Source organism: Phaseolus vulgaris, chromosome 8, assembly GCF_000499845.2.
Source record: "Phaseolus vulgaris cultivar G19833 chromosome 8, P. vulgaris v2.0, whole genome shotgun sequence".
Lineage (NCBI taxonomy): Eukaryota > Viridiplantae > Streptophyta > Magnoliopsida > Fabales > Fabaceae > Phaseolus > Phaseolus vulgaris.
Window position 1 is genome coordinate 46,276,569 of NC_023752.2, and position 71,564 is coordinate 46,348,132.

Consider the following 71,564-nt stretch of genomic DNA (forward strand, 5'->3'; position numbering starts at 1 on the left):
AACCTTATCGCAAGAATACCCTTCGAACAACGAACTGTAACTCAATCATTGGCTCAAACAACGTCCCACTCGACCTGCTTTATCAAACAAGTCTTTCAACCTTCTCGCCGTGTTTGAACTTTTCCCGATCGCCAAGACCCCTTGGTAACATCAGCTTTTTCTAGCCTCATGTTTTGGCAATCGTTTCTTTATCTGGGATAGAAGCGCCCTTTGGAATCTTCCTTTGCCCTCCTGAACTTCAGAGCAAAAGACCGGCTGACTAGGCGTTCTCTTCGAACCTACCTTAGCCACCTTTCAAGCTTCTTCCACCCTCTTCGCCATACCTGAACTCGTTCGAGACGAGAAGGATTTTATCTTGCCTATGCTCGCACGTAAGCGAGAAGGTCTTTTAACTCGCCTGAACTCGCTCAACGGCGAGAAGGACTTTATCTGGTGCCTCAACTTGCCCAGGGTGTACATCTCCTCCCCCCTGGATGCACTAAGGACCTTTTCTTTCTCTCGCCTGCACTCGCTCGGCGGCGAGGAGGTCTTTAACTGGCCTTAGCTCGCACAACGGCGATAAGGACTTTATCTGGTGCCTCAACTTGCCCAGGGTGTACATCTCCTCCCCCCTGGATGCACTGAGGACCTTTTCTTTCTCTCGCCTGCACTCGCTCGACGGCGAGGAGGTCTTTAACTTGCCTCGACATTGCCCCAGGAGTTACATCTTCTCGCTCCCAGAAACACGGAGGACTTTTTCTCTTTCTCGCCTGCGCTCGCTCAACGGCGAGGAGGTCTTTTAACTTGCCTCGACATTGCCCCAGGAGTTACATCTTCTCGCTCCCAGAAACACGGAGGACTTTTTCTCTTTCTCGCCTGCACTCGTTCGACGGCGAGGAGGTCTTTTAACTTGCCTCGACATTGCCCCAGGAGTTACATCTTCTCGCTCCCAGAAACGCGGAGGACTTTTTCTCTTTCTCGCCTGCACTCGCTCGACGGCGAGGAGGTCTTTTAACTGGTGCCTCCGATCGCCGAAGGACGATGAGGACTTTGAAAACTTAACTGGTGCCTCCAATCGCCGAAAAACGATGAGGACTTAAAACTTAACTGGTGCCTCCAATCGCCGAAAAACGATGAGGACTTAAAACTTTTTAGAAAGCACGCGATATATCTTTTCTTGCCTTAAATCATGTACAAATGACAAGGTCTTTCTTCAAAACTTTCGAAAATAGCACACATGCAATTTGAAAATACCTTATTCTTCGAAAACTCTTCTTTTATTGGGTGGCCTCATTAAAAACCCTCCTTAGGGAAAAAAGAGTGCCCCCTTGAAACTGTTTTAACAGAGACATTGTAATATAACATTTGTGTTTGTCTTTACTTACAAAGCTCTTAACTATAGTACAACTTCAGGTGTGTGGCGTTCCAGGTACGAGGGATCGCCCCTCCTTCCAGCGTCTCTAAGCGGTAGGCCCCGTTCCCGAGCGCCTCGGTTATTCTGAACGGTCCAGTCCACTTGGGTGACAATTTATTCTCCATCTCGTACTGGTGGGCCTTCCTCATCACCAAGTCGCCTTCTCTGAACTGCCTTGGCATCACCTTAGAGTTGTATCTTCGTTCGACCCTTCTCTTCACAGCTTCAGCTTTCAACCTCGCTTCTTCCCTGACTTCATCCAGCAGATCCAGGTTCAGCCTTCTCTCTTCATTCGAGTCTTCCTCTACGAAGTTCTGGAATCTCGGCGAGCTCTCCTGGATCTCCACCGGAATCATGGCATCACACCCATAGACCAAGCTAAACGGGGTCTCATGGGTTCCTGACTGCTCGGTGGTGTGGTACGCCCAGACTATACGGGGCACCTCCTCAGCCCAACTTCCCTTGGCTTTCTCAAGCCTTCTCTTCAAACCTCTCAACAACACCCGATTAGCTGATTCCACCTGGCCATTCGTCTGAGGGTGCTCGACGGATGCAAACACTTGTTGAATTCCAACCCCTTCACAAAGCTTCTTCAACAGGTGGCTTGCAAACTGAGTCCCATTATCCGACACCAGGCGCTTAGGCACTCCAAACCGGCACACGATGTTCTTCCATACAAAACCTTCGATCTTGTGTGCGGTGATCTGGGCCACTGGTTCTGCTTCGATCCACTTGGTGAAATACTCAATCGCCACCACCAAGTACTTCATCTGCCTGATCGCCAGCGGGAAAGGTCCCAGGATGTCGATTCCCCAAGTATGAAACGGCCAAGGGCTATAGATCGACTTCAACTCCTCGGGAGGTGCCTTGTGCCAATCGGCGTGCTGCTGGCATTGTTTGCAGCACTGGGCATACTTCTTGCAATCTTCTCTCATGGATGGCCAATAGTAGCCTGCACGGAGAATCCTCGCGGCCAGAGCTCGACCCCCGACGTGGCTTCCATATATTCCTTCGTGGAGCTCTGCCATAATTCTCGTGCACTTCTCGCCATGTATACATTCCAGGAGTGGGTGAGTGAACCCAAATCTGTACAGATCGCCATCAATCAATGTGTACTTGCTGGAATTTTTCTTTACCTTCCTAGCTTCTGTTGGATCCAGCGGGAGGAGGCCATCTGCCAAGCACCGCTTGTACTGTGTTATCCAAGTGTCTGGCTCATGGGCGGCGCAAACCTGCATCACATCCACCTTCTCTCCTTGACATGCTCTAATTCTCGGCGATCTCAGAGTTTCTTGCGTCAAAGACTTATGGCTTCTCGCTGCTCTCTCCGTCGACTTGCTTATCTGAAGGACCAGGTGATCTGCTACAAATGCCCTCGGCGTCTTCAGAGTTTCTTGAATCACCGTCCTCTGCCTACCCCCCTTGCCTGAACTGGCGAGCTTAGCAAGCAAGTCAGCTCGGGCATTCTGTTCTCGGGGCACATGTACTACTTCAAAAGAGGCAAAGGAACTCTTCAATTCCTGCACATACGCCAAGTATGCCGCCATTTGTGGATCTTTAGCCTCGAACTCGCCTGTTACTTGCCCTGTGACTAGCAGCGAGTCACTCTTAGCCATCAGCACCCTAGCTCCCATCTCCTTGGCCAGCAGAATCCCGGCGATCAGCGCCTCATACTCTGCTTGATTGTTGCTGGCTTTGAAGGCAAATCTCAACGATTGTTCGATCAGCACGCCGTTGGGTCCTTCCAATATGACTCCAGCACCGCTACCCTGCTGGTTCGACGATCCATCCACCGAGAGTACCCAACGGAAATCATCTCCTTCAACCCGCGTCGCCTCTGATGAGAGCTCGACCACAAAATCTGCAAAGATTTGCCCCTTGATCGGGCCTCGGGGCTCATATTTAATGTCAAATTCTGACAACTCCACTGCCCACTTCACCATTCTTCCCGCAACGTCAGGTTTCTTCAAGACGTTCTGGATGGGCAGGTCAGTCATCACCAGTATTGTGAAGCTGTGGAAGTAGTGGCGCAACCTCCTCGCCGAAAACACCACAGCCAGCGCAGCCTTCTCCAGGGCCTGATATCTCGTTTCTGGGCCCTGCAACACCTTGCTCACAAAATAAATAGGTTGCTGAGCCTGATCTTGATCCTGGGCGAGCACCGCACTCACCGCCCTCTCAGTCACAGCGAAGTACAACCTGAGAGGGATTCCCGCCAGCGGTTTGCACAGAACCGGCGGGCTCGCCAGATACTCCTTCAGCTTGACGAAAGCTTCCTCACACTCTTTCATCCAAGCGAACTTGTTATTGCGCCGCAGACACTGAAAATAGGGATGCCCCTTTTCTCCACTAGCTGACACGAAGCGAGATAGGGCTGCCATCCGACCTGTCAGCTGCTGGACTTCTTTTACTATAGCCGGGCTTCTCATCGCCAAGATGGCGGCACACTTGTCTGGGTTAGCTTCTATTCCTCTTTCAGTCAAGAGAAAACCCAAAAATTTTCCCGCCTCCACGCCGAAAATGCATTTCTCCGGGTTGAGCTTTAACTTGAACTTGGCGATCGTCGTGAACAATTCTTCCAAGTCTGCAACGTGCTTGCTTTTCTCCTGCGAGGTCACGACCATGTCATCGACGTAAGCTTGCACGTTCCTTCCCAGCATCGGTGCAAGCACTCGATCCATCAACCTCTGGTACGTGGCCCCCGCGTTCTTCAGCCCAAACGGCATCACCTTATAGCAGTAGCACGACCTCTCCGTCATGAAGGCTGTCTTTTCTTCATCCATGGGATGCATCTTGATCTGATTATAGCCCGAGAAGGCATCCAGGAAACTCAGCAGCTTGCACCCTGCAGCACTATCAACCAGGGCATCAATGCTTGGTAAAGGATACGAATCCTTTGGGCAAGCTTTATTCAGATCGGTGAAATCGACGCACATGCGCCATTTCCCGTTACTCTTCTTCACCAGTACGACATTCGCCAACCATTCAGGGTACTGGACTTCCCTGATGTGGCCTGCAGCGAGGAGTTTCTGGGTTTCGTCCCTGATCGCCTGCCTCCTCTCCTCGTTGAATTTTCTTCTCCTTTGTCGCACCGGTCTCACCATGTTGTCCATCGCCAGATGATGGCACAAGAAGTCGGGATCGATCCCGGGCATGTCCGAAGCGGACCAAGCAAACGCGTCCAGATGCCGCTCAATCACCTTGGCGATCTGGTCCTGGAGATCGACCTCCAGAGATCTTCCGAGCTTGAAAACTTTCCCTCCGATCTCCTTCTCGAGCCACTGCTCGACGGGTTTGGGCCTGGATTCTCTGGCGATCACCGCCCTAGCGATTCCCTGTTCCCTTGCTTCCTCGGGGCGATTCCGCGTCTCTTCCTCCTCCAGGCCAGCATTCCTCCCCCCCAGCTCAGCGTCTACCATCTCTACATCCCTCGCGGCGGCCTCCTCTGTTACCGGCGGTCTGGGCTTCACACCGGGAGGTGGGGTGGTAGTTACATAACTCACTGATCTTTTGTTTTTCAGGCTATTCTCATAGCACCTTTTCGCTTCTTTCTGATCAGACTTGATCGTGATCACCACCCCTTCCATGGACGGCAACTTCACCTTCATGTGCCGTGTCGACGGAATGGCGCCTATCCTGTTAAGAGTGGGCCTTCCCAACAGGATGTTATATGCTGAAGGGGCGTTTACGATGAGGTACTTGATTTTCTCCGTCCTCGACCCAGCCTCATCTGTAAACGTGGTTCTCAGCTCGATGTACCCCCTGACCTCCACCTGGTCGCCAGCGAACCCATATAAGCACCCTCCATAGGGCCTTAGCTGGTCAAGGGGCAATTCCAGCTGCGTGAAAGTCGGCCAGAACATCACGTCTGCCGAGCTTCCTTCGTCCACCAGAACTCTGTGGACCTTCCTTCCCGCCGTGATCAACGAAATAACTATGGGATCGTTGTCATGAGGCACAACGTCCCGAAGATCCTGCCTTGTGAACGTGATGTCCACTTCCGGCGAGTGATCTTCAAACATGTCCACTGCCATCACCGATCGCGTGTACTTTTTCCTCTGCGATGCGGTGCATCCACCACCTGAGAAACCCCCTGCAATGGTGTGGATCTCCCCATGGATAGGCATCTCGTGTTGCTGGGCTTCTCCACCTGCTGGCTGGGAACTCGACTCTCCCCCCGTCCTTCTATCCAGCAGATAGTCATTGAGGAACTCGCTCTTAACCAGATCGTCGAGCTGGTATCCTAAAGACAGACACGAGTCCAGGTTGTGGCCAAAACACTGGTGGAACTCGCACCAGGCGTCCGGTTTTGACCCCAGCACCTTGTCGCCCACCTTCTCAGGTGCCTTCAACCTAGCAGATATGTTAGGGATAGCGATCAGGTCTGCTAGTCCCATAACAAACTTGTGCTTAGGCGGGCGATTGTACTCCCGGCGTGCTGGTTGTTGGCGCGCTTGGCTTCTTCCCTTATTTCTCCTATCGTAAGGATAGCGAGTCCTTTGGTCTTTTCTGGCCGCCGCCGCCGTTTCCAGCACCCTCTGCGGTTGGATCCTGGTCTGGGCGCGTGGCCTGGCGGGAGCCACGCTGCCTCTCTTCTCGGCGACTTCACTCTCGTCGGCGATGTGGGCCACCGCAAGTCGCCTGACTTCAGCAAATGTCGCTGGATGAGCCCTGATCAAGGCCTCGCAGAATGGCCCTGGCTGCGCGCCCTTCTTGAAGGCATAGACCAGCATTTCTTCATCCTTGGCTGGCGATCTGACCATCTGCGCTCCGAAGCGATTGAGGTAGTCTCTGAGGGACTCCCCATGGTACTGCCTTATATCAAACAGATCATAGGACACCCTGGGCGGTGCCTTATTCACAATGTACTGCTCGACAAAGATTTTCGAGAACTGTTGAAAATTGGTTATGTGGCCGTTAGGCAGGCTCACAAACCACTCCATCGCCGTTCCCTGGAGCGTACTCACGAACATCTTGCAGTAGACGGCGTCTGACCCTCCCGACAGCATCATTTGCGTGTGGAACGTGGTCAGATGAGCCTTTGGATCCTCCACGCCGGTAAAGACAGCCTTAACCGGAACCACGCTCGTGGGAATTGGCGTGTCGGTAATCGCCTGAACAAAAGGCATTGGGAAAACACGAGGTGGCGTCGACGGTGCCACCTCTTCAGCGGAAGAACGTCCCTGCTCCTCCTGAAGAGCTCGACGCAGCTCCTCAATTACCTTGCTGAGTTCCTCGTTCCTGGCGCGAGAGGCGACCAGGTCCTCATGTATCCTTGCCTGCTCTGCGCACGAGGCTTCCACGGTTGCCTGCAACGAGCGCATCATTTCTGCCATCTGCGCCATGGTCATGGCGGCGTCGCCTTCAGCAGCAACAGGCGCCACGGAACTGGAACGATTGCTTCTCATTTTTCTCATTAACTTCAGCGAACCACAGGAATACAGCGAACAACACTTCAACCACGATCGAATCAGCGATCAATCGGAGAAAACTCAAGAAACTGCGCAAGAATCTCAAGAACACCGCAAACCTTCGCAGAAAACCACAAAAGAACTCGAACTTCCACCAAACAGATTGCGCGCAAGCAACAAAAGACCTCACTCCACCGATTGAAAGCCAAACAGACGGTACAAAACGCAAACTCACCGAACGAAACTCAAAGAAACTGCGAACGACGGTTGCACCAGCACACAACCACGCCGAAAACCTCGAAAACTTCCACGAACTCACGCTGTGGATGGGAGCAAGCTTTACACGGTCCCACGGTGGGCGTCTGATGATCCTGCCTGTTGACCGGAACGCTGGAGAATGCCTCGTCAACGGATCGACGTGCGCACCGCCTCTCACCTTCGTTCCTCTCCGGGATCTGCTTCAAGAACCTGCAAAGAAACGATACGGCGCCGCTGCGGCCGATCGCACTTCGACGCTCAAGTCAGTGACGGTATCACCAAATACTAAGAACAAGAACCGTGCAAATCCTCTCTCACAAATAGCTCTGTCACTCGCAAGCGTAAAGTGTATGAACTGAACGTGCGTACCTCAGAAAGTCTGTTAAGAACTCTTATATACCTGGTGGTTTTCTCTCTCTTGGCAGTTACAGACTTGGACACGTGGCTCGCATCCAACTGTACACGTGCCATCATCTGGAGGCTCCCTGACTTGGTGCTGCTTCTGCTCTCATTTTGGCTAAGTTACTTATGCATGGTACTGCCCAGTGCATAGCTAACTTGGGAGTGCGATCTCTACTGAAACTGGCGAGTTAGGGCCTTCATACACCTTCCCTGTGGTCTCGCTGGCCGCCTTCATAATCTGCTTCTCCTTCATCTTCGGCGATGTGCTTGTCCTGGCGATCTCCGACTGCTTGGTCGCCTGGGTCTACATCTGGCGACTTCATCTTCAACCTGGCGATCGCCCATTCTGGTGAGCTGGAAGTCGGAACACGCCAGCTTAACGACTGGCGACTATGCGTGCCCCCCGACTTCCTTCCCTTCTGCCAACCTGGCGCCTTGTCAACACGCCTACACTGTAGCAGGATGCCACGTCATCACACCCGACCATCAGGGCGGTACAATTATTTTTGCCTAATTCTAATTGCATTGAATTCTATATTCCAAGACTTAAAAATGGACATATGGTTTGTTAGATTTGAAGTTCTCTATTACTTTCTATGATTTTCTTAAAATGAGCCAAATTTCCTGAATTTTTTTAAAGAATCCTTGCAGATTCAATCTTCTTGTTTTATTTTAGACTTTTGTAATTAGATTTATCAACCTAATTGAATCCTACATTTAGGTACATGTTTAAATTTTAAGAGCATTTAATATAATACTATTAAATCACTTAATGTGAGACTAAGTTAGTTGAAAGACTAATTTTCAAATTTTTATTCATTATCATGTATATTTTTTTTAAGCCATGACTAGAGTTATAAACTTAAATGTTGAATGATATGGGTGTTTATGGAAAGAAAATAAAATGATATTTAATTTTGTCTTTCACAACCTTAGCTTGAATTTTGGGTTTGGTCCAAATAATTAATAAAGTTGCTTGTGGGTATTTTTTTCTTTTATATTTACTCACTTTTCTGTACCTTTTGCTTGTAAGTCATTAATGGAATATTAGACATTATGTTTGAATGATTGAAATGGTGTTTCTCAAAAGAGAAGAAATAATTTTTGAATTTGTTATTTACAACCTTAACCAAATTTAGAGTATTTTAGAAATTGAAAATATGAGTGGAAGTTGCTAAGTTGTAGTACAACATGAAATCTTATCAATAATTTAGTCTAAGTTTATAAGAAAACAAAATATTTTTGTTGAAAAGGTCCAAATGTTTCCTAATCTCTATCAAATTTGTATTTTTGCTTTTTTTCTAAATTTTCTATTTTAGTATTTTTAATTTTATTTTTTGGTTAATTATTATTCTTTTAAATATTTTTATAGAAAATTAAGTATTGATACTAACTATAAAAAATAATATTTTTAAAATTAGAAAGGTTGTAATTTAGAAGTTGGCCTCACCTCTTCTATCTCTACCTTAACACCTCAAATTCACCTTTTCAATTTGACTTATACCTATATATAGTTTTTGCATTGTCTTTGTAGAAACCATTCAAAATTATAAACTCCAAAATAAGTAAGGATTCAAGACTGGGTTTGCATCATATGTGGAGTTTTGGTCTTTTGATTTGAATCTAACTTTTTATTGATGAATTATGGTAAAGACCAAAAAAGGAATTGCTCACATAGGGGGGACAAACAAGTGGAGGTTGAAGAAAGAATATTAACACTTTGCAGAGGAGTTGACAAACCAAAAAGAAGAGCAATTTTGAGCTACACAACACACAAAATTTCTTTGCTTTCTGTCATGAAACTTTTGTGTATTTGTATTAATTTTATTTCTTTGTTGTTTGTGAAAATTCCTTTGAGGCCATCCCATTAAATTTGTGTAATAATAATTGCTCACTTAGTGTGGAAGTGTGTGAAATGGCTTCAAGTGTCATTTGTACTTTCACTTAGGTTTTTCAACTAGTTTACTTTGCTTTCTTTGCAACTGTATTATTTTGTTTCTTTGTTATTGCTTTGTAAGTCTCTATGACACTTAGGAATTTCTCTCTAAAATCATTAGTTGACCTTCCTTTAGTCATCTAAGACTCTTTAGCATGCACACAATTAGGAAAAATTTGTTTTGAAGTTTATTTCAAGGAAGACTAGTGAAAACTATCTGAGTGAACTCTGGTTAGGAAATACTTGGTTCTTGAGTGGTCCTTGTGACTCACATCTCTTTCATGGGAGTGAACTTTGAGAAACTTCCAACTTTAAAATCTTCTTTGTCGAAATCTTTTATCACTCTTTGTTGAATTAAATCTTTCTGAAAATATTTTAGTTTTATCATTCAACAATGAGTGATTATTCTCTTTATTATTCTTGTGTGCATATGAATCAAAGGGATCATAAGAGAGAATTTGTGAGAGATGAAAATAAAAAAGAAGTTATAGATGATATAAGGGACATGTTTGCTCAAATAATGAGAAATCAAGAAAAACCTAGGAGCAAAAATAGAAAGGGTTTAAATAGAAAACAAAAACATCATAGGACCCTTACTCCCAAGGAGAGAAAGGGACGTGTAACAATCCTTACAATATCCCTTCCTATCAATCACCCCTTAAAAAACATCATGAGCCTTAAAGTCTTCCTCATTTTATAGAGTTTGAAGTAGACCTCCTTTTTTTTATGGAAATGTTAAGCCATATTTATAATGGGAGACAAAGGTTGATCATATTTTTTAATACCACAAAGTAGATGAATTTTGAAGATTATCCATGCCTACTTTATGTCTTCAAGAACATGCCATTTCTTGGTGGAAGCAAAGGCAAAATGTTGTTAGGATTGGTAGAAAATAAAAAATATTCAATTGGAATGAGTTAAAGGCGCGTCTAAGAAGTAAATTTGTTCCGCCTTCATGTGAGAAAAAAAAGAAGATTAGAGAAAAGATAAAAGAGCTTGAAGAAAAAAGAAGGAAATTGGTAGATGGAGAAAAATAATTTATAAGAAAAGAAAAAAAATTAGAGAAAAATTACAAGCTCTTATTAGAAAGAAAGAAAAGAAACAAAATATAGAGAGATAAAAGGAATAAAAGATTGAAGAAAGGAGAGGGAAGAAATAAAATATTTTGAAAACTGTACCAACAAATCCTCGAATGTCGTTGACCGCTAGTAATGGTGGGCCACATAAGCTGGGTCCCACGAGCGGCGTGGGCCAGTGTCTTGCAAGGCACGTGAGCCAAGGTGCCGAAGGGTGGTCAGGCGTTGATCACCAGGATGTGCTGATGTGTCATCGGCAACAGAGTGAGGGCGATGTGACATCAGACATCGGTGACCCAAACAGCATAGCTGGGACACGTGAGGTGGATCCCAAGCCACACCCCAGTTATCAGTTAGGGAGAAGCCTAGGTCACGAGGGGTCCATGTGTGTGGTGTGGATGACGGGTTCAGGCGTAACACAAGTAAAAAGCCATTGGAAGAGATCAGGCCCGTGAGGGTCACGTTCCAAGGGTAAACTGTATGCATGGCACGTGAACAGCTAGGGCACTCCCTGGACGGATGGCCCCAGAGATTAGGTGCACAAGTTGGTACCCAGGTGGTCATCCCGTCAGAGGTTGCACTCCAATAAGGGAGCCCTACGCGCCAGATTGCCCTAAGAGTGGGTGATAACTGTTGGGTTTAATAGTGTCAAAGTTCAAGAGGGGGGGTGAATTGACCTTTTAAAACTTTCTCACAGAATCAGTATTTATCACAGTTCACAAAAAATAAATCGATTTATTTAAAAATGAACAAATTTATTTTGGCATTGTTTATGTTTGAAAACGTTTATATCAGCCAAGTTAATCACGAGATTATGCAGATTAATTTGCAAGATACACACACCCTGATATTAGAAAGAAAACCAGTGAATCACAAAACAACAACCTTCAATTTTAAGCAAGTGATTAAGGTTCAATTGATAGCTTGACAATTAATTGAGTAACCTATCACAATCAATCTGTTCCAGTGGCTTTTAACAGGTTATATATGTTCTTTTCAGAATCAAAAAGTTTTTCCAGAAATTAAGAACAGTATGAAACAAGCCCAGAAAGAACAGATTTATTATTAATTGAACAGATTTATTTCTTGACAGTTTAACAGATATGCAGTAATTCAAGTGTAGAGATTAAGGGAGAATGAACACGAAGCAATTATACCGGTTCACTCCAATGAGCTACATCCAGTCTTCACCTAAACCAAGGTGAAATTCACTAAATCACAATCCAAACAAACACAAACACCACTGTTCTTGAACCTTACAAGAACTTTTGGTACACTTGCTGAAAAACCCTATTTCAGCATACACACTCTTCAAGAAACCCTATCAAGAAGAGTTTACAACCACACTTTTACAGAAAATGAAATGTGAAACGAATACACCTGATAGAGGATGCAGAAATCTGCCTTAAACCAGTAGAACAGATCGCTTAAACAGTAGCAACACCTCTCACCAAGCTTTGGAACCAAACAAGAACAAACACACTTTTAATTTTGGAAATCTTTCAAGAACAGATGCTAATTCTTTGTAATCCTTAATTTTCTTATGCAAAACTTGTTTTCTCAAATGTATGATCGATGATTAAACTCAGAAACAAGTTTTCTTTTTATAGAAAACCAACTTATATCAGATTTTTGAAAAACAGTTAAAGTTGTTATAAAAAGAACATATTGAAAATAAAATGAACAAATTTATTTTCAAAAGCAGTTAGAGAATCTGTTATGTGAGAAGACTTAGTCAACCATTCTGGTGCAAGAACAAAACTGAAAAACCGTTTAAGATAAGCATTGCACCAGACTAAAAAGAATCCATTCATTTACAGATGAACAGATTTATTTTTTCAAAATGATAACAGAAAAAGCTTAACTATTAAAACACAGTCATTTTGAAAGATAGAAGGCTTAGTCAAAAAATTTGATGCACAAAATCTAATTTTCACAAGACTTAGCCAAAGCATCAGTTTAAAAAAGAATCTGTTTATTTAGAAAAGAACAGATTTATTTTTATGCAGTAAACGTATTTTTTGTAAAACATGTGAAAAACAGTTTAAGAAATTTTGTGTTTGCTCTTATCACATGGTCAGGGGTTAGGAGGTGAGTTACTCAGCAAAAAACCTACTCTTAAACAACCTCTAAACACTTCCTAAGACATTCTTAAAGAAAAAGGAAATATACATGAATTGTACATAAAAGTCTTCATCAAACACATGTTATGAAGGGGCAGCAACCATCTTCAACAATAACGACGCTAAGGCACACCCTCAGTAACCCTATTTGCGGTTAGGGGAAACAACGGAAACCCTAGAGTATATAAAGGGCAGTAATAAACCTAATAAGGTACGCAACATTTACGCGAATACACACACACAGATCACACAGAGCTTTAAGGCTACGTGTTTTGGTGTTTCCTAGCCAGTACTAACTTGAGCATCGGAGTGCAAACGGCCTCTAGGGCACCCTTTGTCTTTGCATTTTTAGGTGTTTGATCACAGGAAAGCACGAACGAAGGCAGAGAGAATTGGACGTGTGATCGTCATAGACGTACGAAGACAATCGAGTCAATCGGTAGGAAGATTTGAAGCCCACCGTGGGGCACGATCTAAAACATTGTCCCATTCAAAAGAACAGAAGAAATATCCATCAAAGATGAGAAACACGAGGCAAGGATTCGTTGCACCAAATGGAGGCGAGAGCTTCACCTTGCAACAGATCATGGAAACGATGCAGGCTCTCCAAGAAATTGTGGCTGTATCAAGAGCAGATCAAGAACGCATCCAGAGTGATTTGGCTGCGTCGCTAGCAAGGAATGAAGAATTGCACAGAACCAACGAGGAACTGCGCAAGGATTTGCGAAATCAGGAAGGGGAACGTGAAGTGGAAGAGTAAGAATCTGCCACACCACCCAGGGATTTCACAATGCCATTCTTGCAAGCGATCATGGACGCCGTGATACCAGCAACGTTCGTGGGGCCCAAAGCCACATTCACAAGTTTAGAGGACCCAGAGGCTCATCTCACCGCCTTCCACACACAGATGATGTTGGTTGGGGGCTCTGACACAGTGCGTCACAAGCTATTCATGAGCACGCTAGCGGACACAACAATGTATCGGTTCATCAGCCTCACTGATGGCCACTGACGTCGTTCACACAACTTTCTAAGTTGTTCAGGGAGCAGTATATAGCCAATCAGTTCTTTTTTATAACAGCTTTAATTGTTTTTTGAAAATCTGTTATAAGTTGTTTTTCTATAAAAGAAGAGCTTGTTCCTGCGTTTAAATGTTAATCATACAATTGAGAAAACAAGTTTACAACAGAGAACTAAGGATTTTCAAAGGAGTAGCATGTGTTTTTGAAAGATTTTCCAAATCACAAAGTGTGCTTGTTCTTGGTTGGCTCTAAGGCTTGGTTAGAGGTGTTGCTACTGTGTGAGCAATCTGTTCTACTGGTCTAAGGCAGATTTTTGCATCCTCTATCAGGTGTATTCGTTTCATATTTCATTTCTTGTAAAAGTGTGGTTGTAAACTCTTCTTCATAGGGTTTCTTGAAGAGTTGTGTGTGCTGGAATAGAGTTTTTCAGCAAGGTTTGTCACGTTCTTGTAGGGTTCAAGAACAATGGTGTTTGTAATTGTTTGAATTGTGATTTAGTGAATTTCACCTCGGATTAGGTGAAGACTGGATGTAGCTCATTGGAGTGAACCAGTATAATTGCTTTTTGTTCATTCTCTCCTAATCTCTGCACTCAATAACTAATCTGTCAAGAAATAAATCTATTCAATTGTAATTGAATCTGTTCTTTCTGGCCACGTAGATACTGTTCTTGATTTTCTAAAGAACTTCTGCATAAATCTATATGTGGTGAAACATCAGTGAATTTCATGCTCTGTGAAGGTTAACTCAATCTGTAAAGTGTTTTTTAAAACAAGCATTGGCTTTGTATTCAAAGGTTGTGATTAACTGTTGAAGCTCACCGTTTTTAATTATGCAAAAATCAATTTGAACTTTGCTTGCAGATAATCTAACTCAATCTTAAAATCAAAGTTTATTCAATTGGGATAAATGCCTTAAAGTACATAAATAGTATCAAAATAAATATGTTCATTGCTAAATAAATCGATTTATTTTTTGTGTATTGCGACAAAATCTGATTTTGTGCAAAACTTTTAAAAGGTCAATTCACCCCCCCCCCCCCCCCCCCGCCTCTTGAACTTTGACACTATTGAACCCAACAATGGCTTCCTCTTCAAGACAGAAAAAGAAAAACCAGGATAGGCAAACCAACTTTCAAGGAGTTCTAGAAAACTGGTTTGTAGGAGATGGAGAAGGAATCAATGCCTACATTCACGAGATGAGTAGGAAACAGATCAACATACCCAAGGTGCTGGATTTCTCCTGGCTGCAATCTGAAAAATTGGCTGAAACAAGGTTTTCACTGAAGCATCAGATATTGAAAAAGCTGTTGGAATTTACTGGTAATGTATATCCTGACTTGGTTAAGGTGTTTTACACGAATCTAACTCTGGATGGGAAGAACACTGGACCCTATGTGCCAATGCAGGTTGTTAAGGATGAAGAAGTGGCAAAGCCAAGATCTGAATGGAATGAGATTGAAAGGAAGAAGGCTCAATATGATCTTGTAGCCAAGAACATCATAACTTCATCATTAACAATGGATGATTTCTTCAGGATATCCCAATGCAGTTCAACTAAGGAGATGTGGGAGGTCTTGGAAGTTACTCATGAAGGTACTGAAGATGTGAAGAGATCAAGAAAACATTCTCTCATCCAAGAATATGAATTGTTTAGAATACAACCCGAGGAGAGCATTGCTGATGTGCAGAAAAGGTTCACTCATATTGTGAATCATCTTACTGAATTGGGAAAGGAATTTGACAGAGAGGAACTCAACATAAAAGTGTTGAAGTACCTTGACAGAAGCTGGCAACCCAAGGTGACTGCCATATCAAAAAGTCGTGATCTGTCAAAGTTGTCAACTACTGCACTCTTTGGGAAATTAATGAAGCATGAGCTGGAGCTCAAGAGACTCAAAGAGCAAGAAACAGTGGAAAGGAAACCCAAGGGACTTGCACTGAAAGCAAGTGCACAGAGTGACATCAATGAAGAAAAAAAAGATGTTGAACATGATGAAACAATCAACTTACTTACAAAGAGGTTTAGCAGATTCCTGAAGAAGAAAAGCAGAGATAGGAACCAACAGAAAAGAAGGTATCCTAAACCTAATGAATCAAATTCCTCTAACTACACTTGCTTTGGTTGTGGTAAAACAGGGCACATCAAGATGGATTGTCCAAACAATCAACCAAAGGACAAATCTTCTAGCAAGAAAGTTGAAAGGAGCAAGGGGAGAAGAGCTTACATTTCTTGGGAAGAAAATGAAGTATCTTCAACTAGCAGCTCTTCAACTAAGAGTGCGGAAACCAATTTGTGCTTCATGATGAAAGATGAAGGGTCAATCTCTGATTCAAAAGGCAGCAAGAGAAATCAATGGTATTTGGACAGTGGATGTTCAAAACATATGATTGGTGATCTAACAAAATTTACCAACTTGAAGCTCAAGCCAGAAGGTCATGTAACCTATGGTGACAATAACAGTGGAATAATTCTGGGCAGAGGAACTGTTGGAACTGGAAATTCAACCACTATTGAGAATATACTTTATGTAGAATGACTCAAGCACAGTCTTCTCAGTATGCCAACTATGTGAGAAAGGATACAAGGTGAACTTCAAGTCAAATGGCTGCACAATCTCAAGTGACCCAAGGTGTTGTTTATTGGTAAAAGAGTGAATAACATATATCTCTTGGATATTATGGAAACTGATTCTTCAAATGAGTGTTTACTGTCTAGAAGTGATGAGTCTTGGTTGTGGCACATGAGGTTAGCTCACATACACACTAATCACTTAAATAAATTGAAATCTAAAGATCTTGTTTCTAGTTTACCTAACATTAAATTTCAGGATAACAGGCTCTGTGATGCTTGTGTGAAAAGTAAACGAATCAAATCCTCTTTCAATTCAAAGGACATTGTTTCTACTAAATATCCATTGGATGTATTGCATATGGATTTATTTGGACCATCTAGAGTTGCTAGCTTGGTTGGAAATTTGTATGCTTTGGTTGTTGTGGATGACTACTCTAGATTTACATGGACTCATTTTCTTGCACATAAAAATGATGCTTACAATGCCTTTAAGAAATTAGCAAATGTTTTACAAAATGAAAATGGTTGTTGTATAAAATCCATTCTTGGGGAGAGTTTCAAAATGCTAGATTTGAAAGGTTTTGTGAAAAACATGGGATATCACAACTTTTCAGCCCCTAGGACTCCCTAACAAAATGGTGTAGTTGAAAGGAAAAACAGATCATTAGAGGAACTAGCTAGAACTATGTTAAATGAATCTAAGCTTCCTAAGTATTTTTGGGCAGATGCAGTCTATACTGCAGCTTATGTGTTAAACAGAACCTTAATTAGACCCATTCTTAAGAAAACACCATATGAATTGTATAAGGGCGGGAAACTTGGTGTGAGTCACCTTAGAGTGTTTGGGTGTAAATGCTTTGTATTGAATAATGGCAAAGATAATTTAGGTAAGTTTGATGCTAAATCTGATGAAGGTGTTCACATTAGTTATGCCTTGAATGGTCATGCATATAGAGTCTTCAATAAAAGATTGCTCATAGTGGAAGAATCAATGCATGTTGTATTTGATGAAGTTGATCATAGCATATCCAAAACTACTGCAGATGACCTTGAATGTGATGAATTTAAATCTGTTTTAAATCAAAATGAATCGATTCATATTGATACTGCTGACTCACATGTTGTACAAGAACCTCCTGTTTCTGCAGGTTTGCCAAAAGAATGGAAAACCCCAAGAGATCTAACCCTTGATAATGTCATTGGGAACATTGAGAATGGAGTTTTAACTAGGAAATCCCTAAATAACTTCTGTGAGACAATGGCATTTGTATCTTAAGTGGAGCCCAAAAATCTGAATGAAGCCCTCAAGGACAGTAACTGGATTCTGGCCATGCAGGAGGAATTGAATCAATTTGCTTTGAATGAGGTATGGAGTCTTGTTCCTAGAATACCTTAAATGAATATCATTGGAACAAAATGGGTATTCAGAAACAAGATGGATGAGCATGGGGTGATTACCAGAAATAAGGCTAGACTAGTGGCTAAAGGGTAAAATCAAGAAGAGAGAATAGACTATGATGAAACATAAGCACCAATGGCTCGGCTAGAAGCTGTTAGATTGCTACTTGCCTTCTCCTGCATCAAAGGATTCAAGCTATTCCAAATGGATGTGAAGAATGCCTTCTTGAATGGTTACATAAATGAAGAGGTATTTGTTTCACAGCCACTACGTTTTGAAGACCATCAACATCCAGAACATGTGTTCAAACTCAAAAAGGCTCTCTATGGGCTTAAGCAAGCTCCTAGGCTATGGTACGAGAGGCTAAGTGATTTCCTTACCTCACAAGGCTATGACAGAGGCACATTAGATAAGACCCTGTTCATTAAGAAGAAAGGAGATGACACAGTTCTAGTACAAGTTTGTGTGGATGACATCATATTTGGATCAAACAATGGAGAATTGTGTGAAACTTTTGTGGAAATCATGAAGAGTGAGTTTGAAATGTCAATGATGGGTGAGTTGAATTATTTTCTAAGCTTGCTGGTCAAACAACTCAAGGAATGTATATTCTTGAATCAAGCCAAGTATAGCAAGGATCTGCTGAGAAAATTTGAAATGGACAAGTGCAAACCAATCAACACACCCTTCTCAACTAGTTGTCACTTGGATCATGATGAAGCTGGAATTCTTGTTGATGAAACCAAGTACAAAGAACTCATAAGATCACTACTGTACCTCACTACCAGCAGACCTGAGATAATGTTTGCAGTGTGCATGTGTGCTCGGTTTCAATCTGCTCCTAAAGAATCACACTTCAATGCTGCCGAAAGGATTTTGAAATATTTGCAAGGAACTAAAGAAGTTGGCTTGTGGTATCCAGTTTTGGTCATGGTTATGTAACCGATTTGATGCATTGGTTGCTCAATTAAGGTGTGATATGTGTGCATCGTGACCCCAAATATTTGTTGCACCTTTTCAAAGATTCTCTGCACATTTTCAGAGAATAATATCCTCGTGCATATCTGTTCTTAACTGCACCATCAACCCATTCATTTTTCAATATAAATCTGTGTGAAATTGCTACCCACATTGGCTACCCATACTCGTAGTTGAAGATGGTTGTTGCCCTTCAAGACATGTGTTTGATGAAGCCATTTGTGTAAATTTCACTTGTATTTTCTTTTGCTTTAAGAATGTCTTAGGTATAGTTTATAGGTTGTTTAAAGTAGGCTTTTTGCTAGGTACCTCACCTCTTAACCCCATACCATGTGATAGGAGCAAGCACAAGTTTTCTGAAACTGTTTTTCACATGTTTTGCAAAAACACCCTTATTGCATATAAAATAAATTTGTTCTTTTCTAAATGAATAGATTCTTTTATTAAGCTGATGCTTTGATTAAGTGTTTTTGAAATTCATGGTTTGGGCATCAAGCATTTTAACTAAATCTTCATTCCATCAAAACGACTGTGTTTCAATTGTTAAGAAGTTTTTGTTATCGTTTTGAAAATAAATTTGTTCATCTATAAATGAATGGATTCTTTTTAAGTCTGGTGCCATGTTTACCATTAAAAGGCTTTTTACGTTTTATCCTTGCACCAGGGTGTTTGACTAAGTCTCCTTCGCATAACAGATTCCCTAACAGCTTTTGAAAATAAATCTGTTCATTTTATTTTCAATCTGTTCTTTTTATAACAGCTTTAACTATTTTTTGAAAATCTTTTATAAGTTGTTTTTCAATAAAAGGAGAGTTTGTTCTGTGTTTAAATGTTAATCATACAATTGAAGACACAAGTTTTACAACAGAGAACTAAGGATTTTCAGAGGATTAGCATGTATTCTTGAAAGATTTTCCAAATCACAAAGTGTGCTTGTTCTTGGTTGGCTCTAAGGCTTGGTTAGAGGTGTTGCTACTGTGTAAGCAATCTGTTCTACTAATCTAAGGCAGATTTCTGCATCCTCTATCACGTGTATTCGTTTCATATTTCATTTCTTGTAAAAGTGTGGTTGTAAACTCTTCTTCATAGGGTTTCTTGAAGAGTTGTGTGTGCTGGAATAGAGTTTTTCAGCGAGGTTTGTCACGTTCTTGTAGGGTTCAAGAATAGTGGTGTTTGTAATTGTTTGAATTGTGATTTAGTGAATTTCACCTTGGATTAGGTGAAGACTGGATGTAGCTCATTGGAGTGAACCGGTATAATTGCTTTCTGTTCATTCTCTCCTGATCTCTGCACTCAATAACTGCTGAATAAACTAATCTATCAAGAAATAAATCTGTTCAATTGTAATTGAATCTGTTCTTTTTGGGCACGTAGATACTGTTCTTGATTTTCTAAAGAACTTCTGCATAAATCTATATGTGGTGAAACATCAGTGAATTTCATGCTCTGTGAAGGTTAACTCAATCTGTCATGTGTTTTTTAAAACAAGCATTGTCTTTGTATTCAAAGGTTGTGATTAACTGCTGAAGCTCATTGTTTTTAATTCTGCAAAAATCAATTTGAACTTTGCCTGCAGATCATCTAACTCAATCTTAAAACAAAGTTTATTCAACTAGGATAAAAGCCTTAAAGTACATAAACAGTATCAAAATAAATTTGTTCATTTCTAAATAAATCGATTTATTTTCTGTGTACTATGACAAAATCTGATTATGTGCGAAACTTTTAAAAGGTCAATTCACCCCCCCCCCCCCTTCTTGAACTTTGACACTATTGAACCCAACAATTGGTATCAAGAGCTAGAACTTGTATTTTAATCAAGTTTGTTTGCAATAATGTCTGAGTTTAAAGTGCTTTTTGCTGAGGGATCATTTATCAATAGACCCCCTATGTTCAATGGAATGAATTATGCTTTTTGGAAAATTAGAATGAAGATTTTCATGGAATCTATTGACTCGTTTATTTGGGAGGTTGTGGTCCATGGACTCTATGTGCCAATGCAGGTTGTCAAGGATGAAGAAGTGGCAAAGACAAGATCTGAATGGAATGAGATTGAAAGGAAGAAGGCTCAATATGATCTTGTAGCCAAGAACATCATAACTTCATCATTAACAATGGATGAGTTCTTCAGGATATCCCAATGCAGTTCAGCTAAGGAGATGTGGGAGGTCTTGGAAGTTACTCATAAAGGTACTGAAGATGTGAATAGATCAAGAAAACATTATCTCATCCAAGAATATGAATTGTTTATAATGCAACCCGAGGAGAGCATTGCTGATGTGCAGAAAAGGTTCACTCATATTGTGAATCATCTTACTGGATTGGGAAAGGAATTTGATAGAGAGGAACTCAACATAAAATTGCTGAAGTGCCTCGACAAAAGCTGGCAACCCAAGGTGACTGCCATATCAGAAAGTTGTGATCTGCCAAAGCTGTCAACTGCTACACTGTTTGGGAAATTAATGGAGCATGAGTTCGAGCTCAAGAGACTCAAAGAGCAAGAAACAGTGGAAAGAAAACCCAAGGGACTTACACTGAAAGCAAGTGAACAGAGTGAGATTAATGAGGAAAAAGAAGATGATGAACATGATGAAACAATCAGCTTACTTACAAAGAGGTTCAGCAGATTCCTGAAGAAGAAAAGCAGAGATAGGAATCAACAGAAAAGAAGGTATCCTAAACCTAATGAATCAAGTTCCTCTAACTACACTTGCTTTGGCTATGGTAAAACAGGGCACATCAAAATGGATTATGCAAACAATCAATCAAAGGACAAATCTGCCAGCAAGAAGGTTGAAAGGAGCAAGGGGAGAAGAGCTTACATTTCGTGGGAAGAGAATGAAGTATCTTCAACTAGCAGCTCTTCAACTGAGAGTAAGAAAAACAATGTGTTTCGTGGTGAAAGATGAAGGGTCAATCTCTGATTCAGTAAGTGAATTCTATATGGAATCTGATAACTATGATAAATTGCTTGCTGCTTTGAAAGAAACTCATAATGAAGTAAATAGACTAGCTGCATAAGTTACAAAAGGTAAATAATGTGCTTGCACCTAAAGTAAAAAAACTTGAGGAAGAACTACATAAGGCCAAAACAGATCTGGTAAGCCTTGAACTAACATGCTTGCATGCCTCTATTAAAACCTGTGAAAACTCAAAAAATTGGAAAAACAAGTGGAGTATTTGCTAAAAACCCTTTCCAATTTCACTAAGGGAAGAGAGAATCTTGAGTCTCTCCTTGGTTCACAGAATGTTGTTTTCAACAAGAATGGTATTGGTTATAATCCTGGAAATGTAACCAATGTCAAAAAGCTTTCAAGTTTTTTTGTTTCAGCAAAATCAGGTTTCTCAGCTTTTAACAGTGGCAAAAAGGTATCTCATATTACCTGTTTTTACTGCATGAAATCTGGTCATACCTCTAGGTCATGCATAGCTAGAAAACATCTTGTTCCTAACAACTTAGCAAAATGGCTACCAAAGGAAAGGTTTTAATCTGTGTAGGACCCTATACTGAAAAGGGTACCATTTATATCATCTTTGCTCTGTTTTGCAGAAAGGCAACAAGAGAAATCAGTGGTAGTTGGACAGTGGTTGTTCCAAACATATGACTGGAGATCTGACAAAATTCACTAGCTTGAAGCTTAAGGCAGAGGGACGTGTAACCTATGGTGACAATAAACGTGGAAGAATTCTGGGCAGAGGCACTGTTGGAACAGGGAATTCAACCACTATTGAGAATGTGCTTTATGTAGAAGGACTCAAGCATAGCCTTCTTAGTATTAGTCAACTTTGTGACAAAGGATACAAGGTGAACTTCAAGTCAAATGGTTGCACAATCTCAAGTGACTCCTCTGGTAAGGTGTTGTTTACTGGTAAGAGAGTGAATAACATATATCTCTTGGATATTATGGAAATTGATTCTTCAAATGAGTGTTTACTGTCTAGAAGTGATGAGTCTTGGCTGTGGCACATGAGGTTAGCTCACACACACACTAATCACTTAAATAAATTGAAATCTAAAGATATTGTTTCTAGTTTACCTAACATTAAATTTCAGGATAACAGGCTCTGTGATGCTTGTGTGAAAGGTAAACAAATCAGATCCTCTTTCAATTCAAAGGACATTGTTTCTACAAAAAATTCATTGGATGTATTGCATATGGACTTATTTGGACCCTCTAGAGTTGCTAGCTTGGCTGGAAATTTGTATGCTTTGGTTGTTGTGGATGACTACTCTAGATTTACATGGACCATTTTTCTTGTACATAAAAATGATGCTTACAATGCCTTTAAGAAATTAGCAAAGGTTTTACATAATGAAAATGGTTGCTGCATAAAATCAATTTGAAGTTATCATGGGGGAGAGTTTCAGAATGCTAGATTTGAGAGGTTTTGTGAGAAACATGGGATATCACATAGCTTTTCAGCAACTAGGGCTCCCCAACAAAACGGTGTAGTTGAAAGGAAAAACAGATCATTAGAGGAACTAGCTAGAACTATGTTAAATGAATCTAAGTTTCCTAAGTATTTTTTGGCAGATGCAGTCTATACTGCAGCTTATGTGTTCAACAGAACCTTAATTAGACCCATTCTTCAGAAAACACCATATGAGTTGTGTAAGGGTACGAAACCTAGTGTGAGTCACCTTAGAGTGTTTGGGTGTAAATGCTTTGTATTGAATAATGGCAAAGATAATTTAGGTAAGTTTGATGCTAAATTTAATGAAGGTGTTCACATTGGTTATGCTTTGACTGGTCATGCATATAGAGTCTTCAATAAAAGATTGCTCATAGTAGAAGAATCAATGCATGTTGTATTTGATGAAGCTGATCATAGCATATCTAAAACTGCTGCATCATGAATTTGATCAAGGTTAACTGTGTGTATATCATCAATGAGCATATGCTGAAATCCAAAAGATTAACTGATTATCGCTTTCCCTATGCTATTCTTGTTTCCAAATTGATTGATTACTTTGGCATTGACACCTCTAATGAGCAAAATGAAACCATCAAAGCTGTAAGTGAGATTGATAACTCAACTCTCACAAAAATGGGGTTTCATAAAGTGGAGGACAGCTGGGTGTTTCTCAAAGGAAAAAATCCTCAAGAAGAACATGATGCCTCAAACCTCAACAATGAAGATGGAGATGAGGTTGTTCCCATGGAAGATGACACTACTCAAGCTGCAGAACATTCATGCTATGTTATCCATCACTCCTACGGGCAAGAGCAATCTGCTAATCATGCTGGAAGTCAAAGGATAAGTTCTCCATCTGTAGAAATCAGAGGAGATTCACCTGCTCCCCAATCAATGCATGAAGAAACTGCTGCAACTCATCCAAATGCTATTGTTGCCTATCAAACTCTAGAATATAGAGGTGAACCCTTATCCATGTTTGAGAGGCAAGTTCTGTATCGCCTTGATGCCATGTCAGCAGAACAGAGGGCATATTTTGAGACAACTCAAGCAAGGTTTCATCACCCTGATGATCAAATTGAAGGAGTTCAGTTGCAGCTGGCAAAGTTATATTACAAAGATTAGGAGTATCTTGCTTTCCATGCTTTCCTTTCATCAATTTAAATTTCTGTAATGTTGAACAATTTGTATTTGTTTCTGGACTGTTATGTTTGTGTTATCTTTCTGTTTTTATATTTCTCCATGCTTAAATGTTGTTTGATGAATCCAAAGGGGGAGAAAAATAGCTCACCATGCTAGGTGAAGCTAGGTGATACAAGTTACATTCTGCACCTTAAAGCTGATTCACATGTTATGCATTGTTTCAACTTTCTGGTTTGGTATTTGGTGCAGTACAGGTTCTTAAAGCAACAGAGTTATGGGGTTTTGCCTCCATCAAACAGGGGGAAATCGTTGAAGATGGTTGCTACACATTTTAAGATAATAATATCCTCGTGCATATCTGTTCTTAACTGCACCATCAACCCATTCATTTTTCAATATAAATCTGTCTGAAATTGCTACCCACATTGGCTACCCATACTCGTAGTTGAAGATGGTTGCTTCCCTTCAAGACATGTGTTTGATGAAGCCATTTGTGTAAATTTCACTTGTATTTTCTTTTGCTTTAAGAATGTCTTAGGTATAGTTTATAGGTTGTTTAAAGTAGGCTTTTTGCTAGATACCTCACCTCTTAACCCCATACCATGTGATAAGAGCAAGCACAAGTTTTTTGAAACTGTTTTTCACATGTTTTGCAAAAACACCCTTACTGCATATAAAATAAATCTGTTCTTTTCTAAATGAATAGATTCTTTTATTAAGTTGATGCTTTGATTAAGTGTTTTTGAAATTCATGGTTTGTGCATCAAGCATTTTAACTAAATCTTTATTCCATCAAAACGATTGTGTTTCAATTGTTAAGAAGTTTCTGTTATCGTTTTGAAAATAAATCTGTTCATCTATAAATGAATGGATTCTTTTTAAGTCTGGTGCCATGTTTACCATTAAAAGGCTTTTTACGTTTTATCCTTGCACCAGGGTGTTTGACTAAGTCTCCTTCGCATAACAGATTCCCTAACAGCTTTTGAAAATAAATTTGTTCATTTTATTTTCAATCTGTTCTTTTTATAACAGCTTTAACTGTTTTTTGAAAATCTGTTATAAGTTGTTTTTCTATAAAAGGAGAGTTTGTTCCTGCATTTAAATGTTAATCATACAATTGAGAAAACAAGTTTTACAACAGAGAACTAAGGATTTTCAGAGGATTAGGGTGCATAGGCACGTGCGTTGTTCCCTAGCGCCCGCGAGCACCAGGTCGACCTCAGCCCCTTAGGGTGCATAGGCAACGATAGAGAAGAGGGCCCCAGCAAAGTAGTAGCCTTATGAGCCCAGGAAGCCCCAAACTAGGGGTCGCGGCAGGGAGAATGTGCCACCAAGGCACAAATTCGTGGTAGAATTGAAGGACCTGATCTCCATCCCCAACATAGTGGAGAGACTGAAGATGCCCGCAAAGATCAACAAGAAGTTGGGGCCTAACAAGAACTCCTGGTGTGAATTCCATCAAGCGATTGGCCACCCAATACGAAACTGTTTGGCGTTGCGACACCAGTTGGAAGAACTGGTGAAGAATAGTTTCTTGAAGGACTACCTGGTGGAGTCACAGGGAGACCAGAACTTGACTACGCCAGGAGGAGATCAAGCGCACAAAATTCCAGTTCACGGCGAGATTCATACCATATCGGGGGGCTTCTCAGGTGGAGAATGCACCGCTTCTTAGAGGAAGAAGTAGCACGAGCAGTAATCATAGTAGAGGCGCAAGAGGCATATCAAGACCTTGATGCCGATCTTATCTTCACCAAGGCTGACCTCCGAGATGTCGTCCCCCACGACAATGACCCCGTGGTGATCTCAGTAGTAATCGCAGGGATAAAGGTACACCGTGTACTGGTGGACCAGGGAAGCTCGGCAGACGTGATGTTTTGGACGACCTTCAATAAGTTGCAGTTCTCCCCTGATCAACTGAGGCCTTATACTGGTTGTTTGTACGGTTTTGCGGGGGACCAGGTGGAAGTGTGGGGACACCTAGAGTTAAGGACCACCTTCAGAAATGGTGTTGCGTCCCGCACAGAGAACATCAGGTACCTTATTATCAACGCCCCCTCAGCTTATAACATATTGTTGGGCAGACCCACACTGAACAGGTTGAGGGTGGTGGCATCGACGAGGCACATGAAGATGAAGCTACCTGACTTGGGAGGAAAGGTGATCACCATCAAGTCAGACCAGAAAGAGGCTAAGAGATACTACGAGAATAGCCTCAAGACAAAGAGAGGGGTGTTCATGGTCACCACACAAGCACCAAGTGAAGAAGGGGTCGCCCGCTCAAAGATTGCCCGTGCAGAGATCGCCCGGGAGAGGCGACCCGAACCAGCAGGACACGTCCTGGAGAGGGAGATTGGAGGCAAGATGTTAAAACTTGGAAATTCACTAGGCCAAGCGGCACAAGACCAGATTGTCGAGGTCATAGCACGACATCTGGATGCTTTCGCATGGTCTGCCTCGGACATGCCAGACATAGACCTAGACTTCCTATGTCATCGCCTCACCATGGACCCTCAGGTCAGGCCTATCCGCCAGAGAAGAAGAGAGTTCAACAAGGAGAGGCAGCATGTCATAAAGGAAGAGACGAAGAAGCTGTTGAGCGTTGGCCACATAAGGGAGATCCAGTACCCTGAGTGGTTAGCAAATGTGGTCCTAGTGAAGAAGGCCAACGGAAAGTGGAGGATGTGTGTTGTCTTCACCGACCTCAACAAAGCTTGCCCGAATGACTCGTACCCTCTGCCAAGCATCGACGCCTTGGTGGACAATGCCTCGGGCTGCAGAAGGCTCAACTTCCTGGATGCTTTTTCTGGATACAACCAGATTAAGATGCATCCCAGGTCAAGGACCCTTAGAGGGTCACATACCTAGGGTACGTCCAGATTCTGAAGGGGTCGTTTGCGGTGTTCGAGCTAGTGCATGTCCCTATAGAGCAGAATGCCCGAGCTGACTTGATAGCTAAGCTCGCCAGTTCAGGCAACGGGGGCAGGCAGAGGACGGTCACACAAGAAACCCTGAAGATACCTCGAACTTTTACTGCAGATAATCTAGTGGGGGTACATCAGATCAGTACGTTGAGAGGAGGGGCAAAGAGTCATCGGTCATTGACTCATGAGACGTTGAAAACTCCCAGGGTAAGCACATATCCAGTCCTTGGGGAGGAATCATTGCAAATCTGCCTGGTCGAAGGAGGAGAAACCTGGATGATGCCTTACAAGAGCTACCTGGCTGATGGGATACTCCCATTGGAACCCAAAGAGGCCAGGAAAATAAAGAAAAATTCTGCCAAGTACACTCTCATTGACAGAGAGCTGTTCAGACACGGGTTCACCCACCCAATCTTGGTATGTGTAAGCGGAGACCAATGCGCACGTATAATGGCAGAGCTCCACGAAGGGATATGTGTGAGTCACATCGGTGGACAATCTCTAGCATCGAAGGCCATTCGTGCGGGATATTATTGGCCAACGGGAAGACTGCACGAGGTACGCACAGTAGTGTCAGCAACACGTTGACTGGCACAAGGTGCCACCAGAGGAGCTCAGGTCGATTTACAGCCCTTGGCCATTTCATACCTGGGGAATCGATATCATGGGACCCTTTCCTTTAGCGATAAGGCAGATGAAGTACCTCATGGTCGCCATAGAGTACTTCACGAAGTGGATAGAGGATGAGCCAGTGGCGCAGATCACGACCCACAAGATCTAGCACTTCGTGTGGAAAAACATAGTGTGCCGCTTCGAGGTACCGAAGCGCTTGGTGTCTGATAATGGCACATAGTTTGCAAGTCAACAACTGGGCAAGTTATGCTCAAAAGTTGGAATAAAGCAAGTGTTCGCATCAGTCGAGCACCCAAGATGAATGGGCAGAGGTCTGAAGAGAAGGCTCGAAAAGGCCAAAGGAACCTAGGCAGTGGAAGTTCCTAGAATTGTGTGGGCTTACCACACCACTCCCCAATCCACCACCAGAGAGACACCTTTCAGCTTGGTGTATGGGTCAGACGCGATGATTCCCGTAGAGATCCAGGAGAGCTTGCCACTCTTCCAGAATTTCATGGCTAAAGAGTCCAACGATGAGAGAAAGGTGAACCTGGACCTACTGGATGAAGTCAGGGAGGAAACAAGAATTAAAGTTGAAGCTTTGAAGAGAAGGGTGTGTTGAACCAAGTGGTGTTCATGTTTTGAAGAATCCAAATCCTTTGAAGGATGTTGAAGCCTATGCTTTGCTTGATGTTGTTCTGCTGGTTTAAGCTTTGTTCTGGGGTAGTTTATATGTTGTAATCCACCCTGTGATTAAATCTAAAGCATTAGCATTCTCAATCTTTGTGAAAGTAAAATGTTTTCAAACTAAGTTAAAACAACCGATTGTTTTGTCGAAACAACCGATTGTTTATACTTAGGTGTTTTGAGAAAAAGAGTGAAAACTGTTTTGAATGGTTGAACTGTTAAGTACCAAAACAACTGATTGATTCGAGGAAACAACCGATTGTTTGTTTTGGGACCATAACAGAAAAACTGTTTTCTTGTTGACTGAGCTTTAAATGTTTTAACTGCTTACGCTCCAGTCATTAAATGCTTTCACCAATCTTTTAATGCAATTTAAGAGTTTGTTAAGATTTGATAACAAACTACATCTTTGAATAAATTCAGAAAAACAGATTTGACAATTAAGAATCTTTGACAAAGTTTTTCAAGAGAGTTTTTCAAAGTGCTGAGATTGCTAAGAGTTTGTGGTTAATCAAAGTGTTGGAATAGGATTCTGCTTGTATTAATTTCAGATTATCTTCTGTAACAAGTGTAATCCTTGTACTCTGTTGAACAATTCGTTTCTGTGTTTGCTGAGATTTTCTGTGTGTTCTTGAGGTGTTCAAGATCAACAATCTTAGTGTTGGCCAAGGAGAGTGTGTTTCTTGAGGTGTTCAAGGTCATTCTCTTGGTTGTTGTGTAAGTGATCAAGTGGTGATTGCTTAGTGGATTTCCTCAGGGTTATGAGAAGACTGGATGTAGCTCTGGATTTGGAGTGAACTAGTATAAACAACTGTGTACAATTTCTCTATCCCTATCTCTTTAAATTCAGTTTTGTCAATTAATAACTGGTATAAACAACTGATTGTTTCGGTAAAACAACCGATTGTTTTTCCAGTATTGTGCTTTTGCTTTATGTTTTGAAAAACTGAATTCTTAATCAAGGTTTTCTTGAAGTATTTTTCATTCTAAGCTTAAAAGTTTACTAAAATCTTTCTTAAACAATTCACCCCCCCTCTCGTTTAAGGCCATATATTCTAACAGGGTGGAGTACAAGCATAACTCAAAGTTGAAGCCTCGCCAGTTCCAGGTGGCCGATCTAGTGATGCAGAAGGACCACCCATATCAGTTAGAGAACAAGTTGTCCCTCAAGTGGACTGGTCCTTTCAGAGTAACAGAGGCCCTCGGAAATGGGGCATACAGGCTTGAGATACTGGAGGAAGGTGCGATTCCTCTTACATAGAATGTGACCAACCTCAAGTTTTACTTCAGTTAAACTTTAGCATTGTAAATAGTTTTTAGGGGACGCTCTTTTTCCCTTATAAGGGTTTTTTAATGAGGTCACCCAATAAATTTCGATTGAAGTATATTCTCGAATGTTTGTACAATGTAGTTATGAACCCGTTTACTTGCATTAGAGGTCTCGAGAGCGAGAAAGGTAGGTTCGTAGAGAACACCTCCCCCTTGAGTGAAAGCGTTAAGAATGAACGAAATGGTTCACCAATGAAATCCTCCTTCGCCTTCGAGCAAAGATTAGGTCAGTTACGAACCGTTCCCTTGCGTTAGAGGTCTCGGGAGTGGGAAAGGATGGTTCGCAGAGAACACCTCCCCCCTCGAGTGAGAGCGCCAAGGTTGAACGAAATGGTTCACCAGTGAAATCCTCCTTCCCCTTTGAGCGAAGATGAGGTCAGTTACGAATCGTTCGCTTGGGTTAGAGGTCTCGAGATTAGTTAGGGTAGGTTCTTAGAGAATGTTAGGTTTGATAGCTTACAACAAGAGGGGGGATGAATTGTTTTCGAACTATTTTCACAAATACTTTGCTTAGAATGAAGCTTTAACAAACAACACAAAAAAGCAATTCAGAAAACCAATTCAATAGTCAAATAGAAACTGGAATCAAAAATTTAATCGGTTAAAGTTACGATTTAACCGGTTATTTATGACAACGAAAAATACAAACAGTTTAATAAGAGATGAGATTGAGAGAATTACACACAAAGATTATACTGGTTCACTCAATCACAGAGCTACATCCAGTCCTCAATCAAACCACTGAGTTTTCAATATGCAATCAATCACAGATTACACAAACACCACACACAAAAAGGTGACTTTGAATCCCACAAAGCCTACTCACCCTTCTTGCACACAACAACCACCTCATGCCAGAATCACACTGACTTTACAAATTTTACACAGATATACAGAATGTTACATGAACAATTACAAGAACTTGAACATGATTAGAAAACACCTGGTAAAACACAATACACCAGCACCTTATTGATCAGTTCTTTCAAAGACAGCAAAACACAAAGCAATCTTGTTAAAAACTTGGTTGAAACCTTTTCACAAACAGTTTCGTAATCTTTCAAATCATTCTCAACTCAGAGTATCAAAAGGTTTCTGTTTCATCAATCTCAATCACTCTCATCATCATCATCTTTAAACGTTTGAATCAAACACATATTTATAATACTTGAAATGCTAACGTTGGAGCAAATCAGTTAAAAACATATTTTCAAAAAACTGTTACAAGCACACACATTTAATCGGTTAAAACCACGAATTAACCGGTTGAATGCTTTTGTCAATTATAAAACAGTTTTAAAACCTTCTTTGCCAGCTAACTTACAAACAACCGATTATCTCGACATTCTAATTGGTTGTTTTTTCCTTTGCATGGAACAACACTTTAATCTTTAAAACTGATTCAAATGAGCTTTGTCTAAGATTCAAAACTGATCTTACAAAGATTTTAAACCCCAAACCAAAACGTAAACCTAAAACATCACACAGCTTCAGGCTTCACTTGGATTTGGCACATCAAAGCTTCCCATCTTCAACAATCTCCCCCTATTTTATGGAGGCAAATCCCTGGGAGCTTTCGGAAATGTTCTTTGTTTAGAATCTGTTGAATCCTGCTAGCACTGAAAAAACACATAATAGTCTTGTCCAAACAGATATACACTTTATATCAGTTTTCAGAATAAGCAAAACCATTTAAGAACAATCGATTATAATACAAAAATAATCGGTTGAAATTCTGCTAAAAGCCAGAAACCACAGTTTCAAATACTTTCAGAAACTTCAAACATTTTAATAGTAGTAATAGTAGTGTTCAAAAGCAGTAAACACACAAGTAAGAACATATTACAACTTTCCAAACACTTCTCCCCCTATTTGTCTCATAAAAAAGACAAAAGGTAGGATTAAAAAACAACATAAAGAAAATTTTAAACTTTTAAGCTAAAAAGAAGGGTTATCCTCCCTTTGAAATTGTAGTTCCAGAATCTGCCTCTGAACTTCTTCAATTTGTTCATCCAGAATAGAGAACCTTGTGTCCATGTTTGTAAACCTTGATTCGTACATCTCATAGAGATTCCTTTGATTATCGGCAAAGGTGTCCATTCTATTCAGCATTTGCATTTCAAAGGATGACATGCTTGGCATCCTTTCCTCCATGTTGATATCATGATGCATTCCTTCTTGAGGTCCAGCAGCAGGATCATCTTGCATTGCTGCCTCTTCAGCTTCATTTCCTTCATTGGTTCCACTTTGGCCAGCAAAATCACCATCTTTGCTTACCGATCTCCCACTAATCTTAGTAAACCCCATCTTGCTTAGGGATCCACTATTGATTTCAATAGAGGGCTTGATAACTTCTGCTAGCTCTCCTTCTATATCCACTTCAAAATATTGAAGGAACTTAGAAATCAAAAATAGCATAAGGATAATGAAAATCACATAACCTCATGGCTTTTTGCATATGCTCTTTGATTGTGTGAATCCAATTGATCTTCACTTTATTCATGATGCAGTAGATCATGAGAAGATCTTCTTCAGAGAGAGTTGAATAGTTTCTCCGCCTAGGTGTGAGAATCCATGAAACTATGAAGGCCACAAGCCTTTCATCAAGCTTCAACCCTCCAACAGAAAAATTCCTCACTTTGGAGTGGGGATTCTTGAGACAACTCTTGTATAACTAGATTTTGTTGAAATCTTCCACAATTCCAAGGTTTCCCCTATTGATTCATAGACCAGAAGACTTCAACCCGATCACAGCAGACCAAACCTCATTTGTAATAACCATATCTACACCTTTGACATGAGAAACAAGTGAGTCACCATCAAAAGTAAGGTTAGTGTAGAATACCTTTACAAGATCAGGATAAATGTTCCCTGTGATTTCCAGAAATCTCTTCAACTTTTGTTCTTTGAGAACACTCCTTACAGAATCTAAGTTTTGTTGTTTCATCAGGAAACAACTTTTGGAGTATTTACATTCTTTCTACTAGTCTCTAGTAGGTATTTGCTGATGAGATTGATATCCCCTGCAAACCAACCTTCAAGCTTTCCAAAACTTTTGAGACCCCTGGACTTCATCCTTTTTGCAGATGGAGGAGATCCAGCCATTGCTTGAATCATAAAAAGTTTCTGCAAAGAAAATTGTTGAAGAAAGAAATAACAGTTCTAGTTTAACTGGTTATTTGTGAGTGGAAACAACAGCTAAATGCATTGGGTTTTATAGAAGAGAACTCCTGGTCAAAGCAGATAGTATTCAACATAAAAACAAATCAAATATGAACAATAAAGCTGACATGGTCAGTCAAATCAGAAAGTACAGATTCACATGTGATATTTGACCAAGCATTTAAGACAAATTTGATTTTCAAGATAGGTAGAGATCTGATCTATTAAAAGCTAATGTACCAGAGTTAAATTGTATTGAAACATCAATTAAAGCAAGTTTGACCATACACGTCATTAGGTTTAACAAAATCACAAAACTCAAAATTAAAAACAAAAAAACAGTTTCATCCAAAGCTTACTTGATAGAAATAATCGGTTGTTTCGAGGAAACAATCGGTTAAATTTCTATTCTGAAAAAAAAAACATTGTTTTAAACCAGAAACACATGTTGCATATAACCGGGATAGCGCAGAGCGCATCTCCCTCTTGAGCGAGAATGCCAAGGCGAGGACAACACGACTTGCCGACGACATCAGTAAAGCATCTCCTTGCTCAGTAAGATAGGAGCGAAGTCAGCTAGGAAGCCTCTCTCTCCTATGCCTTATGAAATAGGTTTGAAGAACAACTACACAGGGTTCTCTCTCCTTTGTGTATAGGGGTAAGTTCAGTTACAGGTTAGTATGCACACCCCCGCTACCTAAGGAAGATTGTATGGTAGGACCGGGGTAGGTAAGCGTGCTACCTAAGGTTTAAGTGTTCGTCGAAGGCGTTGTTAGAAGTGTTAGCGCGAGGCGCGACAGTTAATGGTCAAAGGCGAAGAATGCAAGTTAAAACAAGATACAGGCGTAGCATTCAAATAGTTCAAGACCAAGAAAACAGTTCAAGCAGTTACAAGGTTGAGACAGTTAAAAGATCAAAGACAACATTTATAAATATAATTGTTCATCAGCGATACAAGTTAATCAATAAATTCCCTATGAGCCTAAGAGGGAGGGGCAATGGGCATAAGCTGCCCATCAACAACCCGCTTCAGCGCGGTGAAGGGAGTGAGGTCCAACGTAGGGTGCACACAGACAATCTGAGCTAGGGCGTCCTCAAACCCTCCTCCATAGCATTTGCGGCGTCTTCAAGGAGCTCCGCCTCAGCCTTCTGGAAGAGCTCCGTTTTCTCAGCGAGCTCACCCTCCATTCGACCCAGTTGGAGTTCTTGGGAGACGACCCTTTCTTCTAGCTTGGCCATTTTGACTTGCCTTTGCCTGCTCTTCAAGCTCCACCACCTTGGTGCGTAAGGGCAGGACTTTCAACTCCAGATCAGTGTATGCTTGACCCCTTGTCGAAAAGCCGCTTCTTGAGGTTCTTCTCTGATTGACGAAGGCACCTCAACTCTTGGGTCAAGGTAGTTTCACGATGGGTAAAGGCTTGGGCCTGGCGGGAAAGTTCTTCCTTCGCCTTAGCCTCCATTTCTTCCCGCACCTTGGCCTCTTGCTCTTCTTAGGCCCTCAACCTCGTCTGGCTCGCAAAGGTGAAGGAGTTGGCGAGGAAGTCCCCAAGACTCTGCCCCATGCGCTCTTCTAGTGGGTTTTCACCCAAGACCTCCGCTACCCTCCTTTCTTAGAACCTCTTGAGGGCGTGTTGGAGGCGGAGGGTAACTTAAGAGCAGGTGGCACGTGGACACCCTCGGGGGCGTTCTCCCCACCGCCTTCAATACCAAGTGGTTCGTGGGGAGAGGAAGCGCTAGGGGGATGCTCCCGGTATGATGAAGGAGGGGCTTCGGTGGAGGAGTGCGAGGTCGCAACCCTTAGTCTTTTGAAGGTAATGCCCTCCCCCGTGACCTCGTTGTCAGAGTCGACGGCCACCACAGCAGCAGGTGGGTTGGGAGAGTCTTGGGCAAGGGGCTAGCATCGATAAGAGCAGCAGTTGAGGGGCCAGCATCAGTAGAAGCACCTTGACGGCGAGCGAGAACCTCGGCCAGCCTAAGTTTCTTCTTCTCATTGAGCATCATACCTACACCAAGACAATGAGCATGAGATTTTATACAATGCAAGAGCAATTACAAGAAACAAGAGCGCAATTAAAGACTAAGAAAAGGCAGAAACTGATACCAATGTAGCCTTTAAGGACTTTGGGGTTGAACTCGTGCTTGATCAGCTGAGCGGTGTTGAACACCACTCCCAAGCTCGAGAGAAGCTAGCATAGTTCACGATCGGGGGGAATCAGATCCTCAAGACCCCTTGGTCTCTTGAACTTCAGTTCCCCCACCCAGTAAAGGGGAAACCCATCTAGTAGGGTGGGGTCATGAGCAGTGCAACACACCTTGAAGAACTTCCCCTTGAAGCCCTTGTAGAATTGCTGAAAGAGGGTCAGAAGGGATCTCCCCACCACACCGTTGAAGCTTACCCAAAGCTTCTTCCCTGGACTCTTAGCCTCAAAGAAGTAGAGGAAGACGTCCACAGAAGGAGTGAACCCCAGGTGGTTGCACAGGATTGTGAACGCCCTTACAAATGCCCAGCCGTTGGAGTGCAGTTGAGTAGGGGCCACGTTTATTTCGGTTAGGAGCGCCTGCTCGAACCCCGTGAGAGGCAAACGGAGTTTAATCCGCTTGAAGATGGTAGCGTAGAGGAAGAAGAAGGGTTCTCCGTAATTGACGCGGTCGTCGACACACACAGGCTCGCCCTCCGCACAAGGGCAAACAGTGATATAAGCATCACATTTCCCCCCAAACAAGCGGATCATGTGAGCGGCTTCGTCCTCAAAGGCCCAAGGGTAGAGGGCCTTGTAATTGATTTGAGGGGGAGGGTTTGAGGTTGTTTTGGTTCTAGCCATCTAAAAGGCAATTTCAAGTAGCGGAATCGAAAAATAAGGGCGATCAACGGATAAAAATCATACCTTTCGATCAATGCGAGTTGAAAGTTCTAGTCTTTGGAGAAGGAAAATGAGAGCGCTCGAGGAAGAAGATGAAGCAATCAAAGGTGTTTCAGAAAGTGATGGAACAGTAATTGAAGCGCGCATTTACGAAAACTTAACGTAAACTAAGAAGCGCAAACGACGTTAAGTCCTGGCCGTTGATCAAGACACGTGTGTGCAGATTAAAACGGGCACATAGAAGCGTCACTTCGGTGCACTGTTCACGTCCCGTCACACAGAGCCACGTAGGTCGCCAGAGGCGAGGACTTAGTCTCTTCGCTGAACAACTTACAGCTCGAGACTGGGGGGCTTATGTACCGACCAATCCTCGGACGTTGTTGACCGCTAGTAATGGTGGGCCACGTAAGCTGGGTCCCACAAGCGACATGGGCCAGTGTCTCACAAGGCACGTGAGCCAAGGTGTCGAAGAGTGGTCAGGCGTCGATCACCAGGATGTGCTGATGTGTCCTCGGCAACAGAGTGAGGGCGATGTGACATCAGACATCAGTGGCCCAAACAACAGAGCTGGGCCATGTGAGGTGGATCCCAGACCACATGCCAATTATCAGTTAGGGAGAAGCCTAGCTCACGAGGGGTCCATGCGTGTGGTGTGGATGACGCGTTCAGGCGTAACACAAGTAAAGAGACACTGGAAGAGATCAGGCCCGTGAGGGTCATGTTCCAGGGGTAAACTGCATGCATGGCACGTGAATAGCTAGGGCACTCCCAGGACGGATGGCCCTAGAGATTAGGTGCGCAAGTTGGTACCCAGGTGGTCGTTCCGTCAAAGGTTGCACACCAGTAAGGGAGCCCTACGTACCAGATTTCCCTAAGAGTGGGTGATAGCGGCGCTAAGGCACACCCTCAGTAACCATAATTGCGGTTAGCGGAAACAGCGTAAACCCTAGAGTATATAAAGGGCAGTAATAAACCTAATAGGGTACACAACATTTACGCGAATACACACACAGATTACACAGAGCTTTACGGCTACGTGTTTTGGTGTTTCTTTGCCAGTACTGACTTGAGCGTTGGAGTGCAAACGGCCTCTAGGGCGCCCTTTGTCTTTGCATTTTCAGGTGTTTGATCACATGAAAGCACGAACGAAGGCAGAGAGAATTGGACGTGTGATCGTCGTAGACGTACGAAGACAATCGAGTCAACCGACAAGAACAAAAACCTCTTCTCCAAATAAATCTTTTATGGAGTTTCCAAATGAAACTGAAAAATTTCAAGAAATATGACAACCACGAAGAACAGAAAAACAAACAAATAAAAATAAAATTGCTACTAAAAACATCAACTTATGTTTTTTTATAAATACATGGACTTTAGAAGTCAAAAATTGATTATTATGTCTTGAAGAACTTTGTTCTTCTTGACCTTTATGTAAATATACCACTTGATTTGTTTAGTGTTTATTTCAGATGAATGTTTGATTCTAGAGGAAAACATCAAATATATGCAATAATAAGGTTGTTGTATGAAATGAACAATGCAGATATAAGGATATATGATGTGCGTTGATTTTAGATTTAACCATTTTTAGATGTGACACTTTACTTAAGATTGAGATTTTAGCAATTAATGGTGAGGACCTAAGGAAGATTCCCACTGGACACGAACTTAACCAAATGGTTAAGTAAGTGTGAAGGTTCACTTCACAAAGGCAAAAATGGAAAAACAAGATATAGTGAATATGGAATGCAATTGCAGAAATGAAATGGAAACATGGTAAGCATCAATGATGGTCATTGCCAAACCAAATGACGATCCATACTCAATAAATGAGCCAAAACCCAAGAACACAATTCAAGGACGGATATAAAAATAAAGAGCATAAATGGAATGAAAAAATGGAAAGGAAAAATGGAAGAAGGAACTTAGGGAAGGGATGGTGAGGATGATCACGCCACCTGGGGTGTGGAGGACACCAAGATGAGTGGAAGGGGCGCCACTTGAGAGCCTCACACTCTTCAAGATAAGACAATGTAAAGAGAAAACAAGCCTCACTATAATCTCTCACAAATTTTGCAAAGTTTCTTTACTTTTCAAAATTCACATTGAAAATACATGCAGTAAGGCACCCTATTTATAGGATGGGTGCCTTAGTGGGCAAGAAGGGCAAGAGTAGGGTGTTAAATGTGTGAGGGGATACCTTTAGAGTTTGACTAAGTCAAAATCGCACCCAAGGCTTGTTCATCTAGAAACTAGGTCAAATTTCCTTCATAAAGGTTTAGAAACAAGCTAAAATGATAACTACACCCTCTATTATGCTATAGGGACCTATTTTAGCTTATTATACTATTTGGACCCCTCAAGAGAGTCCAAATTATTTACAACATATTTGTATCTTATAAGAAGAACAAAAGGAAGAATAGTTGGTGTGCTGGTTTATGCCCAGCTCCTCTGGTGAGGTCTTGAATTGTTCGCTAAGATGACTGTTCACCATGTGCTTTGTCGTTTGCTTCCTTGGTCATCTTTGTAGCTACTTGGATTGTATCAATATATCCTTCTCAATAGAGAGGGTATGATGGAGGACAATCTAGCCCCCACAAAATTCTCTAGCATCGAAAATTTGTGCAGAGTAGTGTAGGTTTTATTTAGGCTAGTTTTCGTGGGCCATGTATTGAGTCAATTAGAGTAGGGTGTAAATAGGAAAAGAAAGTCTAGCTAGAGTTACAATTGAGCCTCTTTGAACCCAATGCATCTCTAAACCATCTAGAGTGGACAAATAAATGTTTAGAGTGCTCAAATAAATGTTTAGAGTGCAAACAAAAAACATGGTCTGACAACGAATGCATGAAGAAGAGTCACTTGTCAACTTCTAATTTGAGAGGATTTTCTCTAATGAGAGGAAGACATTTGTCATCATGGGAGTGGAGTGTGTTAAGATTAAAAATTGCACCTTAACTGCCCTTAGTACTATAAATAAGTATGTTAGGCATATTGTAAATGCAACTTGAATTGAATAAAAAAATTATGCCCAAATGTTGTCTCACTTGACTCAAGTTCAGTCTATGTTAACACCAATTTGTATGTCTAGCCTAGGACTCTTAAGAAGTTGGTCTCATCTCTTCTAAACCCCTACTTTCACATATTAAAGTCATCTTTCTAATCTAAATTCTACTTTCATCCAACTCCCTCGTTACCTACATAGAAACCATTCAAAATTAAAAACTCCAAAACAAGTAACGATTCAAAACCAGGTTTGCATCATTTAATATATTTTGTAATTATCCATAAAAAATATTGATACTAAATATAAAAAAAAAAAAATTAAATTAGAAAGGTTTGTAAATGTCTTTTATGAGAGCTTTTTGAAAAGTATGTAAATGCTTCTCCAATATATAACGAGTCATGATATTTTGAAAGTTTTACCATTTTATACAACTACAATGCAATGAAATATATTATTACTTTATATTAAATTTTTCTTTATATTTGTTATTATTATTAATATTATTTGAAAATAATATTTTGTTATTAAAAGAGAAATTGTTACTTAGTTGTTAAGAAATCATTATTCATTTATAGAATAATTATTTAGAATTTCAAATAATTAAAAAACTATTAAAGAAATATTAATGGTTTGGGATTTGGTTTTCTGTCACCTACGCGGTGTTGGCAACTATTAGACGCATCCCATGGCTCACATTACGCTTCCAGAAAATTCATTTTTCTTGTTCCGTAGGTTATGGACTACGATTTCAGGACCGGACCTCCACTCTACAACTCTTCTTCCTCTCCATCCTCCCACCAAATGTACCCAAAGATCGCCCCTCACGGCCACGCCGCCGCACGCCCCTCCCACCCGCACCACTCTTCTCCTCCTTCCTCTTCTCGTAAGTCACTACTCTCTCCCATCTTTCAATGTTTCCAACAGACAAATAAGACAGTTCATTGCATGCATTGAGTATGCTAATTCTTTTTATTGATTTGCTGTGTTGACTTTTTCTGTTTTGGATTCTGCAGCGGGATTGGGTATTAGAGTTTTCATAAAGCCAGAATATAGGATCACTCCGCCGGTGAGTTTTGCTGAAATTGAGATTCGGATATGAAACGTTTGCTGAGATTAAGTTCTTAAAGTTAAGATTGGGTGTGTGGGTTAATTTATTTTGGTTTAAAATACTGTGGCTTTTTTCCTGAATGTCCTGAGAGAGCTTTTAACAGAGAAGCGTATTGTTCTACAGAAAAGATGCTTTCAAAACATGTGTCTAACTGGAAACTATAGAGTCCTTGGCTTTTTGATGTTGGGTCCTCGATGCTTGTGCGTGAATACCAATCATTCTGCAGTTAGGTGCCATTTTTTAATTGGCATGTTTCCTCTGCGATGCGCATTTGGACCTTGTTTTCACCATGATTACCCGTTTGGACGCTTTCTTCTTTGTGATGAGAAAGTGAAGTTTTGTTGCCACTCCTTTTGTTTTGTTGTATTAATATTATTTCCTAAGTTAATTGGTTCGTTCCTAATGCTGCAATGACTATTAACAATTGTGGGAGTTTAATTTGTTCTGATTTTTCATTTTTCCCTATCTGGAATCACGATGGCTGGGTTGCTGAACATGTCTCGTCTTTGGTTGTCTAATTTGTTTTTTGTTGCTTTGCTTTGAAATGTTTAAGAAATTTTGGAAGATTGGCTTATGAGATGGCTATTGTAAGATTTGTTATAGCTAATAGCAGTTAGCAGGAGCAATTGATTCTATGTTATTTATGCCATGGTTGTCAAACTTGAGATTGTACTTAGGATCAGGAAGAGGTTACAAGATTTTAAATTGTGGGATTGTAACATAGATTATGATATATTACTAAACTTGTATACATTGATATGTATGCAAATTAAATAACATAAACAATATAAAACAGCTTTGAATCACACTTTAAATACTTAATTAAACTGAAGTTCTGAGTCATAGGAAGGAAACCAAGTCATTACATCATAAGTGACAAAGCAATATAATTTAAACCAGTAGGAAGTAACCTGTACTAAATAACAACTACTAAACATGAACACTTAGATGGCTTGACCTCTGATATATTTTTCAATTTTTACATCCTCGTCACTGATGCTTGACCTCTTTACTATTTTTTGCTACAAACCCAAAACATCATCAAACATTTTCTCTAATTCTATATCCCCGTCATCAAACATCTAGTTCTTTCCTCACTTCATCAGTAACACATTTATAAACACCACAATCCTTTTGGGTTCCAGCCAAACGGTGTGCTTCAAGCAGTAAACCCCTCTGATTGTGATTTCTTAACAGAATTTGCACCGAAATTTTCTAGGATCTCTTTTTAAGACATTCCATACTTTCAGGCCACATCAATACCACTTCCTGGAGCATTTTTTCCACTATTTTAGAATGCTAATTTTTTGAGGAGGCACCTCTACAGTTGGCTGCTTTAGTAGCATTTCCCTACCAAGAAGTAGCAGCTCCAACACTTGAACTCATGTTGATGATGCAACAAAGAGGAAGTGATAGGGGAGCAAAAGGAGACCTCAAAGGCAACCTGTGCAAAATACTGAAATGGAACATCCGACCCTAAAGGTAAAACACCGAAAATTGATATCTCAATCACCTTAAAGATAAACCCAAGACCCCAAAAGCTCGAATATTGAACCCATGCAAAGCACAGAAACAGAAAAATCCAAGCACCAATAAAGAACATAAAAACCCAAACACCCGAAAGTTTAAATACTGAAAAGTGAAAACCCAAGACCACTGAAGCTTGAATTAAACCTGTGCAAAACATTGGAAACAGAAAATTCTGAGAACCCAATTTTTAAACGTGTTCCTTAGCATGGTGGAGGCCTTGAGGATCAGCTGAGAATTCTCCTGTCAATGGCAAGCTAGGGTTCACGTGTGTACAAAGCAAAGAGATAGAGAAAAGTCACATATGAGTTTGAGCTCAAATGGGTTTTGGTTTCATTGTAGAAAGGGGCTTGGGTTTTAATCCACAACTTGAATCAACTCCTAATCGTGTGAGAATCTGACCAGAGAAATTGAACTTAAAAAATCACAGAAGTCTATAATTTTGTGATTTTACATGAATATATTACTGATCCCATCCCACAGAAACCCTATTCTGCTTGTGATTGAACTCCCACAAGCTCCATGAAATCGCAAAATCAGAAAATTTAACTTCAACTTGTGATTTTAACTAGTTTGTTTATAAAATTGTTAAACTTATATGGCTAGCTGATAAGAACCTGTTATTACTTAAATTTCATTGTTTTTGTACTGTCCCTGGCCATGTATAAAAGGATGCAAGCTCTCTATCAATGGCTTGGGTCTGTTTTGACAGTTATGGTTTTTCCAATGTTGTAATGTAGCCCCATTTGTTACCACATTCTGGAGATATTCAACGTAGCAACTTCCAGTTTGATTTTGGATTGGAGAGAAAAATCCTCTCTGAGGGAAATAAGGAAAACCCAAATTGGAGCAAGTTTGGAATGGAAAATCTTCCAAAGGTTACGGAATCAGCCTCGCCAAAGGTAACTTCTTGATTTACAGTAAATTCCAATTTATGCTGTTGCATTGCATTTGTAGGTTGTGTTAATTATGTGTTTCTCCAGAATTTATTACATGGAATTTATAGCATTACTATTTGCTAGTCCATAATATGTTTGATGGTAAGTGTTTTTTTTTATACATAGAGACATCTTTGGTTGTTTCCAATTCTCAAACATTACTTTCTTTACAGGTTTCTGTTTCAGACCCCATTGTGAGCAAATATATTGCCATGGGGCTCAGCCGAGATGCTGTTGCCATTGCTGTTGCAAATTATGGTGATAATCCTGCCAAGGTATGTTCTTTATCCTTGTATTATTTATGGATTTATTGTTAAAATGGCAGCTCTGCCGAAAAATATGACCATTATCTGAGTTATAAGATATGCCAGATATCTTTTTCTTTGTTGATCGTGCTTATCAAATAACTTTCTAAATTATTTTTTTGTGAACTCAAGTGGTTTTTATCTTCTTTATTTTCTTTATGTGAAATTGTGAGTTTTTCATGTACAGTATTGATTAAACTGGTCAATTAAATAGTTATAACTTCCATGGATACTTAATACAACTTTTCTTACGTCTTGCTTGATATATTTGTCTTCTGTATCTGATCTCCCCTCCCTCTGTCTGGATGGGGTGAGTAAATGTTTAAATGCTCATGATGTGCTTTATGCTTCAATGCTATATATCTCTAAAAGTTTAGTGAGATGAGACTATTAGTTTTGACCATATTCCATTGGGGCTTTTCTACTTCACTCTTGGCTTTGCCTCTGGTTCAAATAAACTTAAACTGTCATTCGTATACTTAATTGGAGGAAAGCCCTTTCTGTGCATCGAAGGTTGTTTGGAGCATTTCCCTGATGAAGTAATTTGTTAGATATTTTGGACCTTATTTCCTATCATTCTTTAGACTAACACTGCCACAGTCCTTTATTTTGCATTGCCACTAGCCTAACTAGGACTAGCTGACAGAAGAGTATAGCAATATTCACTGCTTTAATAATTTACTGACATATTGCGTTATTCATTTGAAGATTCCGGAATTTGTAAAGAGCTATACTCTTCTGCGTGAAATGGGATTTTCGTCGACCAGCGTTGCTGAAGCCTTGGTTATGTATGATAATGATACTGACAAGGCATTAGCTCATTTCCTTAACGGTTCATCATGAACACGCAGAAGTATATATTTTAGGCATCATTTATTGATAAATAATAGATTGGTGTGTTTTTAGATGATAAATAATAGTAAAATTTAGTGATATATGTAAATTTTATTGTCTATAAAGCTGCTCCTCTTGTTTTAGTTGTGTGGGAGAAGGGGATTCTCAATAGTTTAAGTGTTTGTATAGAGAATACAAATAAAAACCCTATTTTAATATTCGTGTACACTTATTACATTTATCTTAGAAATGCAATGTTGTTTTTTTTTATTAAAATCTATTATTACTGTTACCGTAGCAACGCCATTTTGATGGACGAACCAAGATAGAGAATTTAAAATAAGTCCTTATGTTGAGTGCTGAATCGTGAGTGTCGATGGAGTAAACTCTTGTAAAAAAAAAAGAATAACTATTGATTTAAATATATTTTTTTTTCTTCATTTATAATAATATATTTTTACTTTTTGATCCACTGTAAGATTTCTTCCATTTTACTTTTTCCTTCCCCCCCTTTCCCGTCAAATACACGTACAGCAACATGTATGTGTTTCCCAACAACTTCGATTAGAACCATTATTAGAAAAAGAATTATGAAAAAATTTATAGAAAATTTAAAATCATCTTAACTAAGGGCCCTTTAAGTACATTTTTGCTTCTGATGCTTTTTTGACGATGAAATTAAGCCCAAACTGAAGCTTATAATTTAAGGGACTGAGAAGGAGTTTGATGTCTAATATTTACAAATTTTTGTTTATCTGAATATGATCAAAATCTAGACTCGCAGAAGTAGTGCGTGGCGGTTGATGGGGAAAAGAAGCATTAGAAATAATGTGACCCATTAACCACTTTGATTATAAGTAGCAGGTAGAGACTGGGACGGCTGAGCTGTTGTGTTTTGGAACCAGCAGAGCAGACAGCTCAACCGCAACAATAACTTCTAAACAACTGCGCAGAGAGCTCCTGTAAATAACACATAATTTTCAGTTCTAACTGCCATTCAAAAATTTATATACAAAATTAATTTTGTTTATCCAATATATAAATTATAATTTCATATTATTATTTCCTTCCAATTTAATTAAAATTGAATAATAATAATAAAGAAGTAATCAAATAATTTATATTTGAGTTAGTTTAATTTAGTTCTTAAGTTTGACAAAATTCGTAATTTTTTTGTAATTTTAGTCTTTTGATTTTTTAGTTATCTATAGTTTTAATTCCTTGATTTATTTATGCACAATTGTAATTCTTTAATCTTTAATTATTCTTAACTTTGTTTTGTTTTTAAAACCCATGACAATGGTGATTCTTTTACAAGATTGAAAAAGATAGGGATCTGTTAGCAAACGAAATTTGATAATAATTCAATATACTTTTAAAACTAAAAAATTGAATAAAGTTATGGATAATTAAAAATTAAGTATTAAAATTGTGTAAAAAGATGTTCAAAGATCAAAATTAATGATGATTAATAGTTCAGAAACTAAACTAAAATTAGAAACCAAAATTGCAGATTTTTTAAAATATAATTACCAAAATTACAATAATTTTTTTTTAAAAAAAAAGCATATCTCACACGTGATTTTGAAGTATAGAATTTAATATTTCTCCTACATATAAAGAGAAAGAGAGAGGGAGACCTGGTGAGGCAGATGAACAACAAAACTTTTCTTCATCAACGTGCTTCACATCAAGCCCAATAAACCAGGCTCCTGCGCTAACATCAGCATGCCCATATGTACCAAGAATAAACCTGACAACTCAAAAGTACATATTCAATCTCCAGTTGCATCAACATTAACTTCCTAACTTGAATATGCTGCACCAAGAAGAGTGTGTCCTCACTTGTTTATTGAAATAAATTTTGCCAGAGCTCCAGATATTACATACATCTCTCCTGATACATGACGAAAGTATCTGTCGGAAAGTAGACATCGATTTAATAACTTTATATATTGGGTTTCACATCTCAATTTCACTGAAACTGCTCGTTTACGTTTTTTTGTCACCAAATTTCCACCATTCTGCTTCATGCCATTTATGGTTCCTGTTGAAGTTCAAAGTCGACAATGGTATTAGAATCATACCATTAATAACATAAATTTTCAGAAAACTGTATTCCATAAGGGTACTCACGGTTCAGAGAAAACTTTTCCTGATTTCATGCACCCAATGTAAACACGAGGTTTGTCCAAATGAGTGGTAAGTGTAGCTCCGAAGGCACCTGCTGAAGAAGAAATAAGTAATTTCCAAGGCATTTTAGACACTAAAAAATGGATTTGGACTGAGAGTAAACAAACTGACGTATGTTTACGTAAACATCATCATTCACTTTAGCATAAAAGTAAGCATCCCATTTCTCTGCAGCTTCAGCAAAGAACAGTTTAGACTTCATTGGGAGCTCCTCATTTGGTTCTACATAATCATCCTGCTAACAACCCACAATAAACGGAACAAACTATCACAATAGCAGGTTAAGAACCTATGCCTCAAACTATTCATTTAAACATTTCATAACTTAACATAGTCATTGACGCTCTGTTCAAATGTGCAGAAGCGGTGACAAATTTCTTAAACCAGAATCCGCAATCATGTCATATATCCTAATAAATTGGAAAAATGTAAAGAATATTGATGAAGCAAAAATCTTGATTTAGTTATACGCACAAGGATTACGAAGTCATTATTCTGCCAATTCTCACGATCGATGTCCTCGTTCAGATTGTCCCCACGATTTGCACTGCAACATTACATATATTTGTCAAAAAAGATTCCAGTTCCAGCTGCAAAATGTTTACTCCCAAAACCAGAACAGAATAATTCAAAAAATGAGAATTCAAACCTTCTTCCAATAACAAATCGTGTGATAATTCCCTTTGTTTCTTCCATTTTTTTCAAAGCTGTACCTGCATAGAGTTAATCTATTAAGCATTCTTTCGCAAATTTTCCTTTGTAGTATCTATAAATAGAAGATTAGTTAGGATCATGGACACTTTGTGATCCCGAACTGTCCAATCGTTTTTTCAAATAATCCAAGAAAACGGTATAATCTAATATTACATTTTTTCTCCTACCATTATAAGAAAATATTAAATAAAAATTGGTATACTTACCAGTTCCCATCCATGCTCTACGAATTGCATCTCTACTGTTTTTGCTGCCAAAGTTGGTAAAAATTCCAATAACCACCAATGGCTTTCTCTTAGAGTAAGTCTTATTAGTCTCTATCGCATGATTAGAAACAAAACCCTCCTTTCTAGCTGTAGAAAGCTCCATCTCAAGGGTATCAAGCTTCTTACGTTCTTCCCTAACCATTATGCATTTCCACATTATGGGCATCAAAGAAATTAAGAAATTTAAGAACATTATTATTAGTTAAATTATATGGTAATTAAGTTTTTTTTTCTCATATTTTACGCTTTGATTTAATTTACCTGCAGGCTATGACTTTCAATGTATCGTCCACTGATAATGAAGATTCTCCCTAGTCGTAAAAACATTGCGGTCAATTTAGGAAACCAAAAACCAGAAAGAGAGATTCAAATCAATATCTTAATAAATAAATGAAGTGCATTTCAAAATCTTACTAGTTCATTCTAAACACAATCTGTAGTTAATACAATTAATCTAAATTTTATTATGTTTGTTTACTGCAAAAAAGAAAGTAACCTTTTTAATTAAAAGTAGTTTCTGTTTTCTACCACATCTATTTTGTTTAGTGATAGGTTGACATTGAAAAGAAAAAAATAAACATTCGCTAAAAACTATAATAAGTAATTATTTTATTAAAAAAATATTTACTCTAGAATAGTTTAAATAAATATGGAATAATATAAAATACCAATGCCATTAAGCAAATATAGAATATAAAAATGTTTCTCAACACTCTTTAAAGAAAAAAAATCACCCTATATAGAATATCAAGACAAGGTAAGAAATCAACTAATGAATGACTAGGTGGAGTGTCTGCGAAGAGTTTCCTTTTTCTTTGTCACATCACATTGTTCGTAAAGTAACGTATTAGCTTTTACTTTTTGTGTATGTCCATGTCCCATACAGTATTCCAAAACTGATAACCATTGATTAATTTGTGCCCTTAGAACGTGATTTCAACTCACAAAGCATTACTCTAACACTGCGAAAATCGATCTAAAACCATTGCACAACTATTAGTGCAAAAAACTTGGTTAACATATGACTAGTTTTCAGCCAGAAACTTAACAGTTTCAAGGACTTTCTTCTAGTTACATCTTTTTTTTAACATTTATACAGTTCGAATTTGAAATGTTGAATTCTACTTGCAGAAAAGACATGATTATTGTGCATATTTTTAAAATGAAACCTAATAAAATAAATCATAAATTGAACATATATGTGTGCTAGTATTATTGTACCTGCCCTATAAACTTCTCAAGCTCTTTTACGAGATAAATCCTGTCCTCAGTGTTCTGCCATAATCTAGCGAAGAAAAGATTAAGAACTTCAGTAACGTAGCTTGCTGAAAGTTGTACTTTTCTCGTGGTAAAACAAAAGAAACATTGAAAACAGAAACTCAACCAATTCTTAATGCACATAGAAATAAGAAAATGAAAAAGAAAACCTTCCAGCAACGTAGATAGACGCAAAAGAAGCAATCATGCATATGAGGAGAGAAGGCATGGTGGATCGATGAATCATATTAGAAAGCCTTTTGGTCGATCTGATGAAGTGTGAAATTTAAATGCAGAGAGTGTAGCGAGAGAGAAGCAACGAGGGATATGAGGATGGTGAGAGTATGGTTGGTGTATGACTTTCTGTAACGGGTGCAGCTCACCAATCACCAACACTTTGCCTCTGCTTGCTTTCTTAATATTGTTGTATTTGGTGAAATATATATGCTTCCTTTTCACGAGTTATGTTAATTTTAAGTGTTTTTTTGTATAGTGTCATTTATGTTGTGTTTCTTTCTAAACATGCACTATTCAAGCGAAAATCCTAAAAGCAGAATTAAAAACACTAAAAACAAGGTGATTATCTGACACTCAAATTAGTAAGAGCTTAGAGAGATATAAGAATATTCAAGTGAATGAATGAGATTAAGTGAATACTACCTCTAGAATAAAACTATATTTATAGATTTTTGGGCATAGATTAATATCTAATCAGGTTGTAATCAAATATTAAGTTTATTAGTCTGTTATCAATATTGAATTGATTTGTACCGATCATTTTAATCTAGTCCATATAATTGTTGGTGTTGAGGGAATAAAACAGAGCAAGATATTTGTGAACAGAAAATATATATTTTATTTCACTGCTATTTTTCAAATAAAAATACAATCTCTCTAAATAGTCTTACAATAGACTTCTCAAATTCTACCTTCTCTATCATAAAACCTATACTATAATTTACATTTAAATCATAGTATAAATGACATTCTAAACTAGAATTAAAGATAATAATTATTGGCTATTCAAATGCTAAAATAAAACTGATGACGGCTGACGACTTTGAGTTTAATGCTAACAAATTCCCCCTTAAACTCAAACCTTTCATATTTTTCATTTTGATTGTTATCGCTCACACTTTATATTTTTTCCTTACCCCAACTGCCTCCAATATTATATTTTTCCAGTAGCCACCATACTGTCCTTGATTAGAAGCAACTTCAATTTTCTTCATTGCACCAATCCGTGCAGAATTTTGAATTGAATTACTTTTAATTTTCCAAACAAAATCTTCTCCACTTTCATCCTTTGAATTAAAAGGATTTAAGAAAGACTTTGACTTCAATGAGCTTCGAAGATAATGATTATACCATATTTCCCTTTCAGATGATGTCTCAACACCATTCCATTTATGGTCTTCTCCTAAATCAAAACCATTATTTTCAAGTAAAACAGATGAACCAAAAGGGGCTTTTAATTTGAATTGTAATTCATTCACCTTTTCTTTTTGTGCCAAAAGCAACAAATGGAGTTCTTCAAGTTGATTGACTCTACTTTCCTTGTCTTCATATCAACATATTTTTCTTCCAATTTTGTAAACCTTTTTTCCAGGTTATCATATTTTGCTTCAACACTCTCCAATAATTTTCCCATACTGAGAATATTATTCTTCAAGTCAGGTACATAAATTTCTGTGACATTTTCTTTGGATTTAAAGGCAATGTGCTCCTCCTCCATTGATTGAGAGCAAAACTTTTTCCCTTCATTTCAACTTTAAACAAATCTCTGCCATCAACATCTTTGATTAAACAATGTTTTTTTTCAAACATCACCTTATAGCCTTTTTCCAACAATTGACCAACACTCAAAAGATTTTGATCAATCTCGGGCACAAAAAGAACATCTGTAATGATTTTTATACCTTTATAGCTTGTGATAGCTATTGTGCCTTTTCCTTTTACTGCAAGGTGTTCACCATTTCCAATCCTCACCCTTTTAATATCAGTAGTTCTCAATTCCTTGAAGAGTTCCTTGTCATGTGTCATGTGGTTGGTGCAGCCACTGTCAATTAACCAAGGTGCACTTGAAATATTGCTGCAAAAACCAGTTGCAACGAAAAGTACATCCTCCTCCTCATTTGCAATTTGAGCATCTACATCTTGTTGCTCACTTTGGTTTCTACAAATGATTGCTTCATGCCCAAGTTGATTGCACTTGTTGCACTTAGCATCAGGTCTTCTCCAACACTTAAACGGTGAATGACCTAACTTGTTGCAATGCTTACAAGGAGGATAATTTCTACCTTTGTTTCTCCAACCACCTTCATGTTTGACTAGTAAGGCTCCTTCTATTGCTCCATCTTCTCTCATGGCTCTCCTTTGTTCTTGTTCTTGTAAAGCATTTAAGAGCTCTACAAGAGAAATCTTTGATAGGTCCTTTGTGTTCTCCAGGGTTGTTATGGTGGCTTCAAACCTCTCTGGAACTGTTACAAGCAGTTTTTCCACAATTCTTGAATCTTTTAACACAGATCCAAGCAACCTCACTTTGTTAGCAATGCTTAGAAGTATGTCCAAGTACTCTTTTACAGATTCCGACTCCTTCATTCTCTGCAATTCAAACTCTCTGATTAGATTCAGAGTTTGCATTCCACGAATCCTCTCATCACCTTCATATTCTGCCTTGAGTTAATCCCAGATTTCTTTTGCTGACTTCAAGGACATTATCCTTGTGAATACCATAGGAGATACAACTACAAATAAACATGCTTTTGCCTTTGATTTCTTTATATTTTTTTCCTTCTGTGATTTTATTTGTGCCACCGTAGGGTTTTCTGGAAGGGACTGAATTTCATAGTCCTCTTCTACAGCTTCCCATAAATCCAATGCTTCTAGGTAGGTCTCCATACGAACAACCCACATTTGATAATTGTCTCCATCAAAGACAGGTGGTGCCATTGCTGAAAAATTTGATCCTCCTTCCATTGGTGCACTCTACTAACCTCACAGATCCCTCAAGAAAATAGCTCTGATACCAATTGTTGGTGTTGAGGGAATAAAACAGAGCAAGATATTTGTGAACAGAAAATATATATTTTATTTCACTGCTACTTTTCAAATAAAAATACAATCTCTCTAAATAGTCTTACAATAGACTTCTCAAATTCTACCTTCTCTATCATAAAACCTATACTATAATTTACATTTAAATCATAGTATAAATGACATTCAAAACTAGAATTAAAGATAATAATTATTGGCTATTCAAATGCTAAAATAAAACTGATGACGAATGACGGCTTTGATTTTAATGCTAACAATAATGTCCTTTTCGGGAGCTAGAGGAAATGCATCTCAAGTACACCAATTAGTAGGTAAGAGAGGATTAATGTTGGATCCACAAGGACAAATGATTGATTTACCTATTCAAAGCCATTTACACAAAGGGCTATCTTTAACAAAATATATAATTTCATGCTATGGAGCTCGTAAAGGGGTTGTAGATACTGTTGTACGAACATCAGATGCTGGATATCTTACACGTAGACTTGTTGAAGTGGTTCAACATATTGTTATACGTCGAACAGGTTGTGGTACCATTTGAGGAATTTCAGTGAATACCCAGAATGAAATGATGCTGGAAAGTACTTGGACACAAACAATAATTGGTTGTGTATTAACAGACGATATATACAGAGGTTCACGATGCATTGTCGTTAGAAATCAAGATATTGGAATTCGACTTTTCAATCAATTGAAAACCTTTCAAATACAACCAATATCTATACGAAATCCTTTTACCTGTAGGAATACATCTTGGATTTGTCGATTGTGTTAAGGCCAAAGTTCGTAACAGAATCAGTTTCAAGAGAATTCGAGTTATTCATATTTGTAGGTGGTTTTATCATGTTTTACAAAGCTAGTAATATTATATCATTATATTTTGGTATTGCGTAGTATACAAGCCTCCTAAACTCGAGAGTTTTCAGGGTGATTATCGAACTTTATTTTGAACTTTTATTCTGGTCATATTTTTGACGGAGTATTGAAAAATATGTCGTATTTTCACAATTCTTAGATTGGACTTTACAACCATTCATATAGCTTGGTGGCTTGATGGGCCGAACTTAATGTAATTATTGTTAGAATGTATGACTTTAAACTAGAGGGGGGGGGGGGTGAATGGTTTAAAGAGGGTTTTCACAATCTTTTTAGTCTAGAATGAAATTCCTTTAAGAAAACTTGATTTAGAATTCAGTTTGCCAAAAACACAAAGCAATTTAGCACAACACCAGAAAAAAAATCGGTTGTCTATACCAGTTAACAAATATAAATTGAAATTAAAGAGTTTAAGGGATAGAGAAATTGCACACACAGTTTATACTGGTTCACTCTTAAACCAAGAGCTACATCCAGTCTTTCCAGAAACCACTGGGGAATCCACTAAGCAATCAAACCTAGATTACTTACACACACCACCAAAGAAGTGACCTTGATCCCCTCAAGACACACACTTCCTTTGGCTCAGCACATACTCCACCAAGAATGCTGATTTTGACAACCTCAAGAGCACACAACACTTCTCAGCCTTACACAACAGAGTTTACACAAAGTACAGAAGGATTACACTTGTTACAGAATGATCTGAAATCAATACAAGATGAAAATCCTATTCCACTCTCTTGATCAAAGCAATATTTCAACTCTTAAAAAGCAAAATCAGTGAAAAAACTCAAATTTGTTTTTGTATGATTAAATCTTAGTTGTTTGTTACAAAAGCTTAACAAACTATTTATTGCTTTCAAATACTGGTCAACGCATTTAAAACTGGAGCGCATTTAGTTATAAAATCATTTAAAGCTCAGTCAAAGCACAAAACAGTTTTCTGTTATGGTCCCAAAACAAACAATTAGTTGAATGCTCGAATCAATCGGTTGTTTTGGTTTGACAGCAAGTCAACCATCAAAAACAGTTTTCAACCTTTCTCAAAACACCTAAGTATAAAATAATCGGTTGTTTCGACAAAACAACAGGTTGGCTTTCAGTTAGTTTGAAAAACACTTTGAATTAAAAAGGTTTGAGAATGCTTAAGCTTTGGATTATATCAAGAGTGGATTAACACAAATAATCTACCCCATATCCTATTCTAATACACCTCAACAACAGCAAGCACATCCAGCCTTCCATCAAACTCAAAGGATTTGGATTCTTCAAAGCTTGAACACACTTGATTCAACAATCTCCCCCTATTTGATGAAGACAAATCCCTGGTTGCTTGTGTTGGATTTGATTGAATCTGAAGCAGTTCCTGCAAAAACAACATATATACAATCCAATGCTTTCTACAACAACATGTTAATTTTATACATATTAAAAACAAAGTTCCAGACAAACAATCGGTTGTTTCTATCAGCAGAAGTAGAAACAGTTATGATATCAGAGATTTCAACAGTTTTAGACAATTCCAAAGAAAGATACACAAGAACCAATCAATTCTCCCCCTATTTGTCTTCAAAAATAGACTATAACAGGTATAAAACAGATTTTAGGAAAGATTTTGAAGGTCAAGGATACCTAACTCATTTCGCAAAAAGAAGAACCTCTCTTTTGGTAGTGGTTTTGTGAAGATATCTGCTAATTGCAGTTTTGTCTCAATAAACTTCACTTCACAGTCCCCATTGCTCACATGATCCCTAATGAAATGATGGCGTATCTCACTTGTATTGTCACAAATCAAAGGGACCTTGCTGATTTGCAATCCAAAGTCTGCAAGTTACTGTTTGAGCCAGAGGATTTGTGCACAACAACTTCCAGTAGCTATGTACTCAGCCTCCGCAGTAGAGAGAGCCACACAAGCTTGCTTCTTGCTATGCCATGAGATGAGGCTTGAACCAAGAAGGTGGCAAGTGCCACTTGTGCTTTTCCTATCTAGCTTGCATCCTGCAAAATTAGAATCTGAATAACCAATTAAATGAATGGGAGAGTAAGAAAGATACCATAACCCAACATGTGTTGTTCCTTTGAGATATTTCAGAATTTTCTTTGCAACTTTGAAGTGGGATTCCTTTGGATTTGCTTGATATCTTGCACAAAGACATACCGCAAACATTATGTCTGGTCTACTTGCTGTTAGATAGAGCAAAGAGCCAATCAAACCTCTGTATTTTGTTTGATCTACCCCTTTTCCAACAACATCTGCATCCATGTAGCAGCTTGATGGCATATGTGTGCTTGCTTCCTTGCAACTCTCCATTTCAAATTTCTTGAGAATCTCTTTACAATACTTTGATTTGCATAGAAAGATTCCATCCTTTGTTTTCTTAACCTGCAATCCAAGAAATAAAGACAATTCTCCCATCATAGACATTTCAAACTCACCTTTCATAGCAGCCACAAATTCTTCACACAAACTATCTTGTGTAACACCAAAGGTGATGTCATAAACATAGATTTGCACAAGGATAATTTCAGAATTTGACTTTTTGATGAAGACAGTCTTGTCAATCATTCCCCTTTTATAGCCATGAGATAGAAGGAAGTTGCTAAGCCTTTCATACCACTGCCTTGGAGCTTGCTTCAGCCCATACAAAGTCTTTTTCAACTTGAAGACATGATTAGGATATTGATGATCTTGAAAACCCAGTGGTTGATCCACATACACTTCCTCATTGATGTAACCATTTAAAAAAAGCACTCTTGACATCCATTTGAAAGAGTTTAAATCCACTCATACATGCAAAAGCTAGCACCAACCTCACATCCTCCAATCTTGCAACAGGAGCAAAGGTTTCACCATAATCAATTCCCTCCTCTTGATTGTATCTTTTGGCAACTAGCCTTGCTTTGTTCCTTGTGATCACACCATCCTCATCCAGTTTGTTTCTGAAGACCCACTTCGAACCAATGATGTTCATCTAAGCTATTTTAGGGACAAGAAACCATACCTCATTCCTTGCAAACTGATTCAACTCTTCATGCATAGCTTCAACCCATATTTCATTCTTGAGAGCTTCATCAATTGACTTTGGTTAAATTTGAGAGACAAAAGCAGTGTGCCTGCAAAAGTTTAAGATAAAGCTACGTGTAGAGACACCTTCCTTTATCTGCCCAATGATGTTCTCCACTGACAGATCTCTAGGAATCCTCCATTCTTTGTGCAACTCACTCTGCTGCAGAATTTCAATCGGTTGTTTCGAGCAATCAACCGGTTGTTTTTCTGCACAGATGTCCAACTTCTCCAAACTGATGTTCTGTTCATCCTCTTCAGCACTGTTCTTCGAGATTTGAATGCTTTTGCGATCCACTTCACCAAAGACAACATGAACAAACTCTTCTACAGTCATTAGCCTCTTGTTGTAGATTCTGTATGCATGACTATTTAGAGAATAACCAATGAAGATACCATGATCAGCTTTTTCATCAAATTTCCCTAGGTTTTCCTTTCCATTGTTGAGAACAAAACAACTGCAATCGAAAACTCTGAGGTGATTGATGTTTGGTTTCCTTGCATTGAAGAGTTCATAAAGAGTCTTCTTCAAGATTGGCCTTATTAGCACTCTATTCATCACATAACAAGAGGTGCTAACTGCATCAGCCCAAAAATACTTGGGAAGAGAAGATTCACTTAGCATTGTTCTAGCTAATTCTTCAAGGGATCTGTTCTTCCTTTCCACTACACCATTCTGTTGTGGAGTTCTTGGAGCTGAAAAATTGTGCAGAATTCTCATCTTTTCACAGAACTTGCTGAACTTTTCATTTTGGAATTCATCTCCATGATCACTTCTTATTGAGCCTATGTTGTTGTTCTTTGTATTTTGCAATCTTCTAGCAAGCTTCTTGAATGCAGAGAAAGCATCACATTTTGATTCCAAGAAGAGAGTCCAAGTGAACCTAGAAAAATCATCCACAATAACAAGAGCATAATAGTTTCCACCAAGGCTCATGGTTCTTGAAGGTCCAAAGAGATCCATGTGAAGTAGCTCAAGAGGTTTTAAAGAAGAAACAACATTTTTTATTTTAAAAGAGTTTTTTCACTTGTTTCCCCTTTTTGCAAGATTCACAAATATGGTCCTTCTTAAACTTGAGCTTGGGCAACCCAATCAAAAAGATCTTTACATATTAATTTGTTCAGGTGATTCATGTGAATGTGATCAATTCTTCTATGCCAAAGCCAAGACTTCATCATGCTTGGATAGAAGACAACCAATTGAACAAGGAGAAGAGATATCTAAAAGATAAACATTATTGATTCTCTTACCAATAAACATTACCTATTTTGTGTTGGGAAGACAGATTTCGCAGGAGTTTGTTTTGAAGATAACTTGATGGAAACCAAGTAGAGGACGCCCAAGCCCATGACGCCCCAGCCCAAGAAGGGGCCCAAGCCCAAAGAATCACTAGGAGCATGGCAAGAGCTTTGGGACAAGAGTATCAAAAGATGACTCTTCTTATTTCTATTGTATAGAGTAGGGGTGCGAATATTAAATAAATAGGTGTGAATGTATTAGATAGAGTCACATTGTCCATGTGACTTAGTAGGGGGTGTAGGTGTCATATAGGAGGTGCCAAAACTAGGAAGGAAGTCACACCTTCCTCATGCTCTAGTTGGCGCCATTTTAGTGTCATTTAGGGGGGAATTTGAATTTGATTTAGCTTCTCATTTCAGCACCTCTTAGGCTATAAATAAGGTGCTTGCCTTTGTAAATTTCAGAATTGGAAATTGGATATAGAGAAACTCTACTCAAATTGAGAGAGAATTGTGAGTTTTGGTTTCTCCTTCTTCCATAGCCTTATCTTGTGTGCCATTGGAGAGCTTCAAGTGGCGGCTTCTCTTCACTTATCTTGGAACAAGGACTCCAAGTGGCATGATGCAGTTCCAAATTCTCATTCCAGCTGAGCTTCATTCCATAAGTGTCATTCCTTTCATCTTCTTTTGCAATTTCATTCGGTAGTTAGTTTCTCTTTAGTGTTCTTCATCTTTTCAACCGATTGGTTTTGTGTTCCTTGTGCTATTCTTCATTTTCTGTTCGGTACCTTTCTGTTTTTAATTCAATTGTGTTTAAAATCTTGTTTTATGGATGTTCACAAGGAGATAGCACTCTTATTGAGTTTGGATCATCATTTTGGAAGGCTATGTCTCCATTGATGACTCCTTAAGCTTCCTTGATTCCATTTCTGTTTTCAGCTTGTTGTTTTGTTGATGTAATTTCGTTTTCATTGTTTAAGCACTCTTTGATCCTTGAATTGTGGTTTTCATTCTCATATAATGTTGTGTTTAAGAGTTTAAAGGTGTTCATTCTCACTAGAAATTTCTGAAATTCTGGATTTTTGTTCTTTAAAGTGTTTTAAAAGAGTAGAAAAAAGAAGTACTTAAAAATTCCAAGTAAAAAAAAATGATAAATCAAAAACAAAAAGTGTGCAATTCTGCCGAAAAAAATACAGTAATCTGGCAGTGATTTTGAAAAATTTATCTCAATTAATTGGCTTACTGTTTTTGAGTAATTCCAGTGCCATTGTTGAGCTAAGATCTTGAAATTTCTGTGGTTAAAATTTCATAATCCAATTCGCTTTATATCGTTCCAATTAAATCAGTGAACATCAAACACAGTTTGCATAAAATATTTTTTTCCAGTAGTTCTGTTTTTTGTTTTCTTCATCTACTCTAGTGCTTTTCTTTAGGTATCTTTTGTGTGCCTTCTTTTTCATTGAGTACCTTATTTTTCTTGCTTGTCGTTTAATTCATATTCTTTTCCAGTTTTGTCATATATTGCATTATGTTTTGGTTTAGCTTTTCTTGCTTATATCTTTTCTTGCTTGTCTTTTTGTTCTTCTAAGTTTTGTGGAGACTTGTTCTTAAGTGAGTGTGGTTTGTTTTGACATTTTTCATTTGAAGCTTATCCAATCCACAAGATAGGCTTGGTTAAGGAAAGAACACTTTCTTGGAGTGGTTTGAGCACATTCTTTTGACATTTTCCAGCAACCTACATCTTACTTTATTTTGCTAACAAGTTTCTTTAATTGTTTGTTTATGTTTTTGTACTTTTATGATCATGGCTAATCTTTCTAGTGGAGAATCCTCCAAACCTTGCTCACCTCAAAAGGCAGCTCTCTTTGAAGATTTAAAGAATGCTAGACAATCAAATGCTCAATATCTTTATGTGATAAGACAAATGGAGGCAAGGCTCTAGAGCTTGGAGTTAAGCCGTGAAGAAGTCCAGCAAAACCGGGAGAGAAGACATCATCATCCTCTTCGGCATTCTTCAAGGAATTCTCCTTCTTCTCATGGATATTATGAAGACAATGCACGGCCAAGGTACCATCACCATAAAGAGAGGCGCCAACATGTGGCTGGCCCTTATTCGTCTAATGTAAAACTCCCTAGCTTTAGTGGTGAAAGTGATCCTAATGTGTACTTAGGGTGGGAGGCTAAGGTTGAGCAAATATTTGATGTAAATGGGGTTATAGATGAGCATAGGGTTAGATTAGCATCCTTAGAATTCTTAGACTATGCCATGCAATGATGGCATCAATATCTCATGGACATTGACCTACACAAGAGGCCGCCCGTGGTCTCTTGGGATGATTTAAAAGCTTGTTTACGCGCTAGATTCGTACCCCCATACTTTAGGAAAGACCTATTGTTGAAACTCCAACGGTTTCATCAAGGCACGTTAAGTGTGGATGATTACTTTAAACAACTAGACACGCTTTTAATTAGAGTTCATATGGATGAGAGTGAGGAAGCTAAGATAGCTAGGTTTGTGAGTGGCCTTCGAAGGGACATTCAAGACGTGGTAGAGCTACAAGAATATTCTTCATTGGAAAATGTAGTTCACCTTGCTAGTAAAATTGAAAATCAACTTGCAAGGAAAAATGCTTTCAAAAATTTTTTTAAGGATAGCTACTACCACTCTTCTTGGAAAAATAAAAATAGCTCTTTTTCAAATATCCCTTCTAAGGACTCTACTTTCAAACCTAGAGATTCTAAGCCTTCCACTTCCACTTCTAGGCCTAAATCACCAACTAAATCATCTAGTAAGAAGTGTTTTAATTGCTTAAGCTATGGACATATTGCTTCTAATTGCCCTTCTAAACGAAATATGTATATGCATGATAGGGTAGAGGGTAGTGAGCATGAGTCCGAATCTTCTAGACATTCCTCACCTTCTAGATCCCCAAGTGAGAGTGAGAGTGAAAGCCCACATGAGGGTGACCTATTAGTAATAAGACGCATGCTTGGACAAGTTTTAAAACCTTTTGATGAAACTCAAAGAGAAAATATTTTTCATTCAAGGTGTCTTATTAATGATAGGGTATGCTCTTTGATTGTGGATGGAGGGAGTTGTGCTAATGTGGCAAGCACAAGAGTGGTAGACTGATGGAAACCAAGTAGAGGATGCTCAAGCCCATGAAGCCCAAGCCCAACAAGGGGCCCAAGCCCAACAAGGGGTCCAAGCCCAACAAGGGGTCCAAGCCCAACGAATTACTAGGAGCATGGCAAGAGCTTTGGGACAAGAGTATAATAAGATGGCTCTTCTTATTTCTTTTGTAGAATAGGGGTGCGGATGTAATAAAAAGGTGTAAGTAGTAAGGGAGTCTAGGGGGGAGTGTAGATAGGAGTTAGGAGGTGCCAAACTAGGAAGGAAAGTCACACTTCCTTCATTGTCTAGTTGGCGCCGAATTTGAGTAGCATTTGAGGGTCATTTGGATTTGCATTTCAGCACCTCATAGGCTATAAATAAGGTGCTTCCCTTTGTATTTTTCAGATTGGAATTTTATAGTAGAGAGACTATACTCAAATTTAGAGAGAAATTGTGAGTCTTGAGTCTTATTCTTCCTTTGCCTTATCTTGTGAGCAATGGTGAGCTTCAAGTGGCGGCACTCCTTCACTTATCTTGGATCAAGGTTCCAAGTGGCGTGAATGGTTCTTCCAATTCTCAAATCCAGCAAGTTCCCTTCTATAAGTGCTCCTTCTTCCTTTTCTTCAATTTCCATTCGGTACTTCTTAGTTGCTAGTGTTTATCTTCATTTTCTACCGTTTGAATTTATGTTTCCAGCTTTGTTTCCTTGATTCTGTTCGGTTCAGTAGCTTAGCATTACATTTCTGTTCGGTTTATATTTCTTGTTCTTCATCTTTGTTGTTTGATTCCATTTGACAATACATGGACTTCCATATGAGCTTTGGTTTGGTGCAAAGTCTTGGTGAGTTCTTGAATTAGAACATTGATCCAATTCTAAGTAAAGTGCCATTTCATGACCAACTCAAGTTGCTCCTAAGAATGTCAAAGAATCATGTATTCTTGTTGTTACATTCACATCATGTGGTATCTAGAGTCTAGGCTTGTTTTTGCTTAAATTTTGAGTTGTATTGCACTTTACATTTCAAGAGCTCTTTAATTCAAGTTGTTTACCATTCTGTTTTAGGATTTATTTTGAGTTTCTTGTTGTTTTCTTTGTTACACCATGTGTTTGTGAAAAGGATTCTAGCACTCATTGTTCATATGAGTATGACTGCTCTTTTGGAATGGCATTCTCCTTCCTAGAGCTGACCTTAAGCTTCCTTTCACTTGTTGTTATATCTTGTTATATTTCTTTTAATTTTGTAATCATGTCAAGTTTTGTCTTAGTCATGTTATTCCATAATTGTCATTACTTCTAAGTAGTACTTTTATTGCTTTGATTGTTTCTTGCTTTGGTTTACTTTATGTTTTTGAGTTTATTGCTTGATCCTTTGTGCATTTTCATTTTTAGATTTGAGTTCATGCTTGTATTCTCATTCTATACAAGTTCCTTTACATACTTTCCATTATGTCTTTGTTAGTTCATTATACTGTTTTTCATTCCTAAATAGGCTCCTCTGTTTTCTTACAAACGTGCTACTGTTTTCAATTTACTGCAATTAATTGGCTCATAGGAAATTTGTGAAAATTTGGATTTACATTCTTCAAAGTGTTACAAAAGCATAGAAAAAAGAATTACTCAAAAATTCCAAGTACACAAAAAATGATAAATAAAATACGGAAAGTGTACAATACTGCCGAAAAGAATACGGAAATTGGGCAGCAATTTTGAAAAATTTATTTCTCTCAATTGGTTTACTGTTTTTACCTCATTCCAGTGCCATTATTGAGTTAAGACATTGAAGTTTCTGTGGTTAATTTTTCACATTCCAGTTCCCTTTCAATCATTCCAGTTAAATCTGTAAACATAGCACAGTTTGCATTAAAAAAAAAAAAAATTCCAGTAGCTGTTTTATGTTTTCTTCAATCTACTCTAGCACTTTTCTTTAGGACTCTTTTTGTGTGCCTTCTTTATTCATTGAGTTCCTTATTTTCTTGATTGTCTTTCATTCGTATTCTTTCTAGTTTGTCATACATTGCTCTCTGTTTTTTGGTTTAGCTTTTATTGTTTCTACCTTTTCTTGCTTGTCTTTTTTTGTTCTTCTTAAAGTTGTGTGGACACTTGTTCTTAAGTAAGTTGGTTTGCTGTGACATATTTCACTTGAAGCTACTTCATTCCATAAGAAAGGCTTGGTTGAGGACAGAATATTTTCTTGGAGTGGTTTGAGTGCTTTCTTGGGCATTTTCCAGCAACCTATATCTCCCTTTTAATTGTCTAACAAGTTTCTTTCATTGTTTTGTTTTCTGTTTTTGTGTATTTTCTGCTCATGGCTCATTTTTCTAGTGGAGAGTCCTCCAAACCGTGCTCACCACAAAAGGCAGCCCTTTATGAAGACTTAAAGAATGCCAAGCAATCCAATGCTCACTATCTTGAGGTGATAAGGAAAATGGAGGCACGGCTCCAAAGTTTGGAGTTAAATCGAGAAGAAATGCATCAAAACCGTGAGAGAAGAACTCCTCCTCCTATTCGGCATTCTTCAAGGCACTCCCATTCTTCTCATGGTTATTATGAAGACAATCCAAGGCCAAGACATCATCACCATGAAGAGAGGCGCCAACATGTGGCTGACCCTTGTTCTCCTAATGTAAAACTTCCTAGTTTTAGTGGTGAAAGTGATCCCAATGTATACTTAGGATGGGAGGCTAAGGTTGACCAATTTTTTTATGTAAATGGGGTTAGGGATGAGCATAGGGTTAGGTTAGCTTCTTTAGAATTTTTGGACTATGCCATGCAATGGTGGCATCAATACCTCATGGACATTGACCTACACAAGAGGCCGCCCGTGGTCTCTTGGAACGATTTGAAAGCATGTTTACGCGCTAGATTCGTACCCCCACACTTTAGGAAAGACCTTATGTTGAAACTCCAACGGTTTCATCAAGGCACGCTAAGTGTGGATGATTACTTTAAACAACTAGACACGCTTTTAATTCGAGTTAATATGGATGAGAGTGAGGAAGCTAAGATAGCTAGGTTTGTGAGTGGCCTTCGAAGGGACATTCAAGACGTGGTAGAGTTACAAGAATATTCTTCTTTGGAAAATGTGGTGCACCTTGCTAGTAAAATTGAAAATCAACTTGCAAGGAAAAATGCTTTCAAAAATTCTGCTAAGGATAACTACTACCACTCTTCTTGGAAAAATAAAAATAACTCTTTTTCAAATATCCCTTCAAAGGACTCTACTTTCAAACCTAGAGAGTCTAAGCCTTCCACTTCCAATTCTAGGCCTAAATCACCACATAAATCGTCTAGTAAGAAGTGTTTTAAATGCTTAAGCTATGGACATATTGCTTCTAATTGCCCTTCTAAACGAGCTATGTATATGCATGATGGGGTAGATAGTAGTGAGCATGGGTCCGAATCTTCTAGACATTCCTCACCTTCTAGATCCCTATGTGAGAGTGAAAGTGAAAGCCCACATGAGGGTGACCTATTAGTAATAAGACGCATGCTTGGACAAGTTTTAAAACCTTTTGATGAAACTCAAAGAGAAAATATTTTTCATTCAAGGTGTCTTATTAGTGATAGAGTATGCTCTTTGATTGTGGATGGGGGGAGTTGTGCGAATGTGGCAAGCACAAGAGTGGTAGACAAACTTGGATTGCCTACCATCTCTCATGCCAAGCCCTACAAGTTACAATGGTTGAGTGAGGTGGGTGAGATAGTAGTGAACAAACAAGTCCTCATTACATTTTCCATTGGCAAATATAAAGATGAGGTCTTGTGTGATGTTGTTCCAATGGAAGCTACTAATATACTTTTAGGTAGGCCATGGCAATTTGATAGAAAAAAATTTCATGATGGCTTTACCAACAAAATTTCTTTTAACTTCCATGGACACAAAGTCATTCTTAAGTCTCTCTCTCCAAAGGAGGTACATGAGGACCAAGTCAAAATGAGAGAAAGAAAATGATAAAAAAAGTTCCAAGAGAAGCCTTCTCATGTCCACACAACAAGTTAAAAAGGTAATAGTTACTCAAAAGCCTATTTTTTTAGCTATTCCTAGGACTATTGAATGTGAGTCGATTATGGATAGTCCCACATGTTTGGACAATTTGGTAAAGGAATATGAATATGTGTTTCAAGATCCTCTTAAAGGCTTACCACCTCTAAGAGGGATTGAACACCAAATAGACTTCATGCCCGGGGTTTCTTTACCAAATCGCCCTGCATATAGGACCAATCCCCAAGAGGCCAAAGAGATTCAACAACAAGTTGAAGATTTATTAGCTAAGGGGTGGGTACAAGATAGCATGAGCCCATGTGCTATGCCTGTCATACTTGTCCCAAAAAAAATATGGGACATGGAGGATGTGTACAGATTGTCGCGCTATAAATAACATTACCATCAAATATAGGCATCCCATTCCTAGGTTAGATGACTTGTTGGATGAATTACATGGGTCTAAAATATTTTCCAAAATTGATCTTAAGAGTGGTTACAATCAAATTCGAATTAAACATGGTGATGAATGGAAAACCGCTTTTAAGACCAAATTTGGTTTATATGAGTGGTTAGTCATGCCTTTTGGCTTGACTAATGCTCCTAGTACCTTCATGCGACTCATGCATCATGTATTAAGAGCATTCCTTGGCAAGTTTGTTGTGGTTTACTTTGATGATATTCTTATATATAGCTTCTCTTTAGAAGATCATGAGTCACATGTTAGACAAGTCTTAGAAACTCTTAGGAAGGAGAAGTTATATGCTAATCATACTAAATGTTTCTTTGCATTAGATCATATAGACTTCCTAGGGTTTGTGGTAAGTCATAAAGGGGTGCATGTAGATCAAACAAAAGTTGCAGCAACTCAACATTGGCCTACACCCACCAATGTCAATGAGGTCCGAAGCTTTCATGGACTTGCTAGTTTTTATAGGCGGTTTGTGAAAGACTTTAGTACAATTGTCGCACCTTTAAATGCCATAGTAAAGAAGGATGTGGTTTTTAAGTGGGGACAAGAGCAAGAAAACGCTTTTCAAACTTTGAAGGAAAATTGACTAAAGCCCCCATTCTAGCCCTTCTTAACTTTGCTAAGACATTTGAAGTAGAATGTGATGCCTCTAATATAGGCATTGGGGCTGTTCTCCTTCAAGAAGGACACCCCATAGCTTATTTTAGTGAGAAACTCAAAGGGAGTCATATCAATTACTCCACTTATGATAAAGAACTTTAAGCTCTTGTTCGTGCTTTGCAAAATTGGCAACATTATCTTTTTCCAAAGGAGTTTGTGATCCATAGTGATCATGAGTCCCTTAAATATTTGAAAAGCCAAAGCAAGCTTAATAAGAGACATGCTAAGTGGGTGGAGTTTATTGAGCAATTTCCTTATGTGATCAAACATAAACAAGGTAAAATTAATGTGGTTGTCAATGCTCTTTCAAGAAGATATACCTTGTTAAATGTTTTGAATGTTCAATATTTAGGATTTGATCACATAAAGGAACTTTATCATGATGACTTAGATTTCTCTCTAATCTATCAAGAGTGTTCCAAGGGAGGTCACAAGGACTTTTTCTTACATAATGGTTTTCTTTTTAAAGGGAAAAGACTTTGTGTTCCCCAAGGATCCATAAGACAATCTCTTGTTAGAGAGGCTCATGAGGGTGGGCTTATGGGACATTTTGGGGTAGCTAAGACTTTAGAAACATTGCATGAACATTTCTTTTGGCCTCACATGCGCAAATCCGTACATAGCTTTTGTGATAAATGTATAGCATGTAGGAAAGCTAAATCTAAAGTCCAACCCCATGGTTTATATACCCCTCTTCCTATCCCTACAATGCCTTGGGTTGATATTTCTAAGGATTTCATCTTAGGACTTCCCAAGACATCGAAGGGTAAGGATTCCATCTTTGTGGTAGTGGACCGTTTTTCTAAAATGGCTCATTTTATTCCATGCCACAAAGTGGATGATGCATGCCATATTGCAAATCTCTTCTTTAAGGAAGTAGTTCGTTTACATGGACTTCCTAGAAGTATAGTATCCGATAGGGATTCCAAGTTCTTAAGTCACTTTTGGAGGACCTTATGGGGGAAACTTGGCACAAAACTTCTTTTTTCTACTACTTGCCACCCTCAAACTGATGGTCAAACTGAAGTTGTTAATAGAACTTTGGGTCAAATGTTGAGATGCTTTATTTCCGGGAATCCAAGGGTTTGGGAGGATTTACTACCTCATGTTGAGTTTGCTTATAATAGGGTAGTAAACTCCAGCACTGCCCATTCTCCTTTTGAGGTTGTTTATGGGTTTAATTCCCTCACACCTCTAGATCTTCTTCCCATTCCTATACTTGATGAGGTTCTATGCAAGGACGGTTTTGAAAAGGCTTCTTTTATTAAAGACTTGCATACCCACATCAAGTTACAAATTGAGAGAAAGTTGGTAAGTATGCTGAAACTGCCAACCAAAGACGCAAGGCATTAATCTTTGAGGCCGGCGATTAGGTTTGGCTTCATTTGAGAAAGGATAGATTTCCTTCTCTAAGGAAGTCAAAACTTATGCCTCGTGGTGATGGCCCTTTCCAAGTCATCAAGAGGATTAATGATAATGCCTATGAGTTAGATATGCCTAATACTTATCTTGGTGATAATTCTTTCAATGTTACTGATCTAACTCCTTTTGATGCAGGTTTTCCAAATTCGTGGACGAATTCTCTCCAACCCGGGGAATATGATGGAAACCAAGTAGAGGACGCCTAAGCCCATGACGCCCAAGCCCAAGAAGGGGCCTAAGCCCAAAGAATCACTAGGAGCATGGCAAGAGCTTTGGGACAAGAGTATCAAAAGATGACTCTTCTTATTTCTATTGTATAGAGTAGCGGTGCGGATATTAAATAAATAGGTGTGAATGTATTAGAGAGAGTCACATTGTCCATGTGACTTAGTAGGGGGGTGTAGGTTTCATATAGGAGGTGCCAAAACTAGGAAGGAAGTCACACCTTCCTCATGCTCTAGTTGGAGCCATTTTAGTGTCATTTAGGGGGGAATTTGAATTTGATTTAGCTTCTCATTTCAGCACCTCTTAGGCTATAAATAAGGTGATTGCCTTTGTAAATTTTAGAATTGGAAATTGGATATAGAGAAACTCTACTCAAATTGAGAGAGAATTGTGAGTTTTGGTTTCTCCTTCTTCCATAGCCTTATCTTGTGTGCCATTAGAGAGCTTCAAGTGGAGGCTTCTCTTCACTTATCTTGGAACAAGGACTCCAAGTGGCGTGATGCAGTTCCAAATTCTCATTCCAACTGAGCTTCATTCCATAAGTGTCATTCCTTTCATCTTCTTTTGCAATTTCATTCGGTAGTTAGCTTCTCTTTAGTGTTCTTCATCTTTTCAACCGATTGGTTTTGTGTTCCTTGTGTTGTTCTTCATTTTCTGTTCGGTACCTTTCTGTTTTTAATTCAATTGTGTTTAAAATCTTGTTCTATGGATGTTCACAAGGAGATAGCACTCTTATTGAGTTTGGATCATCATTTTGGAAGGCTATGTCTCCATTGATAACTCCTTAAGCTTCCTTGATTCCATTTCTGTTTTCAGCTTGTTGTTTTGTTGATGTAATTTCGTTTTCATTGTTTAAGCACTCTTTGATCCTTGAATTGTGGTTTTCATTCTCATATAATGTTGTGTTTAAGAGTTTAAAGGTGTATATGTTCAATCCAACTCATATCATAACTTGATATCCTTTGTCACACAATTGACTAATGCTCAGCAGATTGTGCTTTAAAACTTCTACATAGAGAACATCATGGATGACCAAGATATCTTTGTCTCCTATGGATCCGCTTCCTAAAATCCTCCCCTTGTTGTTATCCCCATAGGTAATGTGCCCTTCTTGCTTAAAGGAGATGCTTAGAAACTTTGATTTGTCCCCAGTCATGTGCTTTGAGCACCCACTGTGCAGGTACCATTGCTGCATGCTCTCCTTCAAGGTTTCCTACAAAGAAGATTTTCAAGTACAAAGATTTGGTCCCCTTATGAATGTGCGTCCATTTGGTTTACATTCATCATTTGAACCTTTACAACGTTTGGGAATCCACTTCATAAAGCCTCTAGGAACAACATATTTTCTGATTTTACAGAATCTGACAGAATGACCTCTTTTCATGCAATAGAAGCATGTAACAACCGGTTGTTTCGACAGATCAATCGGTTGTTTTTCTGGCAGTTTCGAAAATGACTTTGAAAATTTATCTTGCTTGTTCTGTGGATTAAAACCCAATCCTGCTTTTCCAAAAACACAGTTTTGAGATGCCAAGACATTCTCAAAGTTGGATTGACCTTTTGAAAGCTTATCCACAATTTTAACAAGATGATGAACTTTCTTTTCAAGATTTTCGCAATTTTCACAAATAAGAGTATCACACTTGCAAGAAGAGTTTTTGCAAACAATTTCAAGGTTTTCAAAATCTGTTTTTGAATTTTCCAACTCTTCTTCCAATGTTTTTACTCTGTTTTGAAGCCAGCTATTCATTCCCTTTAACCGATTGTTCAAGAGGGCCAATCGTTTAGCTTCTTCATGTGTTTCTTGAAAAGCTTGAAGCAATTGACTGTAATTTTCAGAATTTGAGGAGTTAGAAGAACTTACACTGCTTGAATCATCTTCCTTTTTGGCCATGAAGCAGAGGTTGAGGCTTTTTCGGTTTTGCCTCCTTTTCCTTCGTGCTTGGCTCCTTGTTCTTACTTCCTTTGATTCATTGATGTTCCCATGAGTAGCTTTGAGTGTGTCCCACATCTCTTTGGCAGATTTGCATTTAGATATCCTGAAAAACTCATTAGTATCCAGTGTAGAAGCTATTATGTTTTGAGCAGTACAATCAAGCTTGGCCATCTAACATTCTTCATTGGTCCATTGGTACCAAGGTTTTGCAATAAAAGATCCATTCTTTTTAATCTTTGGAATGAAAGGGCCATTTTCGATTGAATCCCAAATTCCTTGATCAATGGATTCAACAAAGATTTTCATTCTAGCCTCCCAATACTTATAATTCAAACCACAGAATAAAGGTGGTTTGTAGATTGAAGCACCTTCCTCGAAAGGTAGTTTTCCAGCCATTAAAAAAGATTTTCGGATCAAACTTGAGTATCTTTCAAGTAGCAAGCTCTTGATGCCAATTGTTAGAATATATGGCTTTAAAATAGAGGGGGGGGGGGGGGGGGTTGAATGGTTTAAAGAGGGTTTTCACAATCTTTTTAGTCTAGAATGAAATTGCTTTAAGAAAACTTAATTCAGAATTCAGTTTTCCAAAAACACAAAGCAATTTAGCACAGCACCAGAAAAACAATCGGTTGTTTATACCAGTTAACAAATATAAACTGAAATTAAAGAGTTTAAGGGATAGAGAGATTGCACACACAATTTATATTGGTTCACTCTTAAACCAAGAGCTACATCCAGTCTTTCCAGAAACCACTGGGGAATCCACTAAGCAATCAAACCTAGATTACTTACACACACCACCAAAGAAGTGACCTTGATCCCCTCAAGACACACACTTCCTTTGGCTCAGCACATACTCCACCAAGAATGCTGATCTTGACAACCTCAAGAGCACACAACACTTCTCAGCCTTACACAACAGAGTTTACACAAAGTACAAAAGGATTACACTTGTTACAGAATGATCTGAAATCAATACAAGATGAAAATCCTATTCCACTCTCTCTTGATCAAAGCAATCTTTCAACTCTTAAAAAGCAAAATCAGTGAAAAAACTCAAATTTGTTTTTCTATGATTAAATCTTAGTTGTTTCTTACAAAAGTTTAATAAACTATTTATTGCTTTCAAAGACTGGTCAAAGCATTTAAAACTGGAGCGCATTCAGTTATAGAATCATTTAAAGCTCAGTCAAAGCACAAAACAGTTTTCTTTTATGGTCCCAAAACAAACAATCAGTTGAATTCTCGAATCAATCGGTTGTTTTGGTTTGACAGCAAGTCAACCATCAAAAATAGTTTTCAACCTTTCTCAAAACACCTAAGTATAAAACAATCGGTTGTTTCGACAAAACAACAGGTTGTTTTTCACTTAGTTTGAAAAACACTTTGAATTAAAAAGGTTTGAGAATGCTTAAGCTTTGGATTCAATCAAGAGTGGATTAACACAAATAATCTACCCCAGATCCTATTCTAATACACCTCAGCAACAACAAGCACGTCCAGCCTTCCATCAAACTCAAAGGATTTGGATTCTTGAAAGCTTGAACACACTTGATTCAACAATTATAACAATGTAATGTGTAATTATAACTACTATGAAACGGTACAAATCCATATATTCATTAATGAGGGGTATTTATTACATCATTAGGCGATTGATGTTTCATAACTTTTGTCACATAGCCCTAAGACGACACGATACTTTGTTATTCCTGCTTAAAAATAAAGCTTATTTTTAAACTCCAAATATTTCTTCTCACTATAATTATCCTCATTGCCCTTACTCTTATATTTTTCTCTTGACTCTTTATTGGTATTTTTTGGTTGAGCATTTTGTCGCATTTTCACTTTTACCTTTTTCTTTTGTGCACATATTTCTTTGTAGGTACGTCATTCCAATGACTTCTTCTTCTTCTTCTTTCTCTTTTTCCTTTAATGGGAATAGCCCTCTGGAAAGTAGAAAGGTTGTTCCCATAGAAGATGAGTCATAATGACTCATTTTCCGTTGAAAGGGATTCCTTAGAGGAAATTTCCCCCTCCACTAAGACTATTGTTGCAATTGATTTTGCCGTGCTAGAGGGAAGTAGAGCCATCGTTGCTCCATCAAAAAAATGAAAAGCACCTTCCCATGATATACCAGAGGAATCAAGTTGTGGGAAAATTCAGAAATTAATTCTCCCTCTTTGATGTAGATACAAGATGGACACTTACAAAAGCAATAAGCAAATAATAGAAAATAAAACAAATAGAATAATGACACATGGAATTTTTAACATGGGAAAACCTTCCTCAACTTGAGAAGTAAAACCCACGGGACCTAGTCTAGAAAATTCCTCTACTATGAAAGTAGGATTATAATATTTGTTTCTTCTCACTCTGTGAGGATAACACTCAATCTCATCCAACAAGAATGAAATACAACATCTCTCTAGCATCCCACTAGGATTTTTAATCTCACCATTATGGTGGAAAACGCCTTCACTTTGAAAGTGGGATTACAAAGTCTCTCTAGCATCTCACTAGGATTTATAATTTCACCATTATGTTGAATATCTACTCTCTCTTTTTCTCTCTATGTTGCTCTTCTCACTGTTTCATTGCTTCTTTCTTCTCTTCCTCAGAAGTTCCCTTTATATAGAGAATGAGAGGAAGGGTTCTTCATAAAGAGATTAATGCTCATTTCAAGAGAGAGTACCAATTTTAAAAACTTTTTAATGGTCATCATTGAATATATTCAATGGATCGATTACCAATATTAATTGGTCATAATCTCCTATTAAATTATGGAGGGATTCCCAACAATTCTCGCCCTTAATTGACTTAACTGAGGGGTATCAATAATTTAGCTCCTCCACAATAGTGTTACCAATATTCATTGTTCATAATCTTTCATTAAATTAAGAAGGGATTCCAACATCACAGCCAAGCTTGACCATGTGGAAAAGGAAATATAAGTTTCCTCCAATATCGGCCTTGAGTACTTCTATGTACTCAGGTCGCCACTATCTTGTTCATGGGTAAGGTTATGATTTCTTTTGTTTGCTTGCTAATACTTCATATTGATTGTGTTGATTGTTAATTTTACTGTGCAGTATCAAGGGAAAAAATTTCGATTACAAAAAGTTGCACGCTAAGGTTTAAGCTTTTGCTTTGCAGAAGACCTTGCTAATCAACTTCTAGAATCCTTTTAAGCATAAAATAGGTAAAATGGGAACGCAAGTCCGATCCTCCTTAGTTGTTCCGCTGGGCGCAGCTCCACCTCTACCAAAGATTTCTCCTCCTCCTCCTCCATCAGCCAAGGTAACAGTGCCACACCTTCCAGCCAAGCAACAATTCCTCCTTCTCCAAGCGCAACAACTGTTCCTCGGTCTCCTCTATTACTGGAGCACGGGCAACCTACCTTGCCCGGGCTAATAATCTGAGGAAAATGAGGTTTGTTGACCGGAGTAGACCATGTAGCTATCTTTGCACCAAACTCCAACTCCCTTTGACACATAAACATGAAGGTCAATCAAGTTAAGGCTGAAGGGAGTGGGGAATTTCCAGTCCCATACCATGTTGAGTCACTCATTCGTTGATCCAGCTAGATGCCTTGACCCTGCAGAGATAATGTTGGCTAGAAGCATGTCGATCATCCATTATTGTAAAGGTGCGGTGGTT

The 71,564-nt window shown here is 38.9% G+C and overlaps 5 protein-coding genes across 6 annotated transcripts; 3 read left to right on the top strand and 2 right to left on the bottom strand.

The window, feature by feature from the left end:
• Window positions 1-20,407: 20,407 nt before the first annotated feature.
• LOC137825237 (uncharacterized) lies at window positions 20,408-21,481 on the top strand. The gene has a single exon (XM_068630910.1). The coding sequence runs from the start codon at window positions 20,408-20,410 to the stop codon at window positions 21,479-21,481; it is 1,074 nt and encodes a 357-aa protein (XP_068487011.1).
• A 4,309-nt stretch (window positions 21,482-25,790) lies between these two features.
• Window positions 25,791-26,999, top strand: LOC137825238 (uncharacterized). Its single transcript, XM_068630911.1, has one exon. It carries the CDS (start codon window positions 25,791-25,793, stop codon window positions 26,997-26,999), a length of 1,209 nt encoding a protein of 402 aa, XP_068487012.1.
• A 12,309-nt stretch (window positions 27,000-39,308) lies between these two features.
• Window positions 39,309-43,698, top strand: LOC137824358 (uncharacterized). Its single transcript, XM_068629988.1, has 5 exons — window positions 39,309-39,593; window positions 39,724-39,776; window positions 42,086-42,247; window positions 42,457-42,558; window positions 43,297-43,698. The coding sequence occupies exons 1-5, from the start codon at window positions 39,446-39,448 to the stop codon at window positions 43,429-43,431; spliced, it is 600 nt and encodes a 199-aa protein (XP_068486089.1). The 5' UTR covers window positions 39,309-39,445; the 3' UTR covers window positions 43,432-43,698.
• Window positions 43,699-44,100: 402 nt separating this feature from the next.
• On the bottom strand, window positions 44,101-48,268 carry LOC137824357 (hydroxyproline O-galactosyltransferase HPGT1-like). Of its 2 annotated transcripts, none has more exons than XM_068629987.1 (12): window positions 48,023-48,268; window positions 47,817-47,880; window positions 46,857-46,906; window positions 46,536-46,729; window positions 46,265-46,328; window positions 46,090-46,162; window positions 45,727-45,850; window positions 45,559-45,646; window positions 45,419-45,469; window positions 45,268-45,339; window positions 45,063-45,175; window positions 44,101-44,382 (listed from the first exon to the last, which is right to left on the bottom strand). In XM_068629987.1, exons 1-12 carry the CDS (start codon window positions 48,097-48,099, stop codon window positions 44,360-44,362), a joined length of 993 nt encoding a protein of 330 aa, XP_068486088.1. In that variant the 5' UTR covers window positions 48,100-48,268; the 3' UTR covers window positions 44,101-44,359. The 2 variants fall into 2 exon arrangements, with proteins under 2 accessions (XP_068486088.1, XP_068486087.1); XM_068629986.1 differs by having other exon boundaries at window positions 45,727-45,853.
• Window positions 48,269-66,908: 18,640 nt separating this feature from the next.
• Window positions 66,909-68,075, bottom strand: LOC137825239 (uncharacterized). The gene is made up of 2 exons (XM_068630912.1): window positions 67,833-68,075; window positions 66,909-67,181 (listed from the first exon to the last, which is right to left on the bottom strand). The coding sequence occupies exons 1-2, from the start codon at window positions 68,073-68,075 to the stop codon at window positions 66,909-66,911; spliced, it is 516 nt and encodes a 171-aa protein (XP_068487013.1).
• Window positions 68,076-71,564: the final 3,489 nt, after the last annotated feature.

Excerpts from the sequence above, each read along its gene's own strand:
- LOC137824358 (XM_068629988.1), top strand. The coding sequence starts at position 39,446 with ATGGACTACGATTTCAGGACCGGACCTCCACTCTACAACTCTTCTTCC. Across the intron at positions 39,777-42,085 it reads AATATAGGATCACTCCGCCG|CCCCATTTGTTACCACATTC; the intron begins GTGAGTTTTGCT and ends GTTGTAATGTAG. Across the intron at positions 42,559-43,296 it reads ATGGTGATAATCCTGCCAAG|ATTCCGGAATTTGTAAAGAG; the intron begins GTATGTTCTTTA and ends ATTCATTTGAAG.
- LOC137825238 (XM_068630911.1), top strand. The coding sequence starts at position 25,791 with ATGCACCGCTTCTTAGAGGAAGAAGTAGCACGAGCAGTAATCATAGTA.
- LOC137825237 (XM_068630910.1), top strand. The coding sequence starts at position 20,408 with ATGTCTGAGTTTAAAGTGCTTTTTGCTGAGGGATCATTTATCAATAGA.
- LOC137825239 (XM_068630912.1), bottom strand. The coding sequence starts at position 68,075 with ATGGCCAAGCTTGATTGTACTGCTCAAAACATAATAGCTTCTACACTG. Across the intron at positions 67,182-67,832 it reads AGGAAGATGATTCAAGCAGT|GAAACCTTGAAGGAGAGCAT; the intron begins GTAAGTTCTTCT and ends TCTTCTTTGTAG.
- LOC137824357 (XM_068629986.1), bottom strand. The coding sequence starts at position 48,099 with ATGATTCATCGATCCACCATGCCTTCTCTCCTCATATGCATGATTGCT. Across the intron at positions 46,907-47,816 it reads TTGAGAAGTTTATAGGGCAG|GGAGAATCTTCATTATCAGT; the intron begins GTACAATAATAC and ends TTTTACGACTAG. Across the intron at positions 44,383-45,062 it reads TTGTTCATCTGCCTCACCAG|GAGCTCTCTGCGCAGTTGTT; the intron begins GTCTCCCTCTCT and ends TGTTATTTACAG.